Source organism: Ptychodera flava, chromosome 20 (genome assembly GCF_041260155.1).
Source record: "Ptychodera flava strain L36383 chromosome 20, AS_Pfla_20210202, whole genome shotgun sequence".
NCBI classification, from domain to species: Eukaryota; Metazoa; Hemichordata; class Enteropneusta; family Ptychoderidae; genus Ptychodera; species Ptychodera flava.
In genome coordinates, this window is record NC_091947.1 from 25,219,149 (window position 1) to 25,280,096 (window position 60,948).

The following is a 60,948-nucleotide window of genomic DNA, read 5'->3' on the forward strand; positions in this document are numbered from 1 at the left end:
TTTTCAATTTCATATCACCCAAACTAGCAAACTTGTCAACTGTTTACATACATACACACATACATACATACATACATACATACATACATACATACATACATACATACATACATACATACATACATACATACATACATACATACATACATACATACATACATACATACATACATACATACATACATACATACATACATACATACATACATACATAGGATATAATAAAACGTCTCTTTCTCGTACTTCGTAGTTTTCATGTCATAGCCTTTGAGTTGTACGGCCGGCATTTCAATCCATTACTATCAATCGGTAGCAATAAATTACAGAGATATGATCTGAGCGGGATATTTCACTTGATATTTAACCCATCAGAACATTTTGCGTTTGCGTTGTCAACATCTACGAAAGATGGAGTTGCGTTGCGATGACAAATTTGAATGAACAGAGGTAAGCCATCAATGACATTGCCATTGACACGGATAACTGATGTGAACTTGAAACGTTCAACGCTGAATTCGAAGAGCAGCATTTTACGGGTGCGCACTTTTAGCTTCGTCTCCCATTTCCTTCGGGTCACGCCGAGGATGTGGCCTATATAGAAGAGATAGCGCTCTGGCGAAACCCAGCATTCCACTGTAGATCATAGCTATAGTTTGTATATATCATGATCACGTTAGGCTTGGTTGGAGTCTGCAAGGAGCAATGAAAACGGCGCCTAGTTCCATATCCTAATATACCCAAAAATGGTACTAACACAGTAAGAGACGAGGAATTGTACCACCACACTGTGCATAAAACATCTCACTTATTTTATGTGCAGTCAAGACTGATGGAAAATAGCCTAAGGTCCGCAGAAAATGCTGACCAAAACTGATCAATTTCCCTAGCCGCCAACCCAATGCACAGTAACTCCCCTCTTAGCCCGCCATGTTCTGTCAAATACGTAGCTAAGTACATGTATGGATGTCCATGCTGTAAGGTGTGAAGTTTAAACATCTCCAAATCTCTTTACCTGCCTTCTTCGTGCTGTCATATGTTCGCTACAAATGACATCCAACCAATCACAATGCTACAAATGACATCCAACCAATCACAATGCTACAAATGACATCCAACCAATCACAATGCTACAAATGACATCCAACCAATGACGATGCTAAAATCAGAATCGTACAGCGCTAAAATCAGAATCGTACAAACTAGACTGCGCTAGCTGCGACTTTAATGTATGTTATTACATTTGTAATAAACAACTTTTTTAAGTTCCATGCCCAAAATCATATACCTACTTCAATTTGTTAAAATAGCTTTTAGGTGTGTATTATGTCTGCTGTCTTTGTCAAAGTCTGGATTTTAGTGCGGACCAGAATTCATCTGTCAACAGTAACATTAAATTGTACATGATGCATCGTTTGTATGGTGAATACTTTTTATCTCATCATACTTCAGGGAAAGACGAAAACGATTTACTTGTTTTAAAGAAAACATATTGCCAGAAGTTACAGCTGTCGCCTCTCTATCAATTTCACCTGTGCCGTTTAGCATGACTGTTTTATCGGTTTTAGATTTAGGCTTACATTTATTTGTCTTTTTAAAACGGTTTATCTTTTAGAATTCCGTGATGACAGGCGAGCTTAGAGACTTTCTATGCTTACCTTTATAGAGACTACTGTCATTTTTTGGGCAGGAAAGAATAAAAAGCGGTCGGCATTGTAGAAGAAGAAAATAAAAACAGAACATATTTCTTCATCGACATAAATCACTGCACAAAATGATGATGTGCTTTCCCACAATGTATTCACCTCAAAGATGATAATCCTGGCCTACAAGACTCGTAAAAGTCACAAATCCAATACTTCATGCTCTATCAACCTTTATCTTTGCAGAGCGTTTAATAAAGGAGCCGTCATTATTTACGGCCTGGGGGGTCGGAGAAATTTCATCGGAAACTCCGAAATTTCGAGTAACCCTCTCCCCCACCCCCGCCAACCATGATGAATTTGAGTAACCCCCTCTCTAACCCAGAAATTTTGACTGACCCCCCCTTAGAAAAGTTAAATATCAATACATGTATTTGTAAAATTTACAAAAACACAGCCGCAATAGTTAAGACCTTTCAAATCCTGATGTACCCTGCTACATTATAATCGGTTACCCCATGACAGTTGAAAAGGTTAACCCAACAAAATGAAATTCAAAGTCGCAACAAAATGTAGATATAAAAGCTAAGCTATAACCAGTGTCCAACCAAATAGTATTGTTTAATTTCGATGGATATCATGAAAGGATTTTCACTAGGATATCTGACTAGGCAGAATTTGAAAGTACATTGGGGAGAACACGTGTGAGGCTGAGGGGGAAAGTGTCAGAGGGGGTCCCTATCTGGAGTGGAAATATTTGAGAAATTGATTTGTGCAATGGTGCAGTCTGGTGCAATCTGAGAGGTGTTTTCAATTTGTTTTTTACTAGTAAAACTGTTAGAACACCCCAAGGGGGAGAGCACGAGAGGGGAGTGTACCCCTCTCTCATCGAAAATTTTGAGAAATTTATGTGTGCAACGGTGCAATCTGAGAGGTGTTTCAATTCATTTCTCACCAAAAATTGAGTAACCTCCCCTTCTTCCTCTCCACATTTTGAGTACCGCCCTTGAAGTTTTCAACTTTTGAGCGACCCCCTCATGACGGCTCCCTAAAAGCGTTTCATGATACTAGTACTCTGTATGTTTGTGCATTAAAACTTTTCGTAGAGTCCCGGTCAAAATCGCACTGGCCTTGATAAATCTAAGGGTATGATTTAATTTTATCCAAAACAGTTTCCGGACAAAACGAACAAAAGGAAGGAATGTGAAGAACGATCCGAATAAGAAAAATGCATCGATGTTTAAGATGGAGTCACAAAGCCGATTGCCAAGTGGTATGATATGGTATTGTTTTGTTTGTTTGTTTTCTCATGAATTTCTCATTAATTGTAGGTTGCTGTGTTGCCGAAGATAAATTGATCAACGCTTTATGCAAAGGTCTGTCAGAGGTGATTGCAGAAGGAAAGAAAAATGTGGTTTGAAAGCGGCCACTGTTCATGGAATCAAGCTCTGGTGTCATTCCAGTTGAGAAAAACGATCGCCAGTCTGACGTGACACAGTACTTCAGCCGAGCGGATTTTTACCCCGTCCGACCCGACCTCATCAGTACAAAGTCGGGTTGACTCCTGTCCTATTCTAGGCCATACGGGCTGAACAAATTACACAAGTTAATTTCGTACCACAAAAATGCGAATCTTCAACAAGCTACCCATAGTTCATTCAGCCTGCTTAAGATATGGATTGTTTTTTACAGGGTGGAGCAGTGCACAACTTCTAACCAAAGCAGTCGAAAATAATTGAAGATGGTCTCTCTGATCAGACTTACCTTAGTGAAGTGACTTTGCACATTTGCCCCCCGCCACTTGAAACAAAATCCTCTACACCCTAGCGGTGAAAAAAACCAATCCATCATTGTTAAAGTTTTAAGTAAAATTGAAATCAATGGAGATATCGTGCAATCTAGGACAGAGGTATCTATGTGCCATTCGGATCCACCAAACGGCGCCCCGAATACTTACTTATCTATTTGATATTTTGGTTTCTTGTTTATTTATTTGTTTGTTTGTTTATTAATTCGTTTAGTTTAATAATTTAGCTGTCATCAAACTAATATACTATGTGCAGAACAAGACAAAACGTTAGATGCAACGGACAAGTGATCGTACAACTGCCGCTCGAAGCTTAATGCCTAACGATGCCGTGGGTCCTTTTATTTGCGACTGCGCTGTGCTTCTTCATTCCCCGCGCTTCCTACAAAAGAGATTAGATCATTAAGTTACAATGTGGCACATGGAAATACCATTACTGGTACAGTGAAAAAGCAAACCAAATAACTATGGTTCCTGATTTTCATGTCAGTCAATATTCTCCCTCAATAATGTAAGTAGCGAACATTTGATAAGAAACCCTAATGTATATTAATGAATATACACATCCAAGAAATTGCATCATGCGAAACGACACAGTCCATGTATGGCAGAATGGCTAAAAGGCTTGATTATTGGTTTTCTAGTAAACTTGACATTTTCCCTATTTAATTATTCAACTTACATGTACACCACAGTCCCTCTATAGGGGTTGTGATGTACACGTACCGATTGTTACCTGTCCGCCTTCGGCCTCCTCCCTATGCACTCATCCATGATTTGACTATAGAGAAAGGATGACGACATAATGACGCCATGAAAAAACTGCCAATGGCTTACCCTTTCTTCAACTGCATCTTTACAAACATGAAAGCATGTCAAAAATATTCGCCCTACGCAATGCTGTTAATTTTGGATGTTCCCAACTTCATAAAAGGGACACTGTCGCGATGTTTTGAGGATTTATGTTTTTGTATCATCTTAGCTAAGAAAGTCATCGATATGTGTCTTACAGCAGTTTTAAAGTGTGGTCGACAAAGAGCGTATCTTCAACCCCCCCCTCACCCCCCCCCCCCCCCCCCCGACGATGTACATTACATACAAGAAACGATTAAACTTTGTCTTCGTTAGAGATAATTTTCAGCTATTGGCGGACTGGCAAAATCCCTGGAGGTGCCATCTAAACTTGAAAACCTGCAAGGAAGGGGTTATGCTTTTCTCACATAGTATAGAAACAATACTATGAAAAAATTGTCAAAATTCACAGTAACTTAGCCTTTAATTACACTTATATTGCACGCTGCAATGTAAGTGACATTAAAGGTCCAGCTACTGTAAATTTTGACAATTTTGTTCAATGTTGCATTTGTCAGCAAATGTTAGTTTATAGGTCTCCTTCCCACTTCGTTTTGAAATACCCAGGTACTAAGCTTCTCAACACGCTAATTGTAAGTTTGTGACATTCATCGTTTGAGTGTTGATCCTGTTCATCTAATTCAGGTCCGGACTTGAATTCAATTGCGAACAATAAAAATGCACGTCACATTAGGACATGATGAATTGAGATAACAAATACTAGGTATTTCAAAATGCTGTCGGAAGTAGACCAAGAAAATGATACTTGATACAGGAAAAAATACAGAAAACTTGTCAAACATTTTATACTGTAGCTTTAGGGTAGTATGTGCCTCGAAAGTGAAAGACTTGAACTTTTGCTCAAACCTTCCTTAAGGAATCTTTCAACCGTTCTCTTTCAAAATCAAGATAAAAATCAGAGGTCACCATGAAAATTTTAGTTCTCGAGAAAAAAATTACCCAAGATTTACCGATATTTGAAATTCAAAATGGCCGCCATCCCTGTGCTAACTCTATGGGGAAAATTACAATTTTCGTTTTTCGAAAAACTAAGTCGGTGAAAAGTGTTCTTACACCAAGAGCTTCAAAATGAGCCCCCACAAGTGGTAGATCAGAAAAGAATATGAAACTTTTGAAAGTCAGAATATCTGTCCCCGAAGCGCATTCTACCTTAACCAAACAAATGTTGAAATATCAAACTATCAATATTTGCTATAGCATTTGCATTAGGGGGAGGGGTTTTATGAAATTGTTATCGCCTTCTTAAGGGTTCATCTTTGTTTTTGCAAGAGGAATTTGCCTACTCCGGCCGTAATAACATGAACGGTCCCTAATTTTCGAGTGTCTACCGCTCTCAGTGTCAGCTCGTTCAAACGTAGGATTTGGTTCCCTTAAGCCCTGTTGGATACGAGTCTGCTTCAGAAGTGCCGAAATTTATACATGGCAACTTCCAGGACATCAAAGAAGAATAGTGCGTAATATACAAAAACAGGGTTGCCATTAGTTACTGCGAGAACAGCGCTGCCGTGGAACCCAGGGCCTTCTTACATCTCACTTACCCAAACCTGAAATAGAACGGCATATGAAACAGTCATGTAATAGTTGGAAAGTTAAAATTAACTCTATCCACTTCCACCTTCTAAATTTGGAGGTCTTTATTTCTTAATTTATATGAATAAGTAATGTAGCTGCATTTTTATTCGGGAGTGACCAAGGCAATACGGTTAAGGTAGAATGCACCAGGTGTCTGAAATGCTCGGACTCTTAGACTTTTACAAAATTATTTTAGTCTACCACTTAATGGGGCTCATTTTAAAGCTTATGGAAAAATGAAGTTTTTGCCTGCTTATTTTTGTGAAAAATCGAAAAATTTCCATTTACCCCATAGAGTTAACACAGGGATGGCGGACAATTTGGTTTTCAAATATCGGTAAATGTTGGGTAATTTCCTCTACTTCGCTCTACTGTCTATGGTAATTTTCTTTTAGTAACAACTTTTGCAAAGTGACCCTTCGATTCCTGTTCTTAATTTCGAAAGGGATTGGTTTCCCTTTGAAGATTTTGAGCAAAAGTATCAGTTTTTTTTTATTTCGAGGCGCTTTGCTAGCTGAATTCCAGAAAACACGATTGGAACTAATTTGGGATAATTGGATTTTTCTTAGTTTTCAAATTTCTCAAAAGCGTTAGGTGCAATATTGCAAATTACTCATAAAAACAAGTGTGAAATATAAAAAGCAAAGCACATGAGATTACATTTGTAGATTAAATCGACATTACTTCACCATCCAATTATCCCAAATTAGTTCCAATCGTGTTATAAACATTCCGATAGAAACACAAAGATTATTCCAAATAACGTAACATTCAATTCATGTAGACACATTTCGCATGCATACCTACATTTGAACTATCTCGAATAAGGTTAACCGATTCCCTTGGGTCCTTCATAGTGTTCCCATTCCTTTATCCATACAACCAAACAACAAACTTAGCACTGCTTTGTCATTAACCGTAGAATCTCTCTGTTGAAGGCGCGCCGTGCCTCACTATCAAGCTGTTTAGCACGTCGCAGTGGCGTTATTCAAGGTATTAACAAACACAGAGATCAGTTGAACACCATGGACGACGCATAGACATTATGGGATGTTTGGGGTCGCCGTGACTTGGTCATCGAGAAAGAAACTACTGAAATATTTAAGTCGTTGGTATATATGAAGTGCTGATGAGCAAGGCTAACGTGTGATGAGCCACAAGAAAGACACGATACTGAACTCAAATTTAATGCTGAGTAACAAGAAGACAAGGTCCGCTATTTCACTGCGTGGAAATTACAAGCCTGCTTCTTATAGCAGTTTGCGATCATTTGTTTGTTTATTTGTTTTTTAAGTGTTCTAATATGTATTTTCTCGACTCGCTCATCAATATCTCAGATACTGGAGAACTATTTGCGCTAAATGTTTCCTTTACTTTTTCTCCCATTTCTGTCAAAACAAACAAAACAAATTCAAAGAAGGAAATTTGTCTCCCGTATTGTTTTTCTTCTTTAACTTCAGAAGCGAGATTTAGAAACTCTCGACACATTGTCTGATAAACTTCACGCTGGCTTTTTTGACTGCACGAATCATAGTGTCGAACTCAAACTAGGGTCATTAAAGATATTTCGCCTTGTATAAAAGTTTCTTTTAATGCACGTCTATCTAATATGTCTAAACAAACGAGGGTCAAAACTTGTTAGAAAAAGAGGTTGCGTCGGACCAATTTCCTTAACCCCTAGAGATCAATGGTTCTCTTCTTACGTCCCTTGAGAGAATGTTTCTCTCTCGGTATTTAGATATCAGGTTTGATCAGGTCGATTTGTACTTTCCACCCTTCCAAGAGGCGTATTTGGCATTTCGGTAGAATTCGTCGACTTCAGATACAACTTGATGATCGGATCTGCAAAGTGAAACGTAGAATCGTGATAAACGAGCTTGAGAAACTCTTCATTTAACAGTTGATGGTCTTCTCCAAACCAAAATTGGCTCACTTTTTCGGTTTTATATAATCTTCATCGTTCTTTTCCCACTTAGCTCGCCAGTCTCTGAGGTATGCACATTTTGAGAGGTGGTCGAATATTGAGAAACTTGCAGGGTGAAAAACTTTAAAGGAATCAATTATCTTATTGCTTTTGTAGAAAGATACATGTTCATGTGAATGGAAAGTGTAGAAATTTGAAAGATATGTCTACCGATGAAAACTATGTCAAATGACCTTAAAGTAAAATGCACCTCGGGGACAGATATTCAGACTCTCAAACTTTTACAATACTTTTCTGATCTACCGTTTGTGAGAGTGGTTGAAAATTTCACAAGGAACGTTTTGACAAAATGTTGAAGTCTTTCAGTTTCGAGGCTATCTCTTCTCAGTTTCACAAAATCCGTCCGACGACTCGGATTTTGTCTTGCATTACAGGGAGGTCAATGTTCTCAGAGCTTTTACAGAAACTGAAGACCTTGAACTGACTTTAGAGATCTGGTATTTCAAGCATGCATACTTGGTTTTATATCATTTACATTTCAAGTAGTAGCAAAACAATATAGAAATATACTCACTCGACTGCTCAATACCGAGACGATCTGAGAGGCTCGTTGTTCACTAGAAAACATATTCGTCAATGTTCATAGGAGTAGTCATAGACAATAAAACGAATTCAAATTATGAAGAAAGCAAATTTTAATTAATTCAAAATTGTTATTTGCATTGACATTGTTTTCTAGGAAGGATTTAGAGTCATTACCGGTAAGATTGAAGGTATGGATGAATACTCGAAAAGAACCTGTGTCCGATTTATAGACTAATGTCAGCTGTACAGCACAGAGGAAGATATTAGATGGTTTGTCTGCTTCCGTCCCGTCAGACAAGGTCAAGTTGGCGTGTAAATGTAAAATACAGAAGTAAGGACCGTGCAGCGTGTCTGGAGTATTGCGTGACATCGTTTTATCTATTTCATATTCCGTGTATTAAATATAGGCTCTCTCTTGCTCTGACTGCAAACTTTGCTACCAGTTAGTGTAGTATACATTCTGGTGTACGTAGTGCGTGGTAAACGGACGGTCGCTGAAAACTTGCATCACGCATGCGGGACGGACAAAACAGACATATAGAGGCCATTTTGAATTTCAAATATCAGTTAATTTTATATAAATCGTTTCTCTGGTACCAAAATCAGCAAAATGACTTTTAATTTTTATTCTTCATTTTCAAAGTCAAATCTTGACATTATCCTTGAGAAATGTTTGAGAAAGAGAATGAATATTTCAGTTTCTTCGGGAGAGCTACCTTAAAACGATTGGGTGTAGATAGATGGGTGAGTGAGTGGACGGGATACAAAGTAATCTTATTTCATTGTAGACTATACAGTTGTTGCACCGAAACAACCAATAAGAGAGCGCTGCAGAACTTGCAAATTAATAGAAATCTGGGTTCGACATGAGCCGAAAATCTGCAATGTCGATCAAAATCTACGGCTTTACATCAACCACAGTCGTTTTACAATAAAATGCAAACTATCGGTCTATCGAGATGGTAAAGATAGCCGGGGCGACAGACGACCCCGAGAGCCGACGTCTGCGAGGCGGGAAGGGCCGCCGTTTGATCGACGTAAATGAAAAACATCTCGTTCAAAATTCCCAGCTATCTACGCCAGTCTCGAATGGTTTAAATCAAACCAAAGCAAAGTGTCGCCATTTGGAGGAAATCGAAAAACAGTAAAACCCGGTCAACAGACCTCTAAACGGATAGTGTTTATGTTCTTAATTCGAGTCATTGTCCAAATTAAACACAAGTTAGGTAAACATTTTTCTTTCTCGGCGTAAAAGTGGTGAATGAACCCAATCACCCAGCATTGGTTTCCAGGGGTATATTAACCTATGGCGGTCGAACAAACACACTATCCGACCTTGCATACTGGCCTGATCAAATGAAAATAATTTCAGCGTTTTTTCAAACAATATCAGGTTCGATATTTGGTAGGGTCAATTGCATTACAAATAAGATCGTCTCCGCGTGCAGTAATATTCGTTACATTCGTTTCTTTTCACGGAACCAAAATGTTCATGCATTATGATGTCGTTTGGATACCCTGCCGTCCTGGTGTTTGGAATAGAGTAAATGTGAGTATGAAATGTTTGACATGGCATGTTTCAGAGTGTCTCGTGTTAATTCCTGCGGTGGTAAAATGAATGTCACAGTCTTAAATTCGACAGTGGTACCGTCTTGAGACAATTTGGGCACCGTTTATTGAGCTAAGCCAGACGGTTAATCGATACTTTACAATCGGAAATGTACAACAACTTCCGCGTTTTCTTTAGCACGCTGACAACTGTTATAACAGGCCTTGAGACCGCAACGATAATGGCTGATGTTTCATAAAATCAAATGGGATTGATGGTTGTTTGCTGAAATATGTCAGGTCAGTATGGAAAGGCGTCAGGATGAAATGTACATCGGCATGTGTGGTGTATTTTATGTACACCGTAATGTGTGCAGAGTATCGTAACGAGAAGAGGCAATTCAACAAGTATGACTGTAAGAGTTTTCGAAATTTATTTAAAAGATGGAGTATTTTATCTCTCTATGTATGTATGTATGTATGTATGTATGTATGTATGTATGTATGTATGTATGTATGTATGTATGTATGTATGTATGTATGTATGTATGTATGTATGTATGTATCTATCTATCTATCTATCTATCTATCTATCTATCTATCTATCTATCTATCTATCTATCTATCTATCTATCTATCTATCTATCTATCTATCTATCTATCTATCTATCTGTTTGTTAGTTTAAAGAAATTTATAAACCATTTTGAAACATAGACACTGAGTACCGCCAGGTTGATTCCGTTGTGACAAATCCAAAAGGTCATTATAGGACATAAAAATAGGGAAAGTCTCAAGGGATTAAAATCAAACCTGATCATGAATTTTTTACTATGTCGGCCCCCTGTATGTCCACTGTAAGGTTTACGAAATTGTACTTTATGCAACTCTACGGTGGCCCAAAACTACCTGTTCTCCGCATTCAAAGTCTGCGTCGCAATCAAATGTTTTTCTCTCACATATGTCTCTGCATTCAAAGTCTGCGTCGCAATCAAATGTTTTTCTCTCACATATGTCTCTGCATTCAAAGTCTGCGTCGCAATCAATTGTTTTTCTCTCACATATGTCTCCGCATTCAAAGTCTGCGTCGCAATCAAATGTTTTTCTCTCACATAAGCTTATGTCTCCGCATTCAAAGTCTGCGTCGCAATCAATTGTTTTTCTCTCACATATGTCTCCGCATTCAAAGTCTGCGTCGCAATCAAATGTTTTTCTCTCACATATGTCTCCGCATTCAAAGTCTGCGTCGCAATCAAATGTTTTTCTCTCACATATGTCTCCGCATTCAAAGTCTGCGTCGCATTCAATTGTTTTTCTCTCACTATGTCTCCGCATTCAAAGTCTGCGTCGCAATCAAATGTTTTTCTCTCACATAAGCTTATGTCTCCGCATTCAAAGTCTGCGTCGCAATCAAATGTTTTTCTCTCACATATGTCTCCGCATTCCAAGTCTGCGTCGCATTCAATTGTTTTTCTCTCACATATGTCTCCGAGGTATGCCTCAGTGTACGTTATTCCGCGAAGCATAATTTCTATCGAACAGCGCTATTGACAACGACGAACATTGTATCAAGTTATTTTCAATAGATTATCGATCGAAAATTTGTTTGGACGGGCCGGGCGCTCGTGTGTTGAGGTCACGTCATAAACATTTCCACAATAACCCATATATTGACTTATACACTTAAATATCAACATTGAAGGTATCCGTTGGTTTCCTGTACTGAAATTAAATCGACGACAATTTTTTTAGTTTTGGTGATACTTTTACGTACGTTTCGGCACATTTTGGCGCACCTCGGCGTAGTTTGGCGCCATTGTGAACGGGGGGGGGGGAGACTACACGCGAGTGAGCGAGACAACAATGTATCAATTTCGGACAAAAGGATATCGATCGATAACGTTCACTGCACGATTACAGTGGAGACTCTACGCCCGTTCGCCTCTGTTCTGTGTTATTCTTGCAGTTTACTGGGATTTTCATAGTTAATATTCGCCAAAATTTGGTATAAATTACAACAACCTGACTGGTATTGGGTCTGTATAATTTAAGAGACGCTAACCGATTAAAATGGGTCAATATTAGACCCTGATTCTGCATATGCAAACGCTGTAAGATCGCCATTTTATTGAGGGCAAGAGCAAAAATTCAGCGATCGGAAAAATAAAATGCAACTAAAACAAGTTTCGTCGAGAAATTCAAAAACTAAAACGACAGCAATTTTGTATATATATCAAGGAAACACCGTGCCACTTTTCACTATAATTGGTTCAGAATTGAGAAATTTGAACGAGCGATAGTTGTACGGTCTGTTCTGTACATTAAACGCAATTGTTTTCTATGGGAAATCGAGCAGAGTAGACACATCGTAAAATGAAAAATACATCTGAAAAAAACCGTTGGTTTAACTTTTTCATTTCGCTGTTATTTTTTATAATATTTGGTATGACACATATCATGAAGGGTAACTAAAACTCTATGGTTTTATTTTTTTTAGTTTCCCTCTTTTTTTATGAAATACGAGTTGAAGATCGTTTTGCTGTTGACTGTGTTTTACTTGATTTTGCATATGTCTCTTATCGCTTACGTATTTTTGGAATTTCCTTGTGAAATTCTTCCCAAAATATTATAATTGTAAGGGCAGCATATACGGGAAATAGGACCTGTTGCTCTTTCATTAATATTTAGATGTGCAGCAAGATAATACGGCGAAATTTTCAACATGACGCGGGAGGTGAAATTGACTCTCCGAACGCGCACTCCACGTAGTGCACTACGGCCCAAAGGCGCCCCATTTTGTACGGTATATAGCGTCCCGAATTTTTGCCACACGTACGTGGAGTGCGCGTTCGGAGAGTCAATTTCACCTCCCGCGTCATGTTGAAAATTTCGCCGTATTTCCTTGCTGCACATCTAAATATTAATGAAAGAGCAACAGGTCCTATTTCCCGTATATGCTGCCCTTACAATTATAATATTTTGGGAAGAATTTCACAAGGAAATTCCAAAAATACGTAAGCGATAAGAGACATATGCAAAATCAAGTAAAAACACAGTCAACAGCAAAACGATCTTCAACTCGTCATTTCATAAAAAAAGAGGGAAACTAAAAAAATAAAACCATAGAGTTTTAGTTACCCTTCATGATATGTGTCATACCAAATATTATAAAAAATAACAGCGAAATGAAAAAGTTAAACCAACGGTTTTTTTCAGATGTATTTTTCATTTTACGATGTGTCTACTCTGCTCGATTTCCCATAGAAAACATTGCGTTTAATGTACAGAACAGACCGTACAACTATCGCTCGTTCAAATTTCTCAATTCTGAACCAATTATAGTGAAAAGTGGCACGGTGTTTCCTTGATATATATACAAAATTGCTGTCGTTTTAGTTTTTTGAATTTCTCGACGAAACTTGTTTTAGTTGCATTTTATTTTTCCGATCGCTGAATTTTTGCTCTTGCCCTCAATAAAATGGCGATCTTACAGCGTTTGCATATGCAGAATCAGGGTCTAATATTGACCCATTTTAATCGGTTAGCGTCTCTTAAATTATACAGACCCAATACCAGTCAGGTTGTGTAATTTATACCAAATTTTGGCGAATATTAACTATGAAAATCCCAGTAAACTGCAAGAATAACACAGAACAGAGGCGAACGGGCGTAGAGTCTCCACTGTAATCGTGCAGTGAACGTTATCGATCGATATCCTTTTGTCCGAATTGATACATTGTTGTCTCGCTCACTCGCGTGTAGTCTCCCCCCCCCCCCCCCCCGTTCACAATGGCGCCAAACTACGCCGAGGTGCGCCAAAATGTGCCGAAACGTACGTAAAAGTATCACCAAAACTAAAAAAATTGTCGTCGATTTAATTTCAGTACAGGAAACCAACGGATACCTTCAATGTTGATATTTAAGTGTATAAGTCAATATATGGGTTATTGTGGAAATGTTTATGACGTGACCTCAACACACGAGCGCCCGCCCGTCCAAACAAATTTTCGATCGATAATCTATTGAAAATAACTTGATACAATGTTCGTCGTTGTCAATAGCGCTGTTCGATAGAAATTATGCTTCGCGGAATAACGTACACTGAGGCACTGAGACATACCTCGGAGACATATGTGAGAGAAAAACAATTGAATGCGACGCAGACTTGGAATGCGGAGACATATGTGAGAGAAAAACATTTGATTGCGACGCAGACTTTGAATGCGGAGACATATGTGAGAGAAAAACATTTGATTGCGACGCAGACTTTGAATGCGGAGACATAAGCTTATGTGAGAGAAAAACATTTGATTGCGACGCAGACTTTGAATGCGGAGACATATGTGAGAGAAAAACAATTGATTGCGACGCAGACTTTGAATGCAGAGACATATGTGAGAGAAAAACATTTGATTGCGACGCAGACTTTGAATGCAGAGACATATGTGAGAGAAAAACATTTGATTGCGACGCAGACTTTGAATGCGGAGAACAGGTAGTTTGGGCCACCGTACAACTCTTTTAAAACAACATATTTGTTCATGCTATAGTTTAGTTATATCTGTTTTAAAAACAATATACATTTAGTCCTGAGCCTATTTACTTTTGACAAACACTCTAAAAAGACTGGATCTATCAGTGTCGACCACATACTCAGTAGATCACCTCTGTTGTTGTATTGTTTTGCTTGTGTCAAACCATTCTGGGACCGATGTCGATCCCTCAATCAAACGCGACTCAAGTACTCTGACAAGTTCATCCTGCTCCATGTCGGTTGGCATTCTATACGGTACTGTAATGTGTCATGTACTCAAAATGGGTAGAGCGTTTTCGGGCAATGCAATAGCGTTGCGAAGTTTTGGAAGACAGTTTAAGGGCCGGTAGCTGGTAGCTTTTCACCTTTTTTGTTTTTCAGTGTCAACTATAGCTTCCTGTCCTAGCCCCAGGGTATGTTGAGATACATGTATTCAGCATTCCAACTCAGTCCGTACATGTGTAAACTGTATTGTTATTGTTGACAAGTGAATTCTAGTCTGGACTAGAATTCAAATATAAACAATAAGAGTGTATTTTGCACGATTTGACGCTGTTTACAAGCTAAATAGTTGTTGTTCCAATATATGATTTGGAGAATATAATAAGGACTTGCAATTGACTACAAATTAAAGAAAAATAGTCGAAGAGACAAAGTTCATATGCTCATTTTCGGTTGGCCAGGAGATGCGTTTGGGAGATTGGATATGATGTTACCAAATGGATCTCATTATTTATAGTGAAAAAATCTAACATTTTAATAGGATGTTGCCGAACAGTATAGACAAAAAAGTGTAGTAAAAAAAGGGTCAGAATTACAAGGACACGAAGACAAACAGAGAGATAGACAGATGGGAGACACACGTTCGGACAGGAAAAAAGCATAACCTGACTATAGACACAAACGTATACGTACTAGCAGGACGCCGTAAGAACATCATACTGAATGCGCCTTCCCAGAATGGTGAAAATTAAAGATAAATTTCACACCTTACCTAGGGGTGCCATCGCGAACAGCTGAGAAATTACGATCTCAAATGGGCTAATGAATACAAATCAGGTTTGCAACAGACAATTTAATAGTCCAGTTTCTATCGTGATGAATTTCAAGCTCTTATAATTTCATCCATCATAGCTTACGTTGACTCCGCTATGACCACGCGTGGAGACTCGGCGCACATTTATCACATCAGATCGGAGAGCCAGGCCAAAGAACAAGAAGTGGCACGCACCCGTTAATCCCCGGCGTGCGTTAATTTTCATTAGACCATCTTAATATAGGAAAGAATCATCCTTTATAAGTATTTTTTGTAACCATTGGGTCTTAGTTCACAATTTAAGATCCATTATGGAAAGAGACGAAGGCGTTTTGACTAGAAAGAGATTTAATCAGATGAGTTATCTACCTTGGCCAGGCTGTATCTTGCCTCGAAGAATAATACATGTACTGTGTAGGGTTCTCATGCATAAAAATGGTCGAGTTAAAGTACTAGAAAATCATTTAAAATCAAAATGCAATTTGTCTGAAATGTCTGATTTTTAAAGATTGATTCAAGAGAAGTGTGTAAAATTATATGCCATTAATTACGTTCTTTTGTTAACCAATGTCACCACAGTAATGCTCGGCTCTGTTAATGGATGGTTCAAATATCTTGTCTTTTATCTGTCTTTTCCACGCTGCTTTGGATTGTAAGATAATAATTATAAATCTCTCCACAGACCTGTATCGACATGAACATGCGAGCCATTCCAATAGTTGTTTGAAAATGAACCAATTAATCGGAAGGGAGCTTTCAAATATTGTATGAGGGGCTGGTTGGAGGAATGGAGGGGTATTTTTTATATACTTGCCTTTTAGCGAGAGTAGCATTTTGCAACCTTAGTTCTGGGGAGGACAGGGGTACATTTAACATTTGCTAGCTAATTTTACAATGAATGCAAATTCTCTATGTGTTGTTTAAAGTGTGAGATTATGTGAGATTAGCAATAGCTGTCCTGCAGTACACAAACTACATCCCATCATTTTAATATATAGATGTGTTCACACACATACAAACAAACAAACATCCGTTAAATTTAGAGAATGTCTGTCTATAGTAGTCAGCCAATATCTTACATATTCATAACAAAGTTGGCAGTTCTGTGATGGTCACACACGCACGTCAAACTTTCAGATTTTGAGCACTGAGGGTTGGAGTGATGTTTTACAGCTCGGAAAGGGGGGGACATCACATCTTAGAAAGGGAAAGCGGCGTAAGATCACATTTTACACGGTGGAACGATCCCGATTTCCTCAAGTCAATCCACCATAGTAACTGAAAACTCCCTAGGGAAGTTGTAAACTGGTGTTGTGACGCAAAGGGGCAACATGCAATTTCCCAGGATGCTGATTGGTCCAGGCTGCCTTATGCTAATGAGGTGTTAGTTTTAAACTTGACATGTATTTGTGGTTAAGGTCTTTTGAAAGTAAACATGGAAAACGCGAAAGATGAAAAGTGTTGAGGAGTGTTGTACTATGACAGCACATTATAAAATTTCTCAAGACAAAGCAATATAAAGATTTTTTCTCGTCCAAGTCCTGGTGTGCCCCTGCCCTTCTGCCTGACAATCACTACTTTAATCAAACCCACTTCTCATGATCTATGACTTATCTGCAACAGTCATGGCCAGTTCGTGACCTGTGCGCTGGCCAGTGTCTTTTTGTGCGGCATTGTAGAAGCCCATTCCGATAAGTCTTTGCCATCCCCGTCTCTCAGTCCCTATCAGTAATGATTCCAGAAATCACAACGTCACGGACTACATTTTGAAATCAGTCCCCCTTTGATTTGAGGTGATTGGGAAAATATCAATGAAGGGACTGAAATTATATTTCACATATGTTGCGTCGACTTCAACTTCCCAGAGTTACGTGGACAAGAAAGTTACAGGAATTCATGTTCAAAATATGAATATATACTGTACTTGTTTTAATAATTGTGTGTTGTTCTTAATAATAGCGTAATACACATACGATATTCGCTTTCCATGAATTGCGTGTAGTCTGGTTTTATTGTTTAAGATAATAAATTTTTACTGAGTACTGCCTTCAGTTATGAATTAATGCCGTTTTCCATGCAAAATATCGCTCAATCATCGTGACGCATGCGTGTTGAGGACGTCCGTGCAGTCATTACATTGATTGGCATTTGTTTGTGGTAAATTATTTTCCACGGAAACTTCTTCATCAGTGTGCGTCTCTTTTTCCTTTGGGGAGAAATTGTTGAAAATCTCTGTGCAGAAGTTGCCTTAAGTAATCTATAAAATAACAATAATATATGCCGCGAGTGTTATTAAGGAGCTTCACGACAAAATTTCCCCCGGTTGAATTACATACGGTTTTCACATAGCGTACACATATATGTGCACTTACGCGGAAAATAACTGCAATAACGTTTTCTCATCAGCCATCGAAATTCAAAACAACCAGCAACGGAATTAGACGTTAATGCCAATACAGAACTACATTTCGCATCTGGCCGCGTGAAAGGAAATTATACGCTTGGAATGGGCTCCAAAATGGACGGCCAACCACTGCGAACAAAATTGCTTACCTTCCATACGTGATGTCGCTGTCATTTCTTCATTTCGTGTTTTTATCAAGCGTATTCTTTCGCGCTGATTAATAAAGTGTCGAGTTTTCTGAGATCCGCTGCCGTCGTAAAACGCGTTACCGCCGAGCGCGCTGAGAATCCATTTGATCGTGTACAAACTTCATTACCGTACTTATTGCAAATTAGTGCGCGTTATGACGGCTCTTGTGTGTTTCGAAAAAAGTCAAATTTGAGAGCCAATTTGCCGGTTTATTACGGTTTTATGAACATAGTGTTATATTATAGTCCGAATTCATCAAAATCTTTGAAACTCCATATATTACAGCCAGGCGGAAAGGAAATTCGACTGATATGTACACTATGTTATTGCATATTACTAAAGACAAACAACTATACCAGAGGCTGTCGGCTGTGCGAATGAATCCCCGCAGGCCTCGAAATCATTTCTAATTAATCCTCCGTCGAAATATTAGCGAGTGGATATTGCAGTCAGCGGTAGCTGAAAGATCCCCAACAGGGGACGCCGGGTTGCCATGGAAACTCATTAAAGAATAAAGTCGTAAAAAAGCGATGTTATTTCTCGATGATTTGATGCGTGAGAGAACTCCAATAGTGTTCATTTCGAGGTTTATGGAGTTCTGCGTCCGTCTTCCGGAACACAAGCCCGAGTGATGCATTATACCCCGCGCGCTATTGAAAAGCCCCCCGAAAGAGTAGCGGCAATCTCCTATATATTTTATTTTTCATCGCCGTCGATCTCTCACATAAGGCTGGGACGCTCCCCCTGCCCCCCTGCGGAGGTGCGGACTGCCGAGCTTTTGTCCCCCCCCCCCCCACAATACCGTGACTTTCTTTTTACACTAATATCAGGGATCAATCGCGTGACGCTTTCAATTTCCATAATAGGCCTATATACACAGTACAATCAACGCATTAGTTCAGTCGCACCAGGGAGGTTTAGCATACAGGCCCTCAAGTACTGACTTAAAATAGCCATTATCTGGTGATTTATTGTCTTTTCCACTTTATCTCCAGTGTCGAGCTACATCAAATCAATGCTAGCCCTGACTGGCAATCAATTCAATTGATTTAGATGTCATTAAGCAAATAGAATTTTTTTATGATATGGGGGTCAAACAAAAGTATTAATATGATATTATGAAATAGAAATTTATTGAGACACTGAGAGCGTGCTAATGCCCCCAGTGAGTTGTAATTCATAAACAGGCCGACGTCGAATGACAGAGAGTTTCCAATCTAACGGCGATTTACTATCGGAAATTGTGTTTCTGGACTGAGTCAGTATTAATCAACGGAAAGAAGACAGTCAATATACCAGTCCATTTACAAATACTTACATTAATCAGAGAACACTAGAGAGACGCCTTGAAAACACACCGCTGACGACTGTATGGGAGTTTTGAAAAGTGCCAGCGCCAAGGCAAGTCTCTCTGACTCCCCGGAGTGTGTTTTCATTTTACCGGAGCACCTTGTCAGTGTGAGAAACTCATTTCACTTGTGATGGAGAAAAGTTGGGCTTTTGCTCTCAAAGCTTTTTGTTTTATATGTGTATATATATATATATATATATATATATATATATATATATATATATATATATATATATCTTTGAATCTTTCTTCTGTCTGACGACGAGCAACAACAGAAAGAGCGAAGGAAAATCTCAAAACAAACCAAACACTGCATATCACAAAATGTTGGCAAGTGACTGTCGTACGTGTTGAAAGTCCGGAAATTTGGTTATTTTAAGAGATTTTCCGAAGTGAAATTTCTCTACACTTCCCCGGGGGAGGACTACGGATGTGTGAAATGATTTGACTGAAAATGACAAATGTACAAATGTTTGTAAGTATATAAACATTATTCTCTTTCGAATAAACCTGCTAAACTCACGAAAGAATAAGCAATGTAAAAATTACCAGCATACGTTTCCTCACTGGCATACAGTCAAGCTGCGTGACCTGTGCAATCATTATTAACTACAAATTAACGACTTTTCCCATCTACTTTGCACCGTTCCGACGATCTCAACAAGTTAAGCATATTTACTCTCTCATTTAAAACCAGGCTAACGGCGTCATCACTCAACGAGTCTAGTGCGTTCCGTGTCACCGAATTGCGACTAATTTACAAGATAGGTATTCCGTATAAGCCCAATTGTCCTTTCAATCATTGACGATATAGGTCCAACTTCATGACTATCAGTGCGATTTGAAGCAGATAACGTGAAGCGGACGTTGCTTTCACAATTTTTGTTTCATGAAATCATGAAATGGGGTGGGGGATATCCATCCATGAAATTGCGATTATGTAAATAAACGAAGTTTTGGCACTTTACCAATAAAAAGAAGCGGAAATTTAGAAGCTTTCATGGCGCACGAAGTATTTTGCAATAATAGACGTCCACTTCTAACACAGAAGCACTAACATGATCTCCATTCACATTCTGAATTATGGTCATTATGAAATCCACATTGTCGCAAATTATAATGCACCATTCTTTACTGGAGTTGAGCTACCTGTTGTATCAATTTGAGTTCTATTTCATGGAGATTTAATATTTTGAAACACTGAATCAACAAATCTTAATCCTGAAATTTATAACCGTGGTAGCGTTTTAACCGGTTGTTTGATACCGTAATAAAAGTGTTCAGCGAGGAACAGAATGCGTTGTAGGACTGTTTTCTGGAGTATCACGTCCAGCAGCACATTAAGCTATAATTTTATTGACCGTATCAAAGACCGGAGTTTAATAATGAAACACGAGATTAAAACTGCTAGTGTACGTCACTCTGGTGACATTATTTTAGGACAGGACTTGTAGCGGCTGCTTAACCGCATTTCAATATATTATTTTTTCAACTTCAGACATCTCACAAACCATAGACTCTCGAAAGTCTATGCACAAGTCAAGAAATTTAACCAAACGAATGTTTCACAAAAGATCACGCTCGCTCGCTCGCTCGATCGCTATTCCACGTCCTTGATCAAATCCCCGTCATTTTGTCATCAGTTATGTTAAAACTTCGACATAACATACAGTCTAGAGTACTTATTCTGAGCAATGGTGAAGTACTTGGCCTTCAAAGTCAGGTAAATGCATGCAGAATTTTCTCTCAATATTATCCTCTCTGTTGCCAATCTCATTTGCTTCAAATCTAGAGCCGCGATCACACTCGACTATGTATTTTGTATTTGGAGGCGTCGTTTATCGCAAATTCATTTGCCAGATAGGGAGCTGGTTTTCGAACGCTCAAATGCTACCTGCTGAACGGACTGAGGTTTGTCGAATGGGATAAGTTTATTCAGTGATAAGTGTATGCTAATTTCTCTTTTTCATGTGTTAACTTACATTTTACAGTATTTTGAGAGATATTTTGAAGGCCACCAAAACCCGGTTTTCAGACTGGTGGCAGTGCAATAAATCAGACGATATTATGGCAAGATGTAAGGAGAAAATGTGTATTTGATTAATTTATCGCATCATTTTGCAACGTTGGCACTTCACAACTTGTTTTTATACTGAGACTGAATAAATTTGTCTCTGTGGCAGTTCTACCTTAAGTACATATTGCACTATGGGGCGAACAGTAAGGTGCATAAGTTGTCCTATTGCGTAGTGACATTTGGGTTTGCGCACGTATTAAGTAATCAAATCGCTAGGACACCTATACGACATGGATTTCGATGTCTGTCAGCGGTTTGTTCTGGGAGATGGTTCTGTTCATCTTAATGCTGTGGAAACGTAAAACCTTGCCGCGGTTTTGTTTTGTTTTGTTTTGCAATCTATCTTTCTTGTTTCGGTCGGCCCGAGAAAGTTGAAATTATTTATGGTTGCTTTTGCTGGTTTTGACTGGCTAGAATGCTCGAATCGTCAGCCCAAGGGCGCGAGGCTTCCTTGAGTCGGGCTCGAAACCAGTGTGCGTGTGGACCGCTGACCCGAAGCTGGTCGTGTAACTTTGCCGAGAGGCTCGTCACACGATAAATCACTTTGTTATATTCGCATTTGCCGACAAGCAAAGGATACAAATTATGCGCGTGAAAAATGACTTCGGAGTTGTTACAAAAGTCGGATTCTGTGCATAAAAGCTGTGTTGTCCCAATCAATCTTACGCTAATTTCAAACCAATACCATTAGCACGGAAGAATGGACACTTTCAAGTGATATCGCGCCGCACGATCATAACTCACGGTTTAAGTAATTAATACGGAACAATTACCAACGCCCTGCAGAAATTACCCGGTATATCAAAATAGATGACGAAATCATACATCTATTTCAACTAACAATGTCCTTGCCTGGAGGGTAAAATACTTTTTTGTGCAGATTCATTTTTGCGAATACATGTTTATGCCCTTCATTTGTCCTCCGTTTTACATCTCCTAAGATATGTGAGAGCATGGGGGAAATGTCATCTAAAGTAATCATATTTTTATTTTGGGGTTTTCTGTACGTAGACAGAATTTAATGACTGTATCAAAGGATTTCTTCTATAAAATCATAATAACTTACCTTATAACGCCATCTTAACTAACTTATATGATATATGTATCCCTTGTTTCCTTGCTTATCGTAGGCCTAACGCCCAATGGTCTGTTTGCGCAATCGTTGCTGCGTGTTCTCATTGACCCCCCCCCCCCCCCACCTTTTCTATTGCAGACATTACGTCATTAAGTCAAACTATGTTTGATCAAACGCAACATATTAATCCATATTGGAAATATCATGGAGTGGGGTTAAAATTATAGACAATTTTCGATTGCTGCAAATGTATCTGAATATTTACCCTTCGAAGGTACTCCATCTTACTGTACCGCTATCTTCGCTTAGGCATGTTAACAAAATATTTTATAGAGGGTCTAGGTGAGATTTAACATTTTTGCCATACGTGCGCGATACAGTTTAATAACGCTCGATTATCTGGAACCTGTTAGCATGCTGCTTACCCTACTATACGCACAGATATACAGTATTTTATGAATCACAGGTGTTGTAGCTGGTAACCCATGAATATGTGTTTCAATCAAATGATAAAACTTTTGTGCCATTGGTGTTCTGACATAGAGATGGGTTTGTACGCTCGTCCCGCGTTTCCACACAGAAAGTTTAAGCTTGGATGTGCATCGGCACCTAAATCAAGACACAGGTGCGTCGAGCGTTGGTTCTGCGCACAACGCGTTCAGTCAGACAAGGATGATAGATGACCACTATGAAAAGTTATCCTTCATAGAATTGTAAAGTTTGTACTAATGAACGATTACTGACTTGGTTCTTCAATGAATGTTGTCATCATTTTGAGTGCGTAAACAAGAAGTCATCAAAGGGCGAATACAAAGACCAGGCGTCCTCAACCGAGGCCTCAGCTCACAAAGGAGACCCCCGCATGCGCAGTGTTTGTTGTTGGTCCGATGAAGGTCCAGCGCGACACCGTATACCGGGCTAAAAATCTTGGCGCTCTGTCAACGTCGTCGCCACAGAATTGCCTCCAAACGTGTTTAAATTCAGATGCGGGATTCCAAGTACCGCTGTCGGAACTTCAAAAGGAGACAGGATTTCCCGCCTGTATGAGACACAATGATCTGTATCTGAGAAAGAAACAAGGATGCGCGTTGCGGTTTTATAAACCGACATAAACCGACAATTTGCAGGCACAACGACCTAACCAGACAACTGTATGTTACCTGTTGTACTGTTTTCAAAATAAAACCAGTTGTTGTCCAACAAGAGTTCGGTATAAATCGAAAACAACAGCAACAGGAAACGATAAGCTTTGCTTTGAAGAACTTCAAGAAGTTTTTCATAAGATAATGGTCTTGTTTATCTTCTAACGCACGGTTGTGTCTTACAAAGCGGGATGGTATGCCCGTCCGTCGCCAACTCATTGTTAACGCCGCAATCTTCGTTTCGCGCGACAGAGTACAGAGTTTACACATTCGACGATATATCTCACATAGTAGTTTACATTTGTATTGTGTCAAGACTATGTGTATTTTTAACATAAATTTGAAGATAAATTTCACGAACCAGAAGAACGGCGAGTTCTTCTCGATTCACTACGGATTCCCGATCCAAGACAAGGTTAAGCCACATTTCCGTTTAACTCAAACGGAAATTGGCAACATTTTCATTCTTCGCCAAAAGAAAAACATTTAGGATGACTTCTGAAAATCATCTGGATCATTTTTCATTATTGTAATATTAACATGTCTTCTAACTTGACCTAACTACAAAACAGGCTCAGAGATTTGAACTCATGACAGCCCTTTAAACAGCTTCCGAAGTAGTGTATTGGCAAACTGCTAACTAATCTACTCAAAAGATCCATTTGATGATATTGTGCACATTGAAACTTTGACAGACAGCCCTGCTCAGGAGATATAATTTACGAGAAGAAAATTGATGTACACAAGCAATTGAGTTCGCAAAGTTGGCTTAAATTTTGAGCCGCTGCTTGAGAACCTATATTAGCAAAGAATTGACTGTTGAATCACCGTGAAATGTGTCATGACCGAGCCGCTTACTATGGCGTGCAAATCACCAACCAATTTATGCGACCAGCCTTCAATTCTATCGTTTAGTGTGAGACCTTTCGATTCATCACAGCTTATGATTTATGTTATACGATATTTTATTGCTCCCTTGTCCTTTGTGCGCAGATATCTGCATCGATATTCGCAATCTTTTCCGCTACATTAGCGTTAATTATCGCATTATCTTTTTTGTCTTGCGCTATGTTGGATCTGATAAATGCGAACGAGATTTGGTCAAGCGCTGCTGCACATATAACTTTGGCGGGTTAATTCTCCCGCCCTTTTTGCTGTAAATTAATTTTGCGCCTAATTTTATCGGGCATGTGACGCAGCGACATTTGCTTGGTTCCGACAGGGTTTCTCAGTTTGGTCAGTTCTCCCTTGGTTTTATACGTTCAGGAAAATCCATGGCTTGGTGAATTACCCGTAAGCCAACTCCAATAGTTGATCTGAAGCGTATTAACTTTCATGACGATTTCTGTCTGTAATTATCGAAAAAAAATTTGACTGAGCATGCGTAGTGTCTTCTTTTCACGCAGCACTCAACACCGTATGCCAGTATGTCACGCGAATATGGCTGCTGAGACAAATGTAATGTTTGGAGTTGTATCTCAAACATGTAATACGATATAAGTTTTTCTTTTAGTTTTGAAAACTGTTTAAAATAACTTTGTCCAATCATAAATTCATAAAAATGCTTAGTCTCACGATGAATACCAGGAAACACATTTCCATGAAAAAACAGCACAGTCATGAAATTCAGTGATGATTAGCAACATGTGTTCTCTTTGTCACACGTTTGTAATTAAGATTTGGACACTACAGGCCAAACCTAAAATTTGGACCCATTTAACATATTCATGAAGTTAAATGAGGCCATCAGGATGCATGTCTTTCATTGTACCAAGCTGGTGCTCTTTCTCCTTTGAAAGAACGACAAAGTGTTGTCACTAATATTCCAATTGTATTCTTTGCTCGCGTTTTCGAGCAACATCGTCCCGCTACAAAAAACCCAACAAGGGAATGAAACGATGTTACATTAAAAGAGGCCAAAAATTTTGTCTAATAAATTTTCTACGTTGTTAATCCCGCGGTACAAGTTATTTAGTAACTGGCACTATCAGAACTATGGGATAGAGTGTAGCAACACATCAGCGTGTATATTAGAGAGAGAGAGAGAGAGAGAGAGAGAGAGAGAGAGAGAGAGAGAGAGAGAGAGAGAGAGAGAGAGAGAGAGAGAGAGAGAGAGAGACAGAGAGAGAGACAGAGAGACAGAGAGACAGAGAGACAGAGAGAGACAGAGACAGAGACAGAGACAGAGAGACAGAGACAGAGACAGAGAGACAGATACAGAGACAGAGACAAACAGAGACACAGAGAGAGAGAGAGAGAGAGAGAGACAGAGACAGAGAGAGAGACAGAGAGAGAGAGAGAGAGAGAGAGAGAGAGAGAGAGAGAGAGATTCGAATTGTTGCTGTTTCATCGACTTCCTTGTGCTACCAATCGTTGAACGTTGGTTGTAGCATAGAAAATGTATATTTTTCTCCACACAGCAGCGTGACGAAGTGTTTTTAGTTTCAATTGGCACGTGTTGAGGATAGATCAGAATTGGAAAAAAGGAAATATGTCTCAGAAATTATTCGTTATTACCCAATAATTGTTTATTTGTTTACTTGCTTGCTTGTTTGTTTGTTTGCGTCAGGTCACGTTTATTTGTTTTTTGCTGTTTTGTGTTAAATCGTGTAACAACACAGAGTGTAGCTCCTGATTTGACAATGTGACTCTCTTCTAGGGAGGATACAAATCGTTGAAAGCAAATTAATCCTTCACAACTTTCCGGGATGGAATTAAACACACAAAGCTCACTCTTTGCTCTCCTTGGGACATGTTGTCATACTCTCGATTATATTCTGAAGTGGGTACTGGGTATTACCGAAATGTTACAGCTTTCTCACGCCATCTTTCGCAGCACACCCCAAAATCAACACTGCTCGTTGTATGATTCCTGCAATTTTGCAAGTGACGTCTTTAAATCAAACAGCAAAACTCACGCGCCTCTCAATGAAAACCGTGCATTAAAACTTAACTGAGTGGTTGTTCCACCACTTTCAGAATATTGTCCCTCTCAGATCATCGCTGACAAAGAGACAGACTCTTGAGAGAGACCGACAAAGGATTTTGATTGAGTGTAAACGTTTATTACACTATTACATAAAAGCAAATTTCCCCGTTTGTACCGTCCACCCACCCATCCACCCCCACCCACCACCGCGCATTTTCATGCCTCACTTTGCTCGTCGATGCATGAACGATTGCCGATATCTATAACCATTTGTCGTGGTCTATTTTTAGGAGACGGTGTCCAGTCTGAAGCTGGGGACAATAAATTACAACTTTATTTTTGTCACCCGTGTGTATGTATGGGCCACGGCCTTTGACCGCGCTCACCACCTGGCAGATGGTAACACGAACCGAGCAGCCTAAAACAGAAGTTCCGGGCCTATCCAGCGTTAAGCTACCCAGAAAAAAGGTCCCACTATCTGTTCCAAGCGCTGACGTCAAAATCAATGGCTACCAAGTTTGTGTCTTCATTAAAATGGCATTCAAGTCACCAGAGTACATTCGAGTCAATTAAAAAGCGAAAACCTCACAAGCAATCGTATAAACATCATAAGCAGGACTCTGGATACTTTTAACATTGAGTTTTTTTTTCTGTGAGTTCTTGTCCAGGCGTTTTGTTAATGGTTGTTTTGGGGGTTTTTTCGCAGTAGGGTGAACTGCACTACTTCATATCGGCGTATGGCCCCTGACACTAATAGGAGTACAAGGCACGGCGTGGGCGTCGATACGGTAATCAATACACGGTGGACCAAGATTTGACAAAACAGAATGCTAATAATATGATTAAAGACTAAATTTATGTGTATTCCCTTCCCGTATGTTCAATAGATTTATAGGCCTGCTGGATTTGGTGTGTGCGTGCGTTTGTGCGAGGCAGCGAATCCTGCCCCCGCATAGAGCACCTGTTCAGAGGTTGATATTGTTTCTGAGAGATTTTACCCTGAATTCGATATTTGCATGGCACCATATAACGATACGTTTGTTTACATTTATTCTTCATGATAGACAGCATAGATGATTTACAATGGGCCATTGCTAATACGTAACATTGAAAAGAATTAATAAAGCAAAACAAAACGGAAGAACTTTAAAAGGCGTTTCACTCGCATAGCTTTGGTACCACATGCATTTACATAACATACTGCGGGTGCACAGTTTGCGATGGAATAGGCGAACGGAATCTTGGGATAGCATCGGCTTACCTTTTTACCGTAACAGAACCAGTACTGACGAGAGATGAATACCCGTTCTGGGACATCTTAAGTGTTTATTATGGTGGAGTTAAAAACAACAAAAAAGTAAAGCGCCATTAAAACAAAACAGGTCCCTCCTTCGCCCAACAGCTACACGTCCGTTGTAGAAACGGTATTTCACTGACATACATGGGAGAATTATGCGGAAATAAATTATGAGAACCATTTCCAAATAGATTAACACAAAAGAAGTTAATGATAACATTAAAATGAATACACAATGACATTTCAATTTTACAGAATTCGACGAGTTGCAGACGTTCGGTATAGGCCTACGCTCCAAATACGTACAGTTTGCGCCATTCATTGAATTTCCTTCATTGGTTCTGAGCAAACTAGTTAAAAAATTAAATAATAACTAAGTGGAGCCGTACAATATCATATACTAGGACAATTAAACGAGTGTCATTGCTGCCGCCACTGTGCACAAGCAATTAACTTCCTTGCTGGATACAATATTGGACGGGCATATAATGCATTGTAAATTCGCAAATTTGCGTGTCTGTGTGTCCTTGTCTGTGTGTCTGTCTGCGTACAGCTGTTTGTTTCCGTTTCTGTGTGTCCGAGTGACTGATAAATTCTGTCCATTTTCCTAGAGTCAGACTGCATATGTACTACCACATCGGTATTGCATTCTTCATTACAGCTTAGCAGTTCATCAAATTACAATCATTTGAAAAATTTCCCCAGATAAAATTATGACTACAATACTTCTGATATTTTTACTCAGTGATCAGTCTTCAGAGGCTAGTACTAAGAATAATCTGTTGGTACATTAATTGCTAATAACGGTCGACTGGAAACGACCTAGAGGAAATGCCCATTCCCTATTTACACATGAATTTATCCTAACGAACATAAGGGCGCAAACAACAAACAATTTGAAAAAATAAAGGAAATTTATAATAACCATCAAACTTTAGGTCCGTTGAGTGACAACGATGAAATTTACTCATATTTTAGTGATCATGAAATTTTGTCACTATCAGTTTATGAATAGCATCGTGAATGACTGATAGTTGCATAGTCGTGCCGTTTTCCGCATTCAAAGCCACGAAGAAAAAACATTCAAGTAAACAACATTATTTTTCAGAAGCAACATTGTTAAAATCCACTTCTTTTTAGCTCACTCAAAATTCACCTCGAAGGAAGTGATAGCTTTTTGACCGCAGCAGCCGGTAAAAACTGATGGCGCCAAATGGGAGTCAACTTCTACACAATGACCATCGGAGTCAGCTTGACGACGAGTGTATCGTATGATCAACGTCAGCAGTTCAAGTATGTTACAAGTGTAACTGCAGTGACAACAGACCACTTATGACACCGTATTTATATTCTCTCTCTTTGGTCCGCTTGCCCGTAGCGGAGAGGGTTTAGCGCCAAAATTGATGGATGAGGTAAATTCTTCAAGTTCAAAAAAACTTTATATCAAATCCACAGATATTCTGAATCGGATACTTCTATTGTGACTGGGGACATTATCTTGAACAAAGTAGACTTGAAACACATTGAAATATTGGCTGGTAACACATCTTGTCTGCGTGTTTTAAAATTGGCGGGAGTATTGACATGTGGAATGTGATAATTTTGTACATTTTAAGAGCCTGTTTTACAGAAAAGTTGAAGACCAAATAAACACAATGTTGCGATAGCTTGTGTTTTGTTAGTTGTGTGTGCTCTAGAATTTTAAGCATGTTTTCTCAAAGTTTAGATTTCAGGAAATCTGACGGGATAGCCTTGCGAACATAGCATATGGTAAAAAATACGTTATGAAATTGTTGACATATGAATTATAGGTCCGGACTACAATTCAGTTGTGAACCGTATCAATAGACACCACACACTTCCAAGTTGTGTTATGACGTGAATTTTGAAGTACTGCAATAATCCGTATTTTACAGTAAGAACAAACAAGCGGAAACTACAGCAATCGTTGTCAGCTATTTTAGCGTTGAGGAAGAGTTCTGTTGCCCCTTCGACAAGTTATGACCAAAAGCAGTGAGCGGGAAAGCTTGTCTTGACAGAGCACAGAGCTCGCACCCTCGAGAATCATAGGTCGCACGTCGATGCCTCTGTGGCAGTGACCTTACTGACGCTTTCGACATAGTCTTTTTGTGGCTTTCCTGTAGCTATTTTAAATCATATAGTAACGGAAGGTAATGGTTTCATAGATGCAAACCAAAACAATTGATGAATCACAGATCTTTATCTCTCTTCCGTTTTTTTATCAATACTTTGATGTGTCAGACGCTCCTTAAAAGAGAAGTTCAGCCTGCACTTTGACTCACTATTGTTCGCCGGTATAAGCAACGGCACAAATCGACACGCTTATCCCATTTTAGCGCATCATGAACTCAAAAAAAATGATCAGTCACAATTATCGTTTTTCCACATTAATTAATGGGAGACCAATGAGCTATGTACGCCGCGCTGAAGAATAGAGCAGTGGGCGGTGAGAAGCGATTCCCCGGCGACGAGTACAACGCATGTTCATCATCAGAAATGAGCGTTCGGGTGATAAATCAACTTGGGAGCCAGAATTTTATCTCTTAATCTATAACGTCGTTAATGAACAATGGGAAACTATAAGTAATTTGTTAAGAGGTGCCCAGGTTGCTATTAATTTGCTGTATCCAGCTATTTCATCATTATAGGTGACCGGTTTGAGATTTAGGACCGGGACAGCCCAAAGGGGGAAAAAAGTTCGTGCCGCAGTTTTTTTAGCCGACATGCCCGCGAGCGTTGGGGAGAACTGAAGGCGACGTGGTCACAGTGCACGCTTCTTCCTGAAGCTACCCGACGCCAAAACCGTAAAACAACCCATCACGGTATGCAGTGATAAGTTTATTTGTCTGACACACATTGGGAAAATAAAAGATTTTTAAAATTAGAGGACAATATTAACCTGTTCAAATAGACTTGTTCTTTTCAGAAAAGCAAACTATCATGTCACGTTTGTTTGTTTGTATGCAAAGTTTATTCGTTCCGAATTTCGATCACATTGCAAGGCGCATGTAGATATTTTAACTTAAGGTATATTTTATAATCGTCAAAACAGAAAAAACGTGCTGCTATCAAATCGAACGGAGTCTTTCCGGCTACATCAGCTACTATATAAATCGCTATGACACGTTATACCGTCCCTAACTGCTACAGTGAAAGTTTTCTCAAAATAACATACTCGGAGAGCTCACTATTGATACTACAATAGCATCTATTTTTTTTGTCGCTTGAATCGCTTATATCTTTTGTTTTCTCTGTCAATGGATGTCTGGTTGGCTTTTTTTCTGATCGCTGTAAAATTTCCATTCCGATTCATGTCCCTGTTGGAAGGGACCAGAATAGGCCTTATAGAATGTATTCAAATTTGTATCTGATAATGAAAGACAAACTGAAGGTGACGCAAGCATCGTTAAACACTGGAAGCGTACAAAGTCGAGAGAATTTTGTTTAATTTCAAAAAAAATGCACCAAAAAATAAATTTCGCTCTATTAAACAAATTCATTTTGCTTTACGACATTGAGCGGTATTAGCGTGTTAGGCATCGAGTGATAATCGTTTATGGGGTTGAGACTGAGAACTGCGTGACAAAGACCCGTGCGGCGATAGCTGTCGTAAAAAACGAGCTGTTAATAAAAAAAATGCAGTAATCAAAATGCAATAATTTGTTACTCTCCATATGTAATTGTCAAATGGTCAAGATGTTTGGCAATCACACGAGTGAGAGCCGCTCTTCCCCGTCAAATCAAAGAGGACACTGCTGTTCACTGATGCCACGTAAGCGACGCGCTGGAATCGCATCGAAGGGTGGGCTTTGTTAACGAAGTAGTCTGTCGACAACTGTCTGTTCACTGGTTCAAACGTACTTTTGACGTTGACATTTTAGCCGCTGTCTCAAATCCCCTCCTACTATAGCACAACTTTCCTCGTTTCATCCTCTGAGCATCTTGCTTTAATGTAGAAACGTTAAAGAAAGCTTTAAGTTGCAATGGCGGAAGATGATCCCATCCAAGCCATCAATCTAATTTGTAATATAACTCACTCGATCTGAAGTGCTATGTTTTGTCACGTTATTGACTTCGTGGTTTTTCCCTTCCTTTCACAAATGTCGTTTGATCAACATTAAACCGCTCTCTTTGCGCATAGTCTCCTGTGGTGGCGACCGAACGCGACCGTGGCGACAGACAGTGTCAATGGTATGGTACTCTAGAAAGTATAAGACCGGGGCGCGTGCACCCACCCTGATCGCGTTTCTCTGTTTTGCTCCGGTCTGACGCCTTCAGAATACCGTACGCGTGTACAAACCCTGGGTACGAAGTTCTCCGGCAAAGCGGACTATACGGGAGTTCTTGTCTTCCTAGATAGTTTATAGTCATTTCAGCTACTGAAGAAGATTGTCCCCACTACTGTTAAAGCGGCATGTATATTTGTTTTAAAAAACACCGAAAGGTAGGATTCGATACAAAGTAATGATGTTCCGTTTACACCAGATGGTTAATTACAGAAGCAAGCGCTGCAATAGCGGTAAATGGTAACGACATTTTTATGTATCATCTTGTACACATTCACTTCGTTTAAACAGGGCTCAGTAAATATAAATTCATCTCAGTATAATACACTCAACACAAGCAGAAAATGTTTACTATCGCTTGAACAAGAAGTAACCTGTAAAATGCGGGTTTTCAACATGTGTTTAAGCACGGAAGACAGCAAACTTGAACAGGGAGAAATATTGAATACAAAGTAAAGTCTGCTTTTATAATCTGGTTATGTGGCCTTTCATATAAATTTCAGTAAAAATCGGTGTGTGAAAGAAGCAAGATCACGGAACTTTTCCAGAAAGTTAACATGGGCCTCGGAGACACGTATTTTAGGGCAATCTCAGTGTGAATGTAACGATAAACTAACACAAAACAAACAGATAAACAAATAAACAACGCCTTTTGAAGGGGTTCGTGGTTGTATATTACAAGGGAGTCGGGTTTTTCCAAGATGTGTGCCAAGATATCATCAATGTACGCAATATTCGTTGGTTTGAAGGTTCTGTGGAACTGAGATCATAACGGTACACTTATCTGAGGTCCAGGATTTTTGTAAACACAGTCCCTCCACACAAGGAGGTATTTACCTGACTTCATATCTCTGAACTCAGGAAAATATTCTTTTTTCCCATTCAATTTGAGATCATAACAAAATAGTGACAAACCTTAAAGGCTATTATAGGAGTCGAATTCGAGGTGAACCTGGTTTTGAAAAATTCGATGTGCCGCTGAATTATATCGTTTCATAACAGGTCAAAAGCAATAGAGATAATTATTTCACAGGAAAAAACACTGGTCGTGATGTATATTTTTTCAGAGCTCTGGAGCTTATCAAAATATGTGTTATTTCTGTTATAATGTTTGCATTATTATATATGCGGGCTGATAGACCATTAATCTTTAAATATAAATAGATGATCAGTTTTTGTTTTCAGAGGATAAACGGCTACGAAATTCCAGGCATTTTAAAGGGCACTAATTAGTACAAATTAGAAAAAAATGTTAAGTTATTCGTTAATCACTCGAGCATTGTTTCGGCTTTTGTTCTAACAAAGAATGTGTTCAAGGCGATTTGAAGACAGAGACACTTGACATTGTCTCGCATGGCATAGGTTTAGGCCCTGTATTTGAAGTTGATTTTTGATATGTTCATGCACGTTTTTTGTATCGTCTCTCCTTTCTGCGGGCAACGTATTGTTTGTTCATTTCGGTGAAACCGACAAAGTTGGCGACAACCTGTTGCAAACACGGCTGTAAGGTCGCCAATCAGGCAAATGTAGGCTAATCAGTTGACAATGTGCATATTTTATTTGTGTTATACATATACATCGGGTACGCACAACCGACTACTGCTCATGGGGAAAATAAGTCCAATTAGACGGTCGTTGAAATCGACCCAACTGTTTCTCACTAATCAGCTACTGTTGTTCAATAATTAAGGGTCGGACAATAGCACTCTTTACAAAGACTAGCCACTCTTTTTAACCTGCTGCCAGTCTCTGAAACTGTAACAAGCTGACGGGGCGAACAACCAACGATGCACTGTATTAATACAATTGGACGAGTAATTTTCACCATGGTTATCTTACGCGAGCGCAGTATGTTACACTTGAAAGCAATTAAGCGACACTTGTACCTTTTAAATGTCGTTTTAATGAATTTTATTATCTTGATCTTTTTTCGGTGGTTATGATGCATACGTAACGGAAAGCAGGTAGCGTGAATGGTTTAGTTTATTCGACTCCGGCTCGTAAAGTTCAAAGCGTTCTTCAAAAAATTCAAAAATAATTAATTTTCCGCCAAGGAAAAGGAACCAGTTTCGCAGTGGTATTATGGCAGATTAAACAACATAAGAACCACTTGATGCGCCGGGAGCAGGTCTCTTTGGCCCCCTCAATGTGAAACCAAAAGTTTGATCAAACTGTTCGCATGCCGACTTAGATTTTCAGTATGTCGAAGGATTCTTCCATCAGAGAGTGTCTACAAGTGGATAAAATGAGAGTAGTTGACCGTGGTTTTTAGCATTGTTGCCCATAGTTGTTCCAGTAACGCGTCCCTTGCCCCATAACATAGGTACATGATCGCAGTCACCACATCCTATAACTGAAGTGGATAGTTAGACGCACCAGGTGGATGTTTTGAATTTCAGGTCAGTTGCATTTGTGTTAGAAATCATAAGACTAGAGTTCGGGTGTCGTCGTCAGGATATCAGACATTTCAAAGATTCCGTTGAAGATATTAATTCAATACACATACGTTGTGTACACAAATATCTAGTGTTTCTAAACTGGCCAGTTATTCTGGACTATAGTACAATATAGGGCTCCGCAGAGTTGCGGTATGTTTTGCTTGGTCAACATTGGTCAACAGAATTTTTAAGAAAGAGTTTCAAAATTTTGAAGAGCGTTTCTGCACTCAGAGAACCAGTGTGACGTGACCAAAACAAACTGTGCATTGCCTCATCGGTCGACCAATCCGTCCTGCTGTCTCAAGCAAAAGTCGATAAAAGATAACCACCCCAGTTTGGGTTTGTCCTCTCTATGGTCTGCTGGATGCAATCGTCCGACAGAGCACAGTCCCGACGAATAAATGAATTACTTATGGAGTACAAACCATTTGGTTTCAGCAAAGCCTGAAGATAGGGCTTTGCCCTCCCCCTCCCTTCCCTTCGTTCGTGTTCATCAAATTGACGAGTCACTGAGGGGAAGAAACCAAAAAATTTGCTGGATCGTTTTGTCAAGAGAGTGAACTTGCCCCGGAAGAAATCGGAACTTGAATTCTTAGTCATTTGTTTCGTCGATCAGTATATATTCTCTGTGTTTTAATCGAAAAGTAGTGGAGAAAGTCAAAGAAAAAACTGTTTACATTTTTTTCGAATTAAAATACAGCCTCGGATAAGAGTAAGAAACTGAAATGTCTGCTAGAAAGGTGGTTCTAGTTAAGATAGAGTAAATGAGCTGATTGCCACGCCATAGCCAAATGCCACAATGTGGTTGGGATACAAACTAGTTTCTGTCAGTTCCATGGAAGTAAAATAAGTTGTCATGGAGAAGACATGGCAAGAAGAAGCTGAAAATCACGATTGTTCGGAATCCTTGGACATATTTTAGACAACAAAATCTACCACAAATAACACCAAATTTGTTTATTTTAAGATGAGAAATTCCAGCTCGTCTCTGGAGTGTTGCAAACATTGTCGACAGTATTGTCCTCGTTTCTTTCCAAAATTTCTACAGTTGCTATGCACAACTACTGCAACCTAAAACGTGAAACAGATTTCCAGTACAAGTGTGCTAAACTTCAGCGATAGATTATCGTCCCTCTGTCATGTGACAAGAGGGATTTGTTTTTGGATGAGTTCATTGAATTCAAAAGTTCCGTGAAAACGTCCCATATTTTATACAAGAATCTGAGGAAATATCCCACTAATGAAAATTCTTACCGCCATGCAGCAACCGTGGCCCCTCTCTCTCTCTTTCTCGTCAATCAGCAATTCACTTTCTCACATAGTGGTGCCTTAAATACATAAACTATTATCATTCATTCGACATTCGAGTCCTTATTGTCCTCTAGCCATATTAAATATCAGCTGGTCCGTGTAACACTAGAAACAATTTCTGTGCCTCGGTTATTTCCATGTGTCAAACAGAGATATTTCGTGGTCCATAATTATACTTAATTTGTCGTAGCATAACAGGTCCCAAGTTTACGGACGTTGAATATCTTGGCCTTAACTTTGAGTGGCAAGACGGGTCTGGCGTATCCTGTGTCCGTCCATTATTGACATTTCCTCCCAATTCTCGTTCACTAGGGATATACATAGCCCGCATGTGGCGTGATCGGGTAAAACCCGTACGTCGGTAGGTGTATTGGCTGGCCTGGCAGCTGAAGTTGCGATCTGATGTACGGCGCTGCGTAGAATCCTGGCGCGCTGCCGTGTAGCGGAAGGCCTATCGTCGGAGGTAGGAGCGGCTTGGCCGCCATTTTAAGTTTTTCGAGTTCTGCCTCCTGCAACCTTTTAGCTTTTGCGCGTCTGTTCTGGAACCATATTTTCACCTGTGTCTCCGTGAGATTTAGCGAGGCCGAGAACTCTGCCCTCTCGGCGATTGACAAATACTGCTTCTGTCGGAACTTTCGCTCGAGCGCTAGGAGCTGTGAAGTGGTAAAAGGGGTCCTCGGTTTTCGATTCGTCTTGTGTTTCCTGAGAGTGCAGACTTTGGGCGGCGACGAACCTAGGCCAGAGACAGACCACATAACATGTTTTAAAGAGAGATAACAGCTTCTACCAGTATCATTACTGGCGAAATGTTTTCAAGCTAAACACACTCTTTAGCTGGAGACAGATGAAAGCCTATCGCGGTGTAATTTTAATTGGATGGGCATCTGGTCCACCAAAAAATGACATATCAAATCGTTGGAGTGTTTTTGGACAGAGAGCAGACTAGCCTAAGTAACGACAGTTTCCCACCACGAAATCTATTCACCGGGTCAGGCCAGTGTCACATGCAAACTAAGCAGCACACATGTAACCTCTGTCCAGACTTCCCCTTAAATATTGATATTACACAAATTTGTTAAAAACCTTTACAAATAGAAGAGAAAAGTTTTGTGTTAAATCGACTATCGACAGATGTTGTTTGTTGTTCTAACGAATTCCGGGACGGAGTCAATTCCATTCTATAATGGAGTATTTCGTATTATTACTTGTAAACAAAACAGTCGGTACTTACGTCCGCTCGATGACGGTGAAAACCTAGGTGAGTCCAACCAGGGAAAGGTCGCCGTCGACCAAGCCGGGGATGATTTGTTGGTCGATGACGTTAGGGGAATTTCTGTGTCCTTCGCTCTGTTATCTTTGGTCGAACTGGGATTTGGTTTACTCAGGATGCCTTCAACGCTAAACGATGACGGTATTGAACTGGAAGACAAGGGGCGATGGCTTTCCTTTTGCTGTTCCATCCTCTGGTTGTTTGAACTCCGCGAACAGATCAGAGAGGACACGCTAAAGGCAATGCTCTCCGGCGCTTTGATGTGCAGAGCCGGCGGTTTCAAACCGGTCGGAGTTGCCGCAACCGCCGATGCTGGTGGTGGTGGTGGCGATGATGATGATGATGATGATGATGATAGTGATGATGGCGGGGATGACGACGGCGACGATATCGATGTTGTTCCCACAGCGGCTGTGTTCAGAGTAACCGGGGCGCTGTCCACGGGATCGTAGCACGGATTGTCCCTGCCCGAACTACTGTTCGTGTTCTCGGCAGTAGAGGCGGCTGCCACCGGTGTCAATTGCGATGGTGATTCGAGTTTACAGAAAGCCGAAGTGCTACTGAAAGTCAGAGAACTCTGCGACATGACGATAGTGGCTCAACAAGTTTGGCATAAAACACAGGAAACATCCAAACGTTGTTTGTCTACTCCGTTGTTCCCCTTGGCTTGTTAAGGGGAAAAGTGACCATCAATAAGAAGAATATAAAATATGGAGGTGACTCTGCCAGACAAGGTTACACTGTCCAAGCCCGCCTACATTTACATAATTGTATAGTTAAACTCCCAGCCGTTGCGCCCAATCACAAGTTTGGTTCTGTATGACGCAGCGAATCGACAGACTTAATAATTCCTAAGTGCTGTATAAATAGGACTAATATATAATATGAATAGATGGTGTGCTGGGGATTGGAGTGGCCGGCTCGTTTACACAAGATTAGGCAGGTCATAAACAACGGTGTCGATTGGCCAATCTAAATGCAATTATATGCGGTGTAAGTTAAAGTATGGGCGGGTGACTAAACAGCCATTGTCCCCCCGATCATTTGCCCGCAAGCATCCCTCGCCGTGAAAAGACGTAGCAGCGCTTAAGCTGAATGTGAATGGGCTTGTAAAATTTTATTCATGAAGATAAAGAACTTATTTGCAGTGAGTACACTCCCCTTTTGGTGATCAATTACCCACGGACCAAGCCGGAGCTAATTGGCCAGACAAATAATCTATCAAACTTAGGCATCCTTTAGCTATTGAACAGCGTACCTCGGTTACTGTTTAGGCGCCATCAACACTGTGTTTACGGCGGGATCAAAGGCAGGCAGAGGTTCTTAGCATATGGAACAGTTACGGAGCCCTTTGAATCGCTTCTATAAAGCCTCGTCTCCTTTGTAAAGAGAAACGTCCGCACTCTCAGCCGTACCCTACGGTTATCTTTTTTGGGGGTCTCTGTGTTTTTTTAAAAGAATGTATGAGGTGAAAAAAAATAAAAGATGTATATTACTCGATGAAATGTGTAATAAGTTCCGCTTGACCGTGTCTGTTAAGAAAGTAGCGAGGATGTTAAATCTGCGTAACGCGGTAGCGGAGGTTTTTGTTGTTGTTCCTTCTTAAGAACAGAGTCGACGGGTAGCCCTTTTTTATTCCATAGGTGTTTATGAGATCTGAAACAATCCCGAGTACGGGTAAAAGAAAGCGTTCAAAGTACGGGCGTATTTTACGCTAGAATAGTTGTTCACACTATACCAGAGTAACTACTCTTTCGACACTCCGAAACGACAAATTACTATTCGACAAAAAATTTTCACCTAAAAATGATATTACAAATGAGTGTTCCTGCGTCGTTAGAACAATCGCTCAGCGGCCTTGATTTGTTCAGAAGAGCTCCTTGTTTACACAGAGCTGCTCATTCCATTGGTGACAATGAAATCATCGCATTGCACTATGTTTTAAGAAGTGACCAACGCCTCCGGGTGTTGGAGATACCTACACTGGTTTCTCCAAAATTCGATAATGTCCGTTTCTATAATACTTCCGGTAGACTCGGCCTCCCTGCCAGCGGTTTTCCTTCCCGGCGTTCCATTCGGCTGAAGTCAACCGATTTCCTTGCATCATTTGTCCGTAGTTACCCTCAAGTATCCGATAATTTGATTGGAAAAATATGAGACTACTGTTGCGATAAGAATGCTGTCTCCAAAAAGTATATAGCCACAATTATACTCAATTATATCCAATTTCACCCTAATCGCGGCGACTTCTACCCTAGTAACACCAAAAGAGGCGATCATTACGCGATCGCTTTAATATGCCAGCCAGGAACGGGCGAGCTCTCTCATTCAATCGCATGTCGGTGCTTGACAGGCGCATCGCCGCTCCTTTCAGATCCAATAAAATATGGACATTACCCAGGAATCCCCGCACCGAAGTAACTTGTCTGAAAGACGCCCGACGAGGTCCAATTGTCTGGCTCGACTTGAAAAACGAACCGAGCATCCGTCTGATAGTTTGAAAGATATTTCTTCTCTTTAAAAAAGCGACAGATGTGGCAGGCGCAAACTCGCAAGTTTTTGACGTAAGTTTTTCTTCTCGCGTTTCATACGGCCGCTTGTGCGGAGGTGGGCCGCAGGTTCGATTCTTTCGTTTCATAAAGGGAAGGGTGGACGCGAACAAAACCCGGGCCTCGTGCGCTTTGAGAGAAAATTTATTTAGATTTCTGAGACAGAAAAAGAAAGTGACAGAGTTAAGTTTGCATTTTTAGTAGTTCTCATATAGTGGCAAGGTGGACTAGAAATGACTTTTTACCCTACGCGCAATGTATGCCCCGGACTGGCTAAAAAGCTAAGCGCCGCCTCTGGGAAAACAAGAGCTAAAAAAGCTAGGTTGGATTGTATCGGTGCCGGGACAAACAAACTAAAGCCACTCGCCGAAGAGAGCCACTTAAATTTTCCAAGGCATTGCCTTTACAGCAGACTCAATGAGATATAAATGGCAAGCGGAGCCGAAGAATGGCCGACGAACAATTGAAACAAAAACATGCTTTTCTAGCAAGAGATAATAGCCTCTCATTTTCGGATTATTTGTTCTGTCTGTATAGACTTTCTTAAACACCATTAAATCGATACCCTGACTCTAAAGTCCAGCGCTTCCTCGCCGTGGGACAACCATCCAATGGAGAGTCAAAGTCGTACGGAGTCGGCCCTCTATCCCCGCTGTCTTGAGATATATTGCGGCCCTGCCGCGGGTGAACTCTTTTAAGGAGTCGAGTTAAATAGAAATGGCATCGTTTAACAGATTTGCCGGATTTTAATACAGCTAAATACCCCCTTTTGTATAGAAAAGTAATAGCTGAGTAATTCTCGCTTCTCCCATCCATCACTGTTTTGTACCACCCCCTCGTAATTATACCGACCGCCGGCCTTTCAATTCGCGGCAGATCGGTGACTCTCGCCCGGGGCAAACTTTGGAGTCCTTTTGAAATCTTCGGGATGGTCGCAGACAGGAGTAGCTGTTTAATGCCCCCGATACTTTTTAAGCCCCCGAAAACACGGTATCCTCTAGGGAGAGTCTTCGTTGCTCTCTCCCATGGAGGTCAATTAGTTCTCGCGAATCGTTAATTAGTTCGCAGACAATGTGATTCAAACCGTTAAGAAGGGGGTTCTTCAATTCAACACCACCCCACCCCTTCTGTATTCAGCCTATGCTAAGCTATTGCCCATTGGGTGGGTAGTCTGACCAGAGAATGACGAGACCCTCCACTTGCCTTGGCTTTTTAATGGGCAATTTTCAGCTCTCCCCGGCCCGTTCCTAGGCAGCGAGCCGTCAGGTTTTGTTCTGTATTCCACCGTTGAAAAGCCCCGAGGCGAGCGTTTCACAAACGGTGGCCCCTAATGCTATATACCTTTAGGTCGAAAGCGACATATCACTCGTTGAAGTTTCATTAAACATCTCAGTTCGCACAAATATTAGTGTTTTTAATACCGGAAAATTTCCCTGTTTAAGTACATATTGCAGCGAGGGAAAGCGCTTTTGGTATTCAGGACGCACCGGGGTATACATTATGGTGTATTGCATCTTCTTTTCCATTAAGTTTCAAATTAAGTTGTTTTCAGAGGAGATCATTACGCGCAAATGAAATTAACAACCGTCTTCAATCACAATTCATTCCACTGACGTACACACCATCGAAGCCGATTTTCCAGATTTTCTGGGGGGATTTTAGGAAAGTTACATCCGATATTAACTGATAATGAAGATAAATGGTGGCGCTAATCGGAAGTTGATATACTCGCATCAGGGGCAATTGGTTGTCCAGGTAGCAGATGCGATCCTCTTCAAAACGTTACACATCGAGTCCTGCATGGTACATTTCCGCTCTGCGTATCGCGCTGCGTTCGTTTTAGGTATATCATGTGTACATGATATTGTTTTGTCTATTATTTTTCGCCATTTTTATACGAAATAATATTTCAGAAGGAAAGATGTTCCCCAGCCCCGTGCGGGTGCTTCACCAAGTGAGAATAAATTCAGTAATTCAACCGCGCGAAGCGTGGTGTCCCTTTCACTTTCTTATACATTCGCGATCAGGAGTTACCATTTCGGAAACAGACATATCTCGGGTAGTTATTATTCACGTTTCACGATGAAAATAAATCAAACTTTTAATGCCCAAGTTGATGAGCATTAGGTAGTGCTATTGAAGTTTCACGAATGCCATTGTGAAACATACTGTGACTATCCTGTGCCGGATTAACTTCGGCAGATCATTGGAGTAAAACATGAATTTCCATCGATATTTATGAATTTGTTTCATATTGTGATATTTCGAGGGTTTTTGTTTGTTAATAGTTGATTTTTCCGGCTCTTCACTTTGATAGCTGTAAACAATATTGACACGAGAAAGGGCCTTCTGCCATACCCCTTCACTGCTCTGTTTGCTGTCTGCTTGTCGGAGAGCCTTTCGGACTTGACATTACCAAGATGCAGTTCCCATCGGCGTCAAGCGAGGGTCAGGGTTCACCCTGTTACTGGATGACGTCATGTTGCATGTGCATCCGAGAGAAAAACATGGAAGAAGAGCTGGAACAACTTTAAGTGATTCGACGCAATGGAATGAACTGGTCGAACTGTGAAGAAATATTAATCATTGGTAGTATTATACATTATATTGGTATTGTAGGGAAATTAAGATGGATAATATTGACGCTCACAAGTAACAAAAATAAAGTCGCTGACATTATCTATCTTCACTGTCCTCTTCTTTGTCACTGATTACCGTATTCCTAGTCCTTCGTCTCTCTTTCTACTCTCTCTCGCCTTGCTCCAATGTCTCCGTTTTCTTTTCTCTGTCTCCGTCTCTTTCTATCTCTGACACTTTGGCCCTCTTTCTCCGTCTCTCTGTCTCTGTCTCCCTGTCTGTCTATCTGTTTCTGTCTTTCTGTCTCTGACTGACAATGTGTCTGTCTTTCTGTCTTATTTCTCCCCCCTCCCCCCCTCTCTCTCTCTCTCTCTCTCTCTCTCTCTCTCTCTCTCTCTCTCTCTCTCTCTCTCTCTCTCTCTCTCTCTCTCTCTCTCTCTCTCTCTCTCTCTCTCTCTCTCTCTCTCTCTCTCTCTCTCCCTGTAGCCTTCTTTTACCCTATGAGTGCCCAGCACAATAGACCCCCATCTTCTCGACGTTTCCTCAAGTCACCGCTACGCTTGGTATGGACAAGCCCTAGTGTGGCAGTAACAAAACTACAATTTGATATAAAACAGTATAGGAGGACAAAACTAGCCTATCAGTACGAAGCAGACAAAAGTTGTCATTTTCACGCCTCAACAACATATCAAACTTTTACTGGCCTCTTTCGGTCAATTCTTATTTTCTGCAAGAAAATTTGTAGAAATTAACTTCAAATTTCAGTTTACATGTTATCAATCATTGCTACTCAACTTCGATATCAGTTTCTCTCCCGCTAAGCTCTTTTCATAGATATTTATAATCTCTAAAAGCGACTGACGGAGGCGGCCCTTTTGGTTCTTTTCTAGAAATCACTTGCAGGACCCATCCCCCGAAGGCAGACACTTTATTAAGTCGCAAAGCTGCCAAGTGCATATTGTCTGCTCTCGACTCACAACACCTACCCCTTCCTGGGTAATATCTCTCCTTGCGGAGATAATCAGTTCTCATCCAAAAAGAGATATATATAAATAAAATATCTGTAAGGCCACAAAAGGTGGCCATAGGTGGAAATGAGACCTGTGCCATGGATAAAAGATCGAATCCAAGGATCGTGAGTAACAAGTTGAACGAAAAATGAAGGCTGTAAATTTTCCTTTGTTAATGTTTAATGATGGCTGACAAGCTCGATCGTTTCCAATAGACAAACAGTTTGCAAATTGGGGTTAACTGGTCGATGAAGGTGTGCACAAAACATGTACGGATGAATCTTCTTGCCCCTAAAATGAAAGGGACACGTCTGTTTGATTTCTACATTTCTCCCTGGGATCGATTTGTGAGTAATATATTGGAGCAATGGTTTCATCGTTTTTTCAGGCAATCAGGTCAAAGAAATAAAATTGTTTGATATTTGACATTGACCTTCCTAGGCTGGTTTTGCTGGGTCAGAGCTTGATACCCATAAAAGTGAAAAAAAATCTCAGTTTCAGCCGAGAACTACCCCGGCCTTGCATTGCAAGGGACGTAATTCCCCGTGAAGTGAGTGCGTATACGTTTCATGGCTTTAAGTGTAAAAACATACATCGTTGCCTTTTGTGTACTCATGGCTTACAACCCTGACTCATCGCTACAGGGGTTTATCATGTGACATTAGACTCTGTTTTGACAAGGCATCTATGGCCAAGGTCGTTGGAAACACAGATAACAAATGGCCTCTCAGTCAGAGGTTACTGTTTGCACTTCAATTATATCAAATAAATGCCATGTCTGTGATAGTCGGTCTTTATCCCCTCAGCGAGGCATCTTCATTGCGACTCGGGTATGTTGTAGCTTTCAATTCAAGGGAGATGATGCTAGAGCTCGTCTAGATTTCTTCACACCCGATCGAAGTTTAGGTTGTCATAATTTCGTTTCAGAGTTACATGCGGATTTCTCAGTGTATAGACACATCTAATCTTGACCGCTTTTCATCAGTGAGCGACACCTGATTGATCACAGGCAGCAAAAGATATCCATCGAAGTAAAATATAATTCGATGTGAAACGCAAAATGTGAACGGTTGTATATGTCATCCAAATTCACAAATTGGGGGCGATACGAAGCATCGGCCTCGCGTTTTGTCTACAGCTAAACACCCAGGGGAATCCAGGCTAACAATATCGCCTTTATCACAGACGGAGGATTCACTGTATACTTTTTTGATCGATTCCGACACGTTGTCGTATTGAAACTGATTAATAGATCGTTATCACAAAAGAATTGCGATGCATTTCGCACCGACGATAGAACTGTTTCATGATAATTTTAAAAGTTATTTCAACCAAATGTTTGCAATCATCTTAAACGGATGGTTTAAAGTCAAGTTTTAATGTATTCGCTCTTTCTTCATCAGTCAGAAAATATTACAAGCGCATGTAGTATATGCTGTTTTACTCTTATTTTACCAGCAAAGCCGATCAAAATACATCACTCTTAATAAAATAGTAACGGAGTGTAAAAATTAACGTAAGTATGATAAAGTAACCTTTGGGTTAAGAAATGATTGGTAACGATCAAATCAATTCAAGGACTGCGTTCATGATGGAAAAAATAATTTTGAAATTCAGATTTTCAGAAAGACCATTCAGTAATTGATAAGAATTAAGCTGGTTTATCCCTTCTCGGTCCATTGTGATTTCAGCGAGAATGACCACGAAATGAATAAATTAATGTGAATTTTGATATTCAGTTATTACGAATAGTCTACAATGTTTACTCATCTAGGGTAAATAAGTTAAAACCACTAAGATATACGTGTTAGCATGTATTTTATCTTACCGTATGTACATAGATACATACATAGGTACATACATAGGTACATACATACATACATACACACACATACATACATACATACATACATACATACATACATACATACATACATACATACATACATACATACATACATACATACATACATACATACATACATACATACATACATACATACATACATACATACATACATATATACATACATACATACATACCAGGTTAATGGTAGATACGCAAAGCCTGTTTGAATTCGACTTGCAGACGAGACAAGCACAATGTCTGAGATATCATTAAGCACTCACAAACAGTCAAGGAATTGGTACGATGATAATAGTGTCATTTTGTGACATTTAAAGCAATCATAAATTAAACTCAGTTCGCTTAAGACCTGTTGTGCACAGCCTTTATTTAAAGACATTGTGTACAGCGTGCAATTAAGACGAATGCAATTCAATGCAACATCATTGCGTTACAGATCAACAAAAAGTTGTTGCTGAATTCGTACAAAAAACTCAATCGCCAACTCGGCAGTAAAATTGATAGCCCTGTATGCATTCAACTGATTTTCGTTTAAATGGTTCTCGTTCTTTTTGTTTCTTCCTGTTGTCTATTTGAGACCCTGGGAGTCTTGAGGTATATCACTTCGTTTAAAAGGCCGTTTGTCACGCTATAATTAATTAGGAACGAATGAGTTTGACCGGGTCGTTAACAAATCTTTTCATGACTCGATGAAGCTTCAGTAAAGTCGTGACAAAGTATGTCTATCTGTAAAGGGCCGATATTTGGACGCTCCTGGCGGCGGAACGGGTGATTTAAAATGAGGAACACATGGTAGGTACGCCATTAATTATCTCAGCTCTTCAAGGCTTAGTCGCGTTCGTTTGGGGGCGCTTTACCTGAACTCACAACAGCACTCGAAGTCGAGGGGTAGTTACAGGTGATGAAAAAAAAGGAACGGGAAGATGGAAAAACAATGAAAACTACGTTTCAAAAAACTTCTGACAAGTTAGGTATCTGTAGAGCCCGGTGTCACGTCGAAACGCCATTCAATTCGTCAACGGATACTGCTTTGGCGGTCTCAGCAAGGTTCAGACGGTACCTTCTGCACGACTGGGTAGCTCATATTGAAAATGTCCATAAACAATGACATGTACACCGTGTAGCTAAGGAATGTGTCCAGTTCAAGAACCTGCAACTCATTTGAATAGCTATACATTTTGATGTCGAACAAACAAGAGGAGAATAAACTAAAATCGAGGCAGAATGCAACAAAAAGAAAAGAAAAATTACTCCAGGTCAAGGGAATGGGACAGTGGTCACTTTTGATTGTTTACACAGTGGCCAGGGATGTGTGGAGTTTATGGAGGCATAAACCCGTGCAAAGGGGGCGAATACTTGGCTAAACGTTTTCTAACAAACAGTCGTGGTTACAGGCAGTGAGGTGTGCTGTTCATTTCATTTGAAAAGAACAACGAGGTATTTTCGGCCGAGGGATTCCTGGCGATTAATGAGCCAATGGCCCAAGTGTCGGACAGTTCGTCTTTCAAGAGGTGTAACAGCCTGTGAAATTCGTGAATATTTCTTTCTCTGGTTTGTTGGTGCGCTCTGCTTTGAAGTTCCGACTTTATGCAGATGTCAAAGCACGGTAACTGGAACGGACGGAGGGTTGGCCTGTATGGAGGACGGGAGTGTGTCAACGGCAACCAACAGCGATAACTCAGCAATGCACGTAGACTCAGTCTGGCTTCTAATGATCGCACACCTGTTGACTACGCATCGCTGAAGTGATACTGGCGGCGTTTCGCTTCCGCACATCCCGCCAAGAGTCAGTTTCAACGCTTGCTTGGGATTCTCTTGTTTGCTGAATACATGTTTCTTGTCTTGCATCCCAAGACATACGAAGACGTTCGCGGTGAGGGTTGTGTTGCGTCTCTGGGGTGGTTGTCTGAGGTTGTCGCATGCATTGTCGTTGTACGTGATTTGATGAGTAACAGTTACACTGGGCCTCGCTCCGTGTCGCTTTGTAAACTTTGAACCTCATCTATAGAAGGTATAGAGGCCACGGCGAGACAAGGAAAATAAGACTTAAAACACTCCTCTGCCTGTAACATTTTATTGATAAACCATACAATCAATATTTCACATAATATAAGTCTAAGTCGTATAGTGAAATTTTGAATTTTTTGAAGATTTATTGTACTTTTTCGTTATAATTTATTATATTTGTTTGCACAGGAAAAAGTGTGAGAATGTCATTTCTCTCTCTCTCTCTCTCTCTCTCTCTCTCTCTCTCTCTCTCTCTCTCTCTCTCTCTCTCTCCTCTCTCTCTCTCTCTCTCTCTCTCTCTCTCTCTCTCTCTCTCTCTCTCTCTCTCTCTCTCTCTCTCTCTCTGCGGGCGCGCGCTCGTTCGCTCGCTCTCTGTCTCTGTTTATATGAATTCACCTGTCACTTTAACATCTTAGATGTAAAGAGCGGTGGCTTTTTAGTGTCTGTGCTGTTTGTCTCCAGTTATCAAGACGTAAAATAAGAAAATTAAGCAATACCGGAAATATATTCGTCGACAGGTTTCAAAAAAGGTTGTTACATCTGACAGTCGTATTTTTAGCGTAAATAGAATATGTTATAAACTGACACGATTGTCGTTTTATCTGTACTGTCTAATAATGAATTGACTTAAATTTAAAAAACTCAAGAGAGGGTTAAAATGGTGGAACAATATGCGATCGCGTGAAGAATAAAGACAACCTCAGTATTACTTTCATTTGTTTAACTTTCACTGTTGATGCGTGTTGAACGGTTGTGGCCCGCCTTTCTAAAGTTGTAAATGGATGATTTAAATTTACACACATCGACATGCAGTCGTTAAATTGTTGAAACGAATTCAGTCCTGACCCCCTAAAAATCCTCATCATACAGCTGCAGTGACATCGAATCAGGAGCATTCCGACGCGTCGGAGAAGGCAAAAATCACACTGATACCGAGAGCATACTACTCTGAGGACAAAATCTATTATCGAGAGGACGAACTTTCACACTTTTTGCTTCGGATGATTCACAAGCGTTGCATAATACGGCGCCAAAGAACTCGTTAGAGATCATTATCGATAAATTAACACCGAGTGTTCATTTCATATTCCTCGTAAAACCATACAAGTAATAAGCTGAAAACAAATCAATTTCTGTTATCTTCTCATCAAAGCTCTTCGACGTGTTTATTACAAACGCGTGTACATTTCTCCTGTCTTTCTCCGAATTTCCGTGCTTATCAGTTTCATCGAGGGAGTACTGACATTATTTCTATGATAATTATTCCTCTCTCCATTTGTCATAAAAATGGAGACGGTTTCACGGTGTACTGGTAATGAGATTTCATGGCACGCATTAGAATCATTATTGTCAATGATTTACAATTGACAACTAATTAAACGGCTCCGATAACCAGCTCAGGTTGTACCAAATCCACGAAATAGTGATCTTTTCGTTGTATTCTGATGTTACGTGATGTTTTGTGCGTGTTGATGATTTTTAATGTTAGTGTGTTTCCCACGATTTTCAAATTAAACGTTGTTGCTGTGTCAACATTGAAATATCGCGGAAAGAATGTGACTTGAGCATTGCTCGTTTGTGATCATTTAGTGTAATTAATTTTCTTCCTGCAAATTTTAGAAAGAGTTAGTGGCCGTTGATCTGTTTTTTTATCTATGTATCTATAGAAAGATATTTTGTGTATTTATATGCCTAAATGATAAACACATACACGCAATTGTCGATTTCGCTTCAACCATGATCGGTAAAAGAAGACATAAGACGTATTCAGTTGTATCCATACGTCTTTGAAATCATGCCATTCTCACGATATTAGCTGTGTTGGTGTTATATATCTTTGTCCACACTGATCTATCAGTTGATCAAACATTGGGTATATTTGCATTGTCAACGCCATTTTTAGAACTCCGTTATTAATGCTACCATTGTTTGACGTAGTGACGGCTACTTACAATATACTTACATTTGGTAGAGTTTGTCTTTGGACGCAGAAGGGTCAATTTATCATATTGACCGCGTGTTATCAAGATTTACAAAGAAAGCTATATTTTTGTTTCATTTCATTTCTAACCATCATTTTGTATTACAAAGCTGTCATTTCTTAGACAATTTTTTGCAGTCGCCTGGTTTATCTCTGAGTTTAATCAGACAAAGGTAAGGGAAATGATCATCATACATTTTGTTATTTTCAAAACTTTAAAAACAAGTGGTATTGCTCAACACCGTGGAGCGCGTCAAAAGAGAGCTTGACAAGACATATCTTCAACTCTGACCACGATAAATATTTGTGAATATAAGCCGAAGGATCCTGAAGTCGACTGCAAACCTCGGCGTACAATGACGTTATATTTTACCATAGAGAGTGGAGCCTTCATCGTGCCGTTTATCAACATTCCTTGAATCCATGGTTGATTATGAGAGGATGTACGATGACGTCAGAAAGCCCGAAACGTTCGGGTGATGACGCAAGTTGCTGAAACGGCATGTATCTGCGTGTTGAGAAATGTGTCCATGTACATTACGGTGCATGAATCAAGTGTGTACGTCAGCAACAAAAGATTATGTAAGCACTGACAGCAGATGAGGAAAGGGACTCAGAGAACTTCCCCACAACGTTTCGCTCTGGCCGCCGCGATTCAGTCCAAAACAATACATTGAATTTCACTTGATTGTAGTGTATACATCATTTTACCAAATGCTGGTATCAAAACCTCGCATAATAGATTTTTGTCAGGCCATCGATCGCGTCACCTTCAGACCGGCCTATTTTTCCTCCTCTGTTGTGTTTAACAAAATGCAAATCACAGTGTTCCAAAAGTAATTGATTTTAGTTGTTGAGTCAGCCTTCCCTTCGCATTCCTTTGAGTACTGAAAGGGGCGATCATGAACATATTCTTCGTACACTGACAAAAACAACAAATGTTGCGGCAATTCCATAGTGAAGTGGTTAGGGGGGAAAGAAAAAAAAGTAAATCACATCGCTATTGCCAAATATCAAGGACCAGAAACAAGCAAGTTTTTTGCCTTAAAGTAGTCTTAATTATGATCACGATAAGAGTCTTGTATTCAACGTACTAAGAGATGAAATTGACAACTCGGAGCCTGACGATATGAAATGACAAACTTGGGATTTCCCTGTCTAAGCCTCGCTTTTATCTTTGTTTTGTCAAATTTGTCGACGATACACAAAACATTATTACATGAAAGTATAAATGCACTTATAAGTATGATCTGCTCATAGAAAGCAACTCGGTAATGTATTTTACCTGTGTGGTTTGATACAGTACTCTCCTCTCATAACCACTGAGTGGGTTGCAAAGCTGTAAACTTACAGACAGTCTGAAGCTTGGTTGTCAAGCACTTCACGCAACTGATTTTACACCAGCATGGTGTACCATTGGTCTTTTGTTAACGTTGCCTAAGGATATTCCCTTCATATGGTAGGTTGCCGTCAAGTCACAAACGTATATTCTTATTGTTATATTAATCTCTTAACTTATGAAATAAGAATAAGATATCCATTTCTGTGTAGACGAAGTAGCCTAATATTTTGAAATTTATTCACTAGTTTTAATATGGTGGCGATCTGGAATTTGAGCCAGTAAGCTCGATGATTTTAGTACCGCAAATGTGGCATCACCCAAAACACAATTCCTTTCTCCCATACTTTCTGTACACAATTCCTGTCATGTATTTGCTACCAGACACCTGGAAAACAATACATATACGCGTCACACCACCCACGGAATAGTAGAGGCAATGCCATATGTTAAAAAGGAAAGAGCGAAAAAACATGACTGCCATCAGAAAAGTTTACGCATAGCTCACTGAAGGAGATCGAGGCTCCATCAGATAAGAGGGCGTGAGTCCATCTCGTATTCTGACGCTGTATCATCGCAACATTCATCCGGGCATTAAACACCCATCATTCGCATGATGAAAATGTCGTCTCTAGTTGATTGGTGATCAAATGGGCGATAAACACGTTCAACGCGCCGCCATCTTCCCTTCCGCCCTTCGCCGGATATCTGGCTCTGCGTCGTCGGCGACACTTCTTATTACAACTCCTTCATCGTTCTCTTTCGACGCCCAAGATGTTGACGGCGGCCGGTCTGTTGCAAACTGCTGAGTAACCTCATCACTATCAGCTATGATATTGCCATGCCAACAGGAGATAACACACTCTAAAACCCTTTTTATTGCTTTCAATCGTCATTGTTTCATCACAAGATGTGCTGACTGTAACTTCAGATTATTTGCCAATTAACTGACCCTCTATTTTTGCATACATACTCGTAAGGTACACTATAGAGCAATCCAATAATTCTCCACGGTATTTGTGACCCACCCTTAAAATTGAATACCCTCAACGATTATTTCACTCGCGATTGTGTCTTCAAGGGAAATAAATGTTTAGTTGTCTAATGCTCGCGATCAACCCCCAAAGGTATTTTCCGTTGCGACTGGACAAACAATATTAATATGTTGCCATATATGAGATATGAGAGAGACAGAGAGAGAGAGAGAGAGAGAGAGAGAGAGAGAGAGAGAGAGAGAGAGAGAGGAGAGAGAGAGAGAGAGAGAGAGAGAGAGAGAGAGAGAGAGAGAGAGAGAGAGAGAGAGAGAGAGAGAGAGATGGATAGACAGACAGAGAGAAACAGAGGTAGGGATATACCGACAGAAACGGAGAGATAGAGAAAGACAGAGAGATAAAGACCATAAGAAATTAAAGGACGAAAACAGGTGCAGAGACCACGCCACCACCATACTCTACTTCATAAGGCACACCCTCATCGACAAAAGTTCAATCTTCATGATTTCAAAAACTATGTGTATTTTTGCTGTAACTATCGTATCTGTTTGACATTTAAAGTCAAATGACGGCTTTTTAATTTTTCAACATTGTCGTTTTGCACCACCTCCGTGGAAAAGTGAGTTTACAAATGATGAACGAGTTTTCAATTATGTAACTTGATGAAGTCAATCGTGATTTTCTTTTGAAAATGAGATAAAAATCACATAAATATGTATGCGTCATTTGTATGGAAATGATTTCAGATCAACACTGATAAGATGCAGGCTTTGTAATTGCAATTATCGCAATTAATTATTTCAGTCAATTGGTATGTGAACCAACGTCTTTCATCTCATCAATTGACCTTGCAATGTCTATTATGGACATAATCGATCACAGTCAGTATAAGTTTTTTGTAAAAACATTTGGGAGACTGGTCTCCAAACAAACCAGAGAGAGAGAGAGAGAGAGAGAGAGAGAGAGAGAGAGAGATTCAGCGACCTAATCGCAGTCTGTTATTAAGTGTTAATACGTGCACTAATTACTTGTGAATCTATTATATGGCGTTCCATAACACCTGCCTATTCCTCCCGTGAGCGTTGACCGAACTTGGGGTGGCACGCATGCGCTACTTTTATCATGCCAATGTCGGAACCCGTTAAAGTGGGTAAATGCTAATTTAGGGACGTTCTGGGAATATTTACCGTAACAATTACTGATTTTCGATTGTGATAAGAGTCTACAAAACGACCAGCTTAATGCTAGTCATTTCCAAACACCATATCCCATTCTAGGGCCAGGATTTGTGAGTAATTGTCACAAAGTAATTGCCTCCGATAAAGTGTTTTCTGTACAGGGAAGTCATTTATCACCAGACGGCGTTTAACCCCCACGGGTGTGCTTTCGGAAACTACCTGCGTGCACCTTTTGTGCGGGGAACAATCCGTACTCTATACTGCGACAAAAAGCCGACACAAACAACTGAAATCCCATTACGGAAGAGTACCTGGGGCGCACTTGTCAAAATTGTCATGAATCTGCCAAGCAGATGGTGTTGGGTCTCCCGACCCCTGGCCTTTCTCAGCCATAGAAGTGACCTAGACATCTGCGTTTTGTTGTACATTTCCGACGACGCGTAGTAATTAGCGTGGGTTGGGTGGGTGCCCTAAGATAGAAAAAAATATATAAGAGCGTCGTGCAAAGATTCACACCATTGTTGACATAAAAAACGATTTGTCATTCCACGTACCATTACGGTCACTACTTTGAATGAGGGCATAAATTTCAAATCGAACCATTTACATGGTTCATTTACACGGGTTACATTTACACTTGGTCGCACGCTGAACTTGTCAAAGTCCACGGTGAGAGGGACGCTTGGCACAAACAGTTTTGTGGGTCTATGATGTACGATGATTGTTTGTGTTTGAGGCTCGGGTTTTTTTACGCCAAGAGTGGGAGTATTAGAAAGGCAGATCGTATAAGTTCTCGCACAGTCACCTGTGGTCTATTCCGCTCTGCGTCTATGCTCCCCATCGTGGACGTGCGTACATATGCCTGACAAGAACCGGGCATATGTACACACGTCTATGGGGCGCATAGACGCAGAGCGGAATAGACCACAGGTGACTGTGGTTCTCGCCATCTCGTACTTCGTGGGAGGTGACATCCTCTTCATACAGCTACACACGGATAGAGCTTTACATGTCCACTGCTTTAGGAACAGGATGTACAGACTGAAAATGAAATAATGAGTCTTTAGGGGAGGGTTAAGATGTAGCTGCGTCGACGGGGAAATGTCATTGCGCATCGGTGGCTCTTTCATTGTCTGTACCCAGACAGGTACTCTTGTGGCCGAGCAGGTTGGTTTTTTGGAAACTTTGCAATCGGTCAACCTGTCTTGGAGTACACATGTAACACATTTTTGAATGGTGTCTAGGTACCTCATACATTTTAAGTAGAAAAACAGCTATGCAGCATAAATCAAAATGTCTTAAAGACGTGATTTATGTACACTCGTTACCTATTTTATCTTACTTGACAAGAAGTACCATTGCAAATCAATAGTTATAGTAATTCCCGGGGCGCTACAAAAACAACGCAGCTGCTTCTGCATACCGTCAGAGGGCGCTGGTCGGGGTCAATCACGGGCATGTGCTTCACATCACAAAAAGGTTCTCGATCGGATACTGGCTATAGTATGATCGATTCCGGAAAAGATGAAAAGAAGCACAAAACAGTGACAAAGTCAACAATCACCCCTAATGTCATCAACATAAGTATGCAAACAATACAAAGAAGTTAATGCCTACATAGTTTACAGTGGCTTGTTCTGCATATCACCGTATTCAGAGAATGGTAGGAACAGACTTGCGTCCCAAAGGCTCTATTGCCAGGTTAGGATGATCCAATATATCAGAAGGTACCTATAGTGGGACCTGAACATTTTTGGTTACGTTTACTTTTTATAATTCCAAAGTTTGGTGGGTAATTCAATGAACATTTAATAATATTTTAATGTCATCCCAATTGTTCTAATGTTATAGTAATAATGAAACAAGATCTACAACCGTTTTGTCGCAATTCATTACTTTTGTCTCGAAACAATCTAAAAATGTGTGAATTTTCTTTAAAAAATACGAACAAGTAGGCCAAGTATTTGGGCAGAAGCTGCAACTGTTGATAATTTTTTCAATGTTTCTGTGCAATATATCAAATACAGTTTCTTGCTGTCTCCCTACAACATGCTGAATGAAACACACAACATTCAGTTTGTCGACAAAAGCCTGCATATATAAACATTGGGTGATAATTGAAATAGAGTCAAAGTTAATACAGCTACTGCTCTGCTTCTGCTTACGGGTAGTGTCACTGTCATTGCATACAGACAGTGTCAGAAATAGCACTGACTATGAAGTAGCTGAAGAAGAGTTCGGGTTATGTGACTCTCATGACAGTGAAACATACTTGTACACAAGGTCAGGCAAGAGAGCAACACATGGGAGATCAGGAGACTTGAAATTTATCAGGGATTTTTGAATTCTGGTATATGAGAATAATCAATACAGAAAAAAGATGGGGTCACCATGCTTGATTTTCTAAATTTTCACATTCTCATCGTAAAATAACACAAATTTTTGTAAAACTTTGCACAGTAACGACTCTAATTTAAATGAAAAAATGTGTGACTAATTAAAATTATTTTAATTTTACAAAATTTGGCATTATTACACCAAAAATTTTAGAGATTAAAACGTTTATTTGATGGAATATTTTAACCTTCAAGTATCATCATTGCCATTTTTGTAAAAATTTTATAAGTAACATCTGATGTGGCAAGGAATTTACAATGTGCATACTCTCTCATGACCGCATTTTGTGTGCTCTTCAGCTGGTGCCATTGACCTGGCCAGAGGTTGGATTAACTCAAGTCGGCTTTGACTGTTAAATAAAAAAGTACACTGATGCGTTTAAAAAAGAATCGATTTAAGAACTTGCCTTAGGAATATGGTTGTACAAACTGCTAATAACAGGTTGTTTTGAACATCTGCGAACAGAAGTGTCCAATATATGTTTATTTTTTCCTTGCGTGCATCCTAATAAATATGCAGCTATATGATAATTGGAAGGGGACTTGAACATTTTTGATCATATAGACAGGACGGACTTGAAAATTTTCGAGTGTACTGAGGGGGAATCTGAAAAAAAAAAGATTTTAATCGTGATTCCTCCAGCCCCCCCCCCCCTGTTATTTGTGAACGCAGCCTTAACCCGGGGGGGGGTTCTGAAACACTCAGGTGTACAAGCTCTCTCTCTCTCTCTCTCTCTCTCTCTCTCTCTCTCTCTCTCTCTCTCTCTCTCTCTCTCTCTCTCTCTCTCTCTCTCTCTCTCTCTCTCTCTCTCTCTCTATTTTTTTCACTATCACCGTTGGTGGCGTCGTACTCAACCAGTGCAAGTTGAATAGGAGTTGTCCGTAGTTTTGTCACTGTGTTGCGTCTATTATCTGACCAGTTTGATTGCCTAATTCGCCAAGCAAGGTAGTCTATTATCTGATGAGTTTGAGTGACTACATTTATGTGATTTAGTCAACATTCAGATCAGTGAACAACTAAAGACCTTCGGACTGCATAGAAAAAACAATGCATATCACAATCACCTTTTCTGTTGTATCATAATGAATAGAGTGCACGAGACTGTCCCAGGAATTGACCCACCTGCATCGTCCGTGACATTAGACACAGTACAGTCAGTCAATAAACGTTTACAGATCGCTGGCAATAATATAAAGTGAAATACTGAGACAAAGTTATGGAGAACACAATTTTCCATGTTTTATACAGACATAATTTTAGGACACAGTGAATGTCACGTCAAAACTTTGTCAAAGATTAGAAGTTTTCTGGTGTATATGATTGGAAAACACTGCAGCCCACGCACTGTCTTGCAACAGATCATGCACAACTTTTCACAGTTTTCTAGGTGTTTTGGCACTTGTAGGTTTCGGTCCAAATTGTTTCGGCCGGTAATTTTTACAACCCCAGTTTGTTTGGCCCTAAAAGCCTAGCCGTTTTGGCCTTTCTGAGCGCAGCCTATAGTCTATATTGTTTTGTCAGGACTGACATGAGATGACTGCACGATAATACGGACAGTGCAAGCAAGCATTTTGTCAGTAGGACTGACGTGGCATGAGACGATAGTACGATAGGGATGGCACGACTGCGAGTATGATTAACACAATTTGCGAAAGACTTACAGCTTCCACGTACAACCCAAAATCTAGCCTTACCACTTTAAATTTGTACACAGGGACAGTGTTTTGTAACAGCCTTGGGAAAATACATACTCAAGTTTACTCAGGGCCGAAACAACCGGGGTCATGCAAATTACCGACCGAAACAACTTGGGCCAAAACGAATTAGTGCCGAAACAACTTGTTACCCTTAAAATGTAGAGACGAAAAACAAATGACAGTGACTTTCTTCATCGCCCAATTTTATCCGCTATGAGTTTCTGACTATGAACAATTTGTTAAAATGCGAAGAATTCATGTTTTTTTGAGACAGTTTTACATAGCATCTTACCATTCTGGTAGCCTTGTTGGGTCAAACCGTCTATATCGTCTATAATCCTGCTGATTATTTCTACCACCTCATAAGGCTTTCCCGTTCACTGACAATTGTAAAACTGGATGGTGGGTTTCCCTTTCCCTTACAACTGTAGAACTGGATTGTGGGGTTTCCCTTTCACTGACAAATGTAGAACTGGATGGTGAAGTGAATCTGCTCTTGACCTTCTGAAAGAATTGTTTTATGTCCTGGTGGGATTCCTCCTTGCGTTTCTTTGCTTTTTCAAGTGGATTTATATTTCTTTCAGCTGGTGCTAGCTTCCTTTTCTATTTGGTTTGATTCTTTCTTTTCTCTCTGGAACTTTCTCTTTCACTTGAACTCTTGAACTTTTCTTTGAGTCATTCAAACACTGCCCGCTTCCTTTTCCCTGATATCATTGACATGGCTATAGTAGGCATAAACTTCTTTTTATTTTTTAGTGTATTCTAATTAGGCCACCCAGAGACAAGGTAAAAGATATCAAAGAGGGTATTTTGGAATTATTCTGCGGGATATTCAGCTGATCATCTTTGAAATTATTGTTTTGAGATGTTCAATAGGTAGAGATACCTTTGATGTGTAATCTTTCCTCATCATACGCATTTATTTTATCTCAATTTCTGGAGGCATAAACATGATATGTACAAGTATCATGTCCCGAATGATTATGATTTTACATGAAATCCGCGCGCAGTAAAGGACTCTGTTCATTTGTTGTTGGAAAAACCTACCAAAATAAGAAGTGCAAAAAAGTTGCTAGAAATCAGAGAGTGGGAAAAAAAATAATGTACGATGGATCGGGTTAAAAATAATGCTATCTCACCAATCTTCCAAACTCCCCAGGATATCAAATGGTCCATCCCTTATCTAATCCTTGGCGATGGATTCGGTTAATTTTTCAGTTTTGAGTATTCGGTCTATATTACTATATATGAGTTGTCTACTCACTTCTATCTTTACCATATATATGGGCAAAATGACCTCAAAGGAAACAGTTTGGATATCATTTACGTCAAAGCACATATGTACAGAAGAACTGCAGAAACTACTGCCCGTGGTCGAAGTAAGGGGAGAGCGCCCTCCCCGATGGGAAACATGTTGACTTTTTCATACTGACCCCGAACATATCTGCCATGATGCATACAACATTAATACTACTTGAGAAGGAGAATTTAAAAGAGTCTACGCTGAACGATATAACACAATGTGACACAATTGATGCAATCCCCATCATCGCTTCGGGACATGCGCGTCGTCTTTTTTTCCTTCCAAGCGTAAAATTCCATTGCAAACGGATGGTACACTGGCAATCCACATGATATAACGCCAGTGAAATCAATAAACTCGATAGTGGGTGTACTTTCCCGTATACACTGTCATCTTTATCTACAACCACTATAACTATTTTGTCATTGGCTTTGTGATGAATAACAATAGTTGTTTGTATATGTGATATGCCTTTTAAGAGGTCAGGAGCGGAAAGGCATATTACCTAATTAGTTCTTACTTGAATATAAATCAGAAAAAATAATCACAGCAAGATTTTTTTTCTATCTTTTGCCCAATAATTTTCCTTATGTTCGACTAGAAGTAAAACCATTTGAAGAAATGATTTGTCTTGTTTGTTTGGTTTTTTTTTGTGATGGCGAAAACAGTGTTTGAAAAGAGCCCAATACGTTGATGTAACTTACTACTCCCCTCAGTTATTTGTTCACTCATCTTCCAAGTTTCCACTACCGATCACGCTGTGAAGCAATGAGTTTGACTCAAGGACAAAAAAAAACAGTACTCCAGTCCCGAACTCACCATTCTCCGATTGTTTCTAATTCAATTCTCACCAATAGCGTTTACATATAGGCTTTGTCGACAAATAGAATTTAGTGTGTTTCAGCATGCTCTATAGGGAGACAGCAAAAAACTGTATTTGATATATTGCTTGGTAACATTGAATTAAATTTTCAACACAAATTGCAGTTTCTGCCCCGTTACAAGGCCTTCTTACTGTCATTCTTATGAAAATTCAATGGCATTCATAAATTTTTATATTTTTTCAAAAAAAAATTAATGGAATGCGACAAAATGAGTCTAGATTTTGTTTAAATTATTAAAAGCATTGGACTACATAAAAATGTTATTCACTTTCCATTGAGTTACCTGGTACCTTCCAAACTGTGGAATCTGGAAATGTAGAAACTAATGGGGATCCAAAATATTTTCATGCCCAAAACCCATACAAAAAGCAAAACTTTCAAGTCCCCCTCTACTGCCCCAGAATTTCCACCCCCTGAATTCCTCCACCCCCCCCCCCACTAGTAGTTTTTGTGAACGCAGCCTAACAGAAAGAAAAGCAGTCAAAGGATTTCTGTTTTATTACCGGTTCGTATCTAATGACCATCGCGATGTTGCACAGGGTTATATAAAACCTGCATCCTTGTGTGAAACACACAACGTGTCTGTATCGACTGCTGCTATATATAGCTTAATATACCCGGTACATACTCAGGGAAGAATTACTCGTCAGGATGAGGAGGGCCCTTTCTAACTTCGATGAGATAATTTCAGTGTAGACGCCGTGTTCAGATCGGGGGTGGGTGGGGAAATAACGGGATAGCGGATGTGTATCATGAGGTTTTTGCTTTGTTAGCGATATTTCTACACCGGTGAAGTTGTCGATTGGCCAAATATAAATAATGTTAGGCCTTAACATGGTAATTATTCCGCAAACGGATCGATCTAAAGTTGCAATGCTCAAACTTCCCCGTTTGACTGTATTAGGAAAACGGCATGCCCCAATCCAAAGAGGGCGAATGAACCTGCAAGTCTCTAAATTTTCGGTTCTTAACGTATTCATTTGTACTTCTTGGAGTCAGTACTTGCAACTATCATCGAAATCTACACTTACGCAGAAGTTTAAGCTTATCAATTTCAAGCTCAGATTCTTATGCACCAGGATATTATAATAGGCCTATACCTTGAAGTCTTTATAGATAGTGCAAAATGAATCAACAGGGAGATAGTCCAGTCTGATTAGGGCAGTATGCTAATAAATCACAAACAGGAACATAGAAACATGGTCACGTAGACCTAGAACCCATTAATAATTTCATACCTCCTTACCGAAGCATCGATATGGAGTGTCGTCTATCTTTCTTTACAATATGGTCGTTTTTCTTTCGCAAGCATGCCGCTACGAGCAATTTGGTTTTCTTTTAGCGAGTGGGACGTCTTAGGTCAGTAGCCCTCACCGTATTCACCCTGGTCTCACCCTTCTGACCCATTCTGTAGACAACGATAAATATTTATGGCGGTTATTTGCCATTTATACTGGCGTTGTGTGATCGGTGGTGTATTTTGCATACTGGAGTTGGCAGAGGTCGACTCTGAACGATTGCAGAAGAAGACAGTCCCGATATCATTTAACTCCGTAATGACGCATGAAATGGCACGTTAACACACACTTCACAATGGCCCAATCATAAATGCTACCACTACATGCATTGTGTATCCATTTCATTTTTTATGAGTTTATCATAATAGTTTGAGTTCAAATATAGTCGGAACTGCGCTAAGCCCATACGACCGATGTAAACACTGTATCCAACGTACAATTTCGCTATTGGACGAAAGTTATAATATGTTTGTTATAATGCACGTCGTAATACAATTTAAATTTTGCAACTACGCCATATATGTGGATGTGATGCATCTAGATACCGTTCATGAAATGCATT

General features: G+C 39.9%; 1 protein-coding gene across 1 annotated transcript; it reads right to left on the reverse strand.

Moving 5' to 3' along the window:
- Positions 1–35,325: 35,325 nt before the first annotated feature.
- LOC139120400 (homeobox protein MSX-1-like) lies at positions 35,326–38,181 on the reverse strand. Its single transcript, XM_070684791.1, has 2 exons — positions 37,269–38,181; positions 35,326–36,770 (listed from the first exon to the last, which is right to left on the reverse strand). Exons 1-2 carry the CDS (start codon positions 37,891–37,893, stop codon positions 36,346–36,348), a joined length of 1,050 nt encoding a protein of 349 aa, XP_070540892.1. The 5' UTR covers positions 37,894–38,181; the 3' UTR covers positions 35,326–36,345.
- Between the last annotated feature and the right edge of the window lie 22,767 nt (positions 38,182–60,948).

Excerpts from the sequence above, each read along its gene's own strand:
- LOC139120400 (XM_070684791.1), bottom strand. The coding sequence starts at position 37,893 with ATGTCGCAGAGTTCTCTGACTTTCAGTAGCACTTCGGCTTTCTGTAAA. Across the intron at positions 36,771-37,268 it reads TTCACCGTCATCGAGCGGAC|GTTCGTCGCCGCCCAAAGTC; the intron begins GTAAGTACCGAC and ends TCTCTGGCCTAG.